The following is a 72,089-nucleotide window of genomic DNA, read 5'->3' on the forward strand; positions in this document are numbered from 1 at the left end:
CAAGTTCCCATAAACTATTTGCAAGTCGTGATGTATTGTTTCATGAGCAGACTGATAAAAGTAATACAAAGAATGATACATGGCATATTTCTAATGATGCACATATCAAGCTTGATACTTTGATTAAGCAGGAACAAGAACAGGTCCAGGTACAGGTACAAGATCAGGATGATAGCAGCAGTACGAGCACATCTAGCAGCAGTGAGTCATCACAAGGAGGTGATACACCTCAAAGCCGACGAATCATGGATGAAACACCCACACCAAGAAGGTCGTCCCGACAGACTCGGCCTCCTGCAAGGTATAAAGACTATGCCTTAATGTCTAATATAATGAATGTTGAAGAACCAATTGATTATGAGCAGGCTAAACAACATGAACCATGGATTAATGCTATGAATGATGAGTATGCTTCTATTATGAAAAATCAAACATGGGAATTAGTGGAACTTCCTGAAAATAAAGTTCCAATTGGAAGCAAATGGTTGTATAAAACAAAATTTAAAGCAGATGGTACAATTGATAAATTTAAGGCAAGATTAGTAGCAAAAGGATATGCTCAACAGGAGGGCATTGATTATGAAGACACTTTTGCACCAGTAGCTAAGTTGAATACAATTAGATTACTGATTGCCTTAGCCACAAAACATAATTGGAATATACATCAAATGGATGTCAAATCTGCTTTTCTAAATGGTGATTTACAGGAAGAAGTTTATTTGGTTCAACCTGAAGGGTTTGTCAAACAGGGACAGGAGCATCTGGTTTGCAGGTTAAGAAAGGCATTGTATGGTTTGAAACAGGCACCAAGATCATGGTATGTAAAGATTGATACTTTCTTTCTTCAGAATGGGTTTGTGAAAAGCAAAAATGATCCTAACTTGTATGTTAAGAAAGATGAAAAAGGACATGTTGCTTTAATATCTTTATATGTGGATGATCTCATTATAACAGGCAGTGCTCACAAGTTAATTGAAGAAATTAAAGTTCAGTTGTCACAGGTTTTTGAAATGAAAGATTTGGGTGAAATGCATTACTGTTTAGGCATTGAGGTATGGAGAGAAACTGGTAAAACATTGATCACTCAAAGCAAATATACAAAGGAGATTCTTAAAAAGTTCAATATGACAGATTGTAAAGCTATGTCAACTCCCTTAGAACAGAATGCAAAGTTGTACAAAGAAGATGGTTCGAAAGAGGCAGATGGAACATTATATCGTCAGTTAGTGGGAAGTTTGAACTATCTCACCACTACCAGGCCAGACATTGCATACTCAGTCAATATCCTTAGTCAATTCATGGCTAAGCCTTCAGGAAATCACTGGAATGCTGCAAAGAAAGTTCTCCGATACTTAAAGGGAACAGTGAATCTTGGTGTTATGTATACTGATGAATCTGATGTTGCACTGACAAGTTTTTCTGATTCAGATTGGGCAGGAAATCCAGATGACAGACGATCTACCTCTGGCTATGCATTTCATATTGGATCAGGAGTCGTATCTTGGAGTAGTAAGAAACAACCAACTGTTTCTTTATCATCAACAGAATCAGAGTACAAAGCTTTGACCAATGCCACCTGTGAAGCTATTTGGTTGCGGAGAATTCTTGCAGATCTTGAAGAAGCGCAAAGTGGTGCAACATGTATCAATTGTGATAATCAGAGTGCTATCAAATTAGCACATAATCCAGTTTACCATGCTAGAACAAAACACGTTGAGTTACAGTACCACTTTGTACGTGAGAAAATTGAGTCAAATGAAATTGGATTGATATTTTGTAACACCAAGGATAATGTGGCTGATATATTTACTAAGCCCCTTGGTAAAATCAAATTTGAAGTTTTTAGAAGTCAGTTAGGTATTGTAGAAAATCCATTTCTCCATTAAGGGAGGATGTGAGAATAATGCAGAAATAGAATTAGTTAGTTATGAGTGGTTGAACAGAATAGTTAGTTATGAGTGGTTGAACAGAATAATTAGTTATGAGTGGTTGAACAGAATTGAGTTTCCTATATAAGTGTGATGTAATTGAGTAAATTAATTGATGAAGTTGTGTGAGCTTTGTCTCACTTTTGCTGGTGTTTCTGCCTGTGTCTTTGTTATATTTGTTTTAATTTCTTCAGATTATGATCTTACTGTAATAGAACTATTTAACTTGCAATTTCCACTCATTTACCAAGAAAATGTACTTTCAATATTTTAAATTCCATTGCTACTTCAAACCGGGAAGAGAAGATTTTAAATTTCTGTTGTCCCTTCAAATTTTAGTCATAATGAGCTTGTTGTAAGCCATCTTGTTTTGTTAGTTTTTGTTTCTTGGGTAATGTGGGTAAGGGTTCAGGAAAGAAGGCTGGAAAGTCTTTATGCATGTGTGTTTGTACTGTTTCTGTTTCTGTCCTGTATTTAATTTAATTCAGAATAAATTAATATTGGATGATTGGAAGATGATAGCAATCAATTTTAGCAAAATATTTTTACATTTTAACATGTTCTTTGTGTTTTTTTACATTGCATATTATTGTAATACAACAATTTACATGACAAACAATTTACATGACAATAGACAAACAATTTACATGACAATATTACTGTAATACAACAATTTACATGAATGAGAATACTGTATTACAACAATTTAAATGAATGAGATTCATAACCAGCGTTGTATATCATCTGAAATTAATTAATATTTTTACAAATATATCATTAATTAATACTGTATTACAACAATTTACATCAATGAGATTCATAACCAGCTTTGCATATCATCTGAAATTAATTAATATTTTTACAGGGTTGTATATCATGTGAAATTAATTGATATTTTTACAAATACATCTTTTACAATTTACATGAATGAGATTCATAACCAGCATTGTACATCATGTGAAATTAATTAATATTTTTACAGGATTGTATATCATGTGAAATTAATTAATATTTTTACAAATACATACTAGCTATGATGAGAGAGCTTTCATAATCAATGGACAACCTCAGTTATTAATTTCTGGCTCGGCGTTATTGTTAACATCATTATTAGATAAGTTTACATAATAATAATAAAAAATTAATAATAAAAAAATATAAATAATTTTGTGTATATATATATTAACATAATTTGTTTGGTAGAGTTTGATCTTGCATAGAAGTTGTTCACCAAAAAAATGAAATATACATACCTACTTATACACAAAACACACATGAACATTGATACCTCTATATGCATAAATGAGCATCTAAATACTTTAGTCCTTTGAGGTATGCATTTTACATCTAGATTAAACATACTACATTTTGAGTTTGAAATTGATAGATTATTTTACTATTTAATGTTGATTTTAGTTTAAAAGATTATATGTATTTTTAAAATTAAACCAATCGTCAAACAATTGATCACCTTATTTTTCATTAAATTCTAAATATTTTTAAAATTTGCAAAGCTATCGTCTAAACATATAGATTAATCGAGCAAATCAATCATTTCTTAGTTGTTCAAATAGAACTTCAAATATTACATAGACTTAACCATAAATATCTATTTATTGACATTAATGAAGTGCACATTTAAAAATTTATTTTAATATTTTGTTTTTAAAAAATACACTCTGATAAATTATTCAATAATTTCTAATTAAATAGTTTTATGTGATTGTACCCTTAGAACATGTGTGAAACGTGGTGGATAAACAAGTAGCCATATATGAAATGGACGCGTTATATAATATGTGTCTTCAGAGTGAAACGTGGTGGATAAACAAGTAACCATATATGAAATGGACTCCTTATATAATATGTGTCATGCTGCATGTCGTTCGAATACTAAAGCTTATCCAATAGAACATACCTCAGAATACCAGGGGAAACTATATCTATATATATACATCATTGTCTCAATGGAGCACATCATGTTTCAAATTGTTCGGAATAGAATAGAGATATCAACTAGCGAAAAGGGTGATCCCAGAGTAATAGGTAGTTAATTATCTGGTAGGAAAAATGAGTGCAGATGACCCTCCCATGTCAGAAGAAGCTCAAATGAAGCTCAAACGTGGAGCCATGAAAGGAGGGCTCAGCACCGCAGAGGTTTGTATTGCATTTCGTATTATTTTACCTATGTTTTTGTTTATTGTTAACTGTACAATTTGCTTAATTTTTTTGCATGCTATTAAACAGATGTGATCCAATCTTATTGCCAGGTCTAAAGACTCGGCAATAAATGTTATTCAGACATATGTCTCTTGCAATGGGCATGAGCCAGAGCAACATCAGGTAATAACCATTTAAAATATTTTAACAATCTTGAAATATATGTTTTACTTCGAACTGAAATTTTTGTAACGAATTACACATTGAATTTGCAACGCCATCCAAGCAGCAAGATCTTTCAAGGAAGATAGCAGGTTTGTTCAGCGAAGGCAGATTGAAGCTTTGTTGTTCGGTTTAGTTTAGTGAAACAGAATGGGTCGGTCTTCCTCAGAGGTCAGTTGCTTTTCCTTTTTCCAAACCTGCACTTTCTGCATATTTTTATCATAAATTACATTTGGTATCTGTGGACAGCAGCAAGGTTGTCCTTATTTCAACATATTCTTAGTGGAGTCGAACCTGAAAACGGGCGGTACGGGGCGCAGGATGGTAGACATTACTGGGCCGTAGCCGCTCATGACAGGCCTGTGGTTGAATTAACTACTGTTCCAATGAGATCTGCAGATGCAAATAGCTCTGAGGATTCTATCATGTAAGCCCTTTTTGATTTAGAGAAGCAAAAAATCATGAATTATTTTTAGTTCTCTGGGAATTTTATGTGCATAAGTTCAATGACGGCCGCCTTCGATATTTGATCTGCGTAAATTCTACATTTGTTGTGCAATTTTCTAATTTTCTTTAATTTAAAAAATGTTATTCGCATTTCTTTCGCGATTTTCGGATTTGCTTTAACTTTTTTTTCTTTTTATAATAGAAAACTCGTTCCTGTGTATTGTTAATCCCGATCAACATCTTGCAAGTTTATAATGGTTGATTTTGATGACTTGCCATATTACTACGCTTTTAATAATGGTTATTTTCGGTTATTTTTATCTGGAATAATACAATTGTGAAATCATGAATGTTGTTCTTCAAAATGTGGAGTAAAGCTATGCATAAAATGTCAAATATGATATATGCCTACCACAAATGTATACATGTATAATATAACTTTACACGAATTTTTAATGAGCTATTCTAAGAAAATTAAAATTCATAGGTTTCGAATAAAACCCAATTGCATATCAAATTCCGCACATCACCGTCGATTTGACAGCTCTAGATAAACTATTTCAATCCCATTCCAAATCGGACAGTATACAATTTATTTGTGTTGTCCGTGCAAACCCCGGCAGGGACTACCGCCACGGCAGTGGCTCCTTGTTTTAGAAATAACGAGTGTAGTCCAAATTAAATGGATAATAAAATACGATATCAATTTATTAAAAGCATAATATATTTGTTCATATATATATATATATATATATATATATATATATATATATATCTCACATTACTAAAAATATCATAAAAATTAATTAAATTATAATTTTATTTTAAAATCCATTATTGTTATTAATTATAAAAATATAATATATTAATTAAGCATATATTTATTTTAAAAAATATGTGATAATATCTTTAATTATGGAGATCTATTTTTATTTTATGATGTAAATTTTTAATTGGTAAATATTTTTTTTACAATACCATGACTTATCAATACCAAGTAATATTAAATGTTTTGATATGACATTTTGTTAATTAATTAATTAAAAGAGCATAACTAAATTGGACATAAATCTTTAACTTTGATCTATGAATACTACTATGAATATTCCAACATATTCTATAGAGGTTAAATCTCAACTACTAATTAATAATTATTGATAATTGAATTACAATTGTGGAATGTCTCTTACAAAACAAGCACGCTTATAACTTAATTAAATATAGCACAAATTTAAATATTTTGTTTTATAAAATAATTATTGTATATCAAGGCTTATTTTTGCAAGAGATGTTTGACCTATGCAATTATCTTGCTCAAGACAAATATTTCGACATGAACCATAATAAGATCATTACTTCCTACTTTTAGTAAACTCGTATAGGAAGAGACACTCTGACCAACTCATTAACACAGTTACTAGGTGCATTAAACAACTCACAATCCCTTGATAATTACCTCAACCTTAAATGATAAAAGAAATATCCCAAGGCAATGTGACTAGGTTGTTTTAGCACAATTCTTCCTCTTAAGCTTCTACCTAGAACCTATTTAGCAAACTAATTTTCTTGATTTTTGGAGCTTTACTTACGTGTATATTTTATTTTGTTAGCATGATTCTTCATCCCAAATGTCTTATCTTTAGTGTATCTTTTGCAAACCCATGGGCCATTCTTACCCTTATGTGGATATTTTTAATAATATAGAGGACAAGAAATCAAGATTGTTGTTTATAAATAGATAGGGATCTTTATTTAAAAAATCAAATGGTAGGGACCTTTATTTAAAACATCAAATAGATGAGTCAAGAACATTACTCTTCATTAACCTTTGCCTTTTCCTCTCAAAATATTTGTTATTGCTCCTCACAAACCTAAGAAATTTCCCTTGTTGTTGTGTTGCTCAACCTAACTAATATTACTTATATGTTTTGTCACATGTTCAAAACACATTTTCATTTAACATTTATATCTCTCTACTCTTTTTATTTGGCTACATGTGATGTTATTCAACGATTCCTCTTTGTACCCTCCCCTTGATCCAAATTGGATCACCATACCATTTGTCATCTATATTAATACTTTCTAGGTGGGAAAATTGGAGGAATTGCCATTCAAGGCTCATTTTAGTGGGGGGGTCCTAGTTTGGAAAATTGGGGCATGGAAACTTTTGGAGCCATTTTGAGGCATAAAAATGGTATTCAAAGGCTTTTTTAGTGTCGAAAAGTTGTGGAGACACCCTTGACTTTGATCCACACTATGATACCTTTCTAACAATGCAAAAATTGTTGAATTAAAGCTCGTATGTGAAAGTTATACCTCTCACAAGTACACCTCCCTTGTTGACCACCATTGTTATATACCTAGGGGGGATAATATGGGGTACAAAGGGAGGTACCCAAGGGAATAATGTAATAATGAGATGGGCCATAGTAATAAATAAGGTGGTTAACCCATATCATGTAAGGGACCACAAGTAGTTAGTAATAATGTAATGGGCCCATGGTATTAGATAGATGGTATTGAGGGAACCATGGTAATGACACCTCTTTTCTGAAGGTTTTCCCAAGTCAGAATTTTTTTATGTTGCACCAACCACATGAACAATTTGATTTTCATCCAGTGCGGGTTCTGCCATAGGTCCTTCCATACCTTATCAAGGTTTGGAAAGTCAAGCCCTAGGGCCATTCTCTTGGCTTCTTTGAGGTTGAAGTTGCCTTCGTTGTTTCTTCCCCATCTCAGTTGGTCAGACGATGTTGATGTCAAAATATTTCTATGTTACAAGATCACTGTGAGAGCTTCTGCGTGGGCCTTCAAAGGGGTCTCTTCACTATATACCAGGTCCTTCCATATTCTCCATTTGCCCTTGTTCCTAGCCTGATCCCAGAAGTCACTTACCCTGAGTAAACCTTTATTGTCAGTGTCATTCTTGAGATTGGCTAGTTCTTCTCTTAACAGGTTAGGTTCCTGCTACCAGTTGTCCTCCCAAAACCAAGCTAGGTTTCCATCTCTGATCTCCCAGAAACTATGCTTCTGAACAATGGCTCTATTCTCCCATGCATTGTTCCAAATGCGGGAGCCCTTGATGATCCCAGACATTTGAATGTGATCACTTTCTTGCTAATTATTTGTATACTTCTGTTTCTAGACCTTGGCCCAAGGGGTTCCCGATTCCTTTAGCCATCTCCACCATAGTTTTGCCCCCAAAAATTTGCTTAGGGTTTCAGGGTCATGAATTCCCAAACCTCCATGGGTCTTGGGTTTAAAGAACTTATCCCATGCTACCAAAGCCCATTTCTTTTTCTCCTACCCTTTGCCCCAAAGAAAGTCTCTTTGGATATTCCTAATGTGTTGCACAACTCCTTTACGAGCAGGAAGAGCTGAAAAAATGAAGATGGGAACAGTTTGTAGGATAGCTTTTGTTAGCACTAGCCGTCCTGCTAAATTCAAAGACCTGCTTGTCCATTTTTGGAGTTTGTCCTGGAGTTTATTAGTTACTGGCTCCCAAACTTCCTTGCTCGGAGGTTTGTTCATTAGAGGTATTCCCAGATATTTGGAGGGTAGTTATTCTCTTTGAAAGCTGAGAATTCTAGTGAGGTTTCTCTGAATAGCAATGTCAGTATTAAAAAAGAAGATATTTGATTTGGTAAGGCTTACCTCTGTACCAACAACCATAGCAAAGTCGTTCAGGATTTGTTTGAAAGCTTTAGCTTCCTTGACCGTGGGTGTACCTTGCAGCATAGTGTCATCCACAAATTTTTGATGAGTAAAGGCATCCCCATTCAGGGTGAGTTTGAGACCTTGGATTTTTCCTTCTACATTGGCCTATTTGATCGCATTGCCTAAACCTTCCATCATGAGAATAAAGAGGAAGGGGGAGAGCGGATCTCCTTGTTTGAGGCCTTTCGGAGGCCTAAAGGTTCTGGATCGTGAGCCATTAAGAAGGATTGAAAAACTAGTTGTGGTGACAAGGGACATTACCCATCTTATCTAGTTATGGTCAAAGCCATACACTTTTAGTACTTCCCTGATATACGCCTAGCTTAGCTTATCATAATCTTTCACTAGTTCAAGTTGTATTATCATACCTGCTTACTTATTACTCTTGAGAGAATGTACCACCTCGTGAGCTTGAATGATGTTATTTAGAATTTTCCTTCCTTCCACATATCCAGTTTTCTCCTCAGACACAAGAGTTGGAAGAAGGGGTTTGAGCCTGTTTGCAATTACTTTGGATATAATTTTGTACACCACATTGCATAAAGCTATGGGTCTAAATCTATCTGGTGTCATAGCTTTTTCCTACTTTGGAATCAAAGTTATGAAAGAGGCATTAAGTGCCCTCAAAATAGTTTTGTATTTCCTCGAGTCCTCCACCACATCAAGGATATATTATTTGACTATTTCCTAGCATGCATTGAAGAATTCTACATTGAACCCATCTAGGCCTGGAGCTTTCCCATTTTGCATCTCTTTAATGACTTCACTGACCTCCTCTTCAGCCACTGGCTTGTTAAGACTGTAATTGTCTTCTCTAGTTACACGCTGAGGAATGTACTTTGTGAAGTTATTGATAAATTGTGATCTGTCTATGAGAGGCTCCTCTGCTATGCTTTGGAAATGTTGTACCAGAGCAGATTCTATTTCTTTGTGGGTGCTGAGTTGTTTTCCTTGAGTATCTCTGAGTTTTGAAATCCTATTATGAGACCTGTGATCCATGGTTGACTTGTGAAAAAACTTTGTGTTTCTTTCCCCTTTTTTTATCCATTGCACTCTCAATTTCTGTCTCCAAAAGATCTCCTCTTGCTAGCATCCGTCTTCCCATTCATGTTGAAGAGAGACAACTTGTATTTTCCTTTCCTCAGTAAAGCCATCTGTGATGAGGATCTGGTTAATTCCCTGTAGTTTTTGTTCAACTTCTTTTTTGGCTTTGAAAATATTGTCAAACTCATTTTTGTTGCAATCTTTAAGCCCAAGTTTGATGCGTTTTAGCCTCTGATGCAGAAGGAACATATTAGTTCCCTAAACGGGCATATCTTATGCCCACCATTTTCCAATATTTCTCATGAAGTCAGGGTGGGTAAGCCAATTTTTTTCAAACCTAAAACGTTTGTTCCTCAAAGTGCGTATAAAAGAATCTTCAATTTGGATAGGCCAGTGATATGAGTCTCCAAAATGGAGGATTAAAGTAGACAGGTCAAGGCCAATGAGAATGAGGTCCTCAGAGATTATGAATCTATCTGGTTTAGAGGCAACTTGAGGAGCCCCTCCCCGCTTATTATTCCAGGTGAAGGTATCATTTTTTGTCTCTGTATCCACTAGCCTCATGTCGTTTAGGAAGTTCTGAAAGGCAATGGAGTCTCTGCCTGTGTTTTGGTCCCACTTTTTTCTTTTTTCTTTTCTGTAAGAGATCTTATCATATTAAAGTCCCCTCCCAACATCCAAGGAATAACAGGATATCATTCTCTTAGCTCCTCCAGTGATATAAGAAGCTTGAGTTTGTCTTCAAGTTTTTGAGGACCATAATGTTTGTGACCAAATAGACTTCCTTATCACCCAAAGGTTGGATCACCATCGATAGGTAGTTCCTGGATGCTTCAGCATCTAGGATTCCAAATTTCTAGGGGTTCCAAAGTGTGAGAATCCCTCTTGTCGTGTTGTCTGCTTTAACTTCTAGATATTCATACTTGATGAGCCATTTGCTATGTATCTCTCTTATTTTATCTATTGAACATTTTGTTTCCTAGATAAACACCATATCTGGTTTTTATTCTTTTATTTTATTGCTAAGATTTCTTTGTTTCCTTTTACTTCCTAGACCCCTAATATTCCACATTGTGAGCTTCATTAAGAAGGGTTTGTAAATGAGTAACTAGTAAGATATTTCATCTTACCTGAGTTGATCATGATTTTCCCACACTCTATCAACAGCTCATTCTGTCTTTTTCTTCCTCTTTTCCTGCCTGGGTTCTTAGGAGCGTGTCTTGATGTTACCTACATAGTTTTTACCCCTCTGTTTTCTTGGCTATCACGGTTTCTTTTGACTCCATAACCCTTTTCTTGAGATCTCCAAAGGAAGAGATGTTGTACTCTGTCAAACTCCTCTTGTGGTAGAGAATCAACCCCTTTGGTGGTTCCCTACTCTAGGAACTTTTCTAGATCGAGATTCTCCCTTTCGATAATTTCCTACAGATCATGATCCTCTGTTCCAACCTCGATTGGGGTCATCTCATGGTCCCTATCAAGTTCCATATTGCTTGGAAAATCCTCCTTTAGTTTGTTGTTTTCAGGTATATCCTCCATGTTATCATCTTTTTCCTTCTCTACAAGATTATCCTCTAGTACCTGGTTCGTCCCATTGTTCCCACCTTCTTCCTCTAAAATCTTGAAGCTGTTATGACTTGGTTGCTTCTCCTCGTTGGTTTTCTTCTGGTTCTTTTTCCTCCTTCGAGATCTTTGCATGTGTTGGCTTTAATATTGTTCGCCAGTTTGTTTAATGGACAATCTCTGAAGAGGTGCCCGTGTTCATGACATTTGCGACATTTGAATGGGACAAGTTCATAGTCCACCACCTGCACCCATTCTTCATCATATACTTCTAGAATGATTTCGTCCAAAAGTGCTCCAGATAGGTCCATTTCTACGCATATTCGGGCAAAGGAGGTGTATTTTCGCATCTGATCCTAATTTATTGCCTATGGATTTTAAGGATTCTGGAAGCGAATAATCTAAAGGTAGGGAGTAGAGTCTTATCCATACCAGCACTGATGCGAATGTCTCTCGTTCTGGGACAAAATTCATCACCCACGGTCGCATGTAGAGTCCTGCAGCAGCATAAAAATATGGTCCTCCTTCGAACACTTTCTCTTTGTCCTCTAAGTTTGTGAACACCATTGTGAAGAAACCTTTGGACCCAAGGTGAAGATTTATTTCCCCCTTAGGTTTCTAGTGGTTTTTTATCCATGCATCAAATCCTTATCCGTTGGCCTTATCCCCATAAATTTGCATATTACCGCATATGCCGCCATGTGATCCCTATGCGCTTGTAGCATTGGATCACTTAAAAAACCTGGGGTGTGATGGTTGACCTAGGTTTACAAAGTCCTGTCATATTCTTGTGCTAAGCTCACTGACTACCTCCTCCTATTCTCTTCTCTCTTATGACCTCCTCATGATTCTCTTCTTGTTCATGTGATCTGATGTTTTTTTGTTTTTCTATGTTGATACTCCCAGTTTCTACCTCCAATGGTTTCTTGAAGCGGTTAGAAACTGCATGACTGTAGGAGGGATTGGAACTCCCCGCTCCTCGCCCCTCCATGGTTACCAGCCCTGATACCCTGTTGCAAACCCTCGTTCACCTCGCTTCCCCCGCAGTCGCCACTCGCATTCATATGTTTTGAAATATTTTCAACATGTATAATAATTATACATTTAAATTAGTTACATGATTTTTAATTAGTTTATTTAATTCCATTTTGAAATATTTTTAAAATTATTTATTTTCTCTCAAAATATAAGTTGATTGTTTTTTTTTTTTTTGGGTTTTTTCATTTTTTAAATTTCTCTTTAAACTTTGTAGATTTTTTTTTAATGACTAAGATTGAAGGTGAAATATATTTACTACATCTTCATTCTAGATTGTGATATTAACAATAGACGAGCTAGTACAATGAGAGAAACATTGTTGATGTTTTATAATGTTTTTAATTAATAATAATTTCTATTAATATGAGAAAGTATTACATTGATAACAGTTGGTGTCCATTTAACCATAGGACTCACTGACGAGGCCAATGCCTCAACCAAGAGTACACAAAAACCTCAAAATTACAACTTTGATTGTACGATACTAAAACTTAACATGATCAGAGACATTATTTATCAACTATATCCACCATTAGCTTGAAGCATTGCATGGTTATTCAAAAAGGTGGTTGTGATTACTATAACAAAAAAAGGACCTTCGAAGGTTTATAGAGTGATGCAAGCACAATCTGAGCCTGGTTAAAAACCCACATTGCCCATTTGTTCACCAAATCTGTACTTCCTTTAACCCTATCTTGTTGTCGCTTTCTGGGATAATGAATCCCTTTAGATAAATTACGGTGGGGAGACCTTAATAAACAATGGGAGGAACCAAAAGGGTGATACAAAAACTGCCTAGTATTATTGTGTTATTTTGAACGTTCAAGGGAATCTGCAGATTGGGAAAAATCTGCCATAAACACCCTCCCCTAGATCGTGTCCTCAGGCTCCTAATGAATCACCGACTTCATCAACTATGAACCCTATAGAACCTACAACAAGACATAGCCCTGGGGTTGTTTTGGGTGGTAAGAAGGACAAGAATTGATCATCTTCCTCATTGGGTGTTATAATGGCTGTTGTTCTAGGTGGGTTTGCTAGATTAAGTGAATTCGTTGGCTTGGCATTCTATTTCTACAAGAAATGATTACTGAGATCAGGCCATGTGCAGAGCCCCAATACTGTAGTTGTTCATTCCCATAATTCTACTTCAGAGTCCGAGTTGCAAAAGGTCACTTCAGGGGAACAAAATGTTGCGACCACAACTAGAGATACACAGAGAAAGATGAGTAGTGGGTCGAGTGATGTACATGTGGTGGAGGCTGGTAACATGATCATCTCAAACCAAGTTCTTTGTAATGTTACGAATTATTTCAGTAAGGAAAATGTTTTGGGTCATAGGGGATTTGGTGTGGTCTACAAAGGTGAACTACATGACGGCACTAAGATTGCTGGGAAGAGAATGGAGATTGTTGTTATGAGTAGTAAGGGATTGTATGAATTCCAACCAGAGATTGATGTTCTTACAAAGGTTCGTCATAAACACCTTGTTGCATTTCTTAGGTACTGCATCGAGGGACCTGAAATGTTTTTGGTTTATGAATACATGCCTCAAGGCCCTCTCAATCACCATTTTTTTGACTGGAAAAAGTACAAATTGATTTTGATAGTACTTTGTTGCTTTAGTTTCAAAAAATGTTTATGCAATATTCAAAGGGTGAGATAAAAATAACTCTCCTTTTAAGTAAAACCAAGCAGTAAGAACTTCATTTTTTGTATGCAATTTCAAAATTCCTAATAATGGTGTCATGATACAAATATACTCGAGTGAGGTGTTTCTTACATTATTTTCAATTAAATTTGTAATATTTGATAGTTGGGTCATATTTTGTATATTTTTCATGTTCTCCATTTTCTAGGATTTTAAAGGCTTTACAACAATATCTTTATTTGAACGAGTTATTTGTATGGGGATGTTGCTTAAATCTTCTTTTGGGGTTTTTAAAATGTATTTGTAGTACATGTTAGCCTCCTGCTACAACAGGTTAATCATCTTTCATGATCGACATTTTTACATGCCAAATATGTCATACTTTGCTTGCTGCAATGCTCCATATTTGCCACAGATGGCCAGAGAAGTATCCATGAGAGTGTGCGAGTCTAAATGCCACTGCTGTGTATCATTTTTTATGAGTTGATCCATTTTTGATGAGTTTTTCAGCTAAGGGAGGTCCAAACAGCTTAATCTTGGTTTCCCTAGGTTTCAATTTCCTGTTGTAGAATATAGAGAATGAACATCTGTCCAAACAGCTTAATATTGGCAGATTTGTAGATAGGTAGAGAAACAAGGGTGCTCAACAGCTTAATCTGAGCCCCTGGATGCAATAAGTATAGAGTTAGAAAGGAGGACAACAAGAAGAAAAGAACAAAAAGCTGGGTATGCTAGTTCAAGAGCACCCAAACCAAAAAGAAGAGAAAATGCTAGGTGAATAGGTCGGGTAGGTAGCTTTGTGGTTGCAGAATCATGGCTTGTGATCCAGTTCATATTTTCAAGTGTTATATCTATCATATCACAAGTTGAAGGTGATTTTTCAGTTGGAGGACTTCAAGAAATGCATGTCTAACTTCCCCTTCTCCCTCTTTCCCAAATCACTCACTAACTTCCCCTAAAGAGGTCAAGATCTGCTTCATACCTCTTAGATTCATCATTCTCCATATCATCTGCCTTGGTGAAGATCTGCTTCACTAATGGAATGTTCACACTTCTTTTATCAGTCATTTTCCCCCATTGATAGCCTAAGACTTCATTCTTAGCGCTTTTCTCATCATTATCATATTAACTACTAACTCTATTATGTAATTCCCTATCTATTTCCCCTCCCCCTACTAAAACTATGTTAATAGCTCCCCTATATACTTATCCCTCCCCCTGGTTGAAAAATAACCATATACATCCTTGGGAATTGCTAAGTTTATCAGAAACTCAGCAAGAACCCACACTGCCCCCCTCAAACCATCCTCTCATGCATTTTGGACCCTTTCCGATGCATAGAACCCTTCATCACCCCCCTAACTATCTTCCAAATGCATAAGGACTCATTCCTTTGCATAATTCTCCTTCACATGTTTAAAAATCACCCCTTTTACCTTGGTTTGCCTTTATAAGGCATGAAACCTTCTTTGGCCACTAAACCCCTCTCAAAACCACATCACTTTCCTCCTAAATGCCTTTGGACTCCTTCCAAGGCATAAGAATACAAAAACCATGCAAAAACCATGAAAAACCTTCAAAAAAGGATAAAATCCTCCCTTTTTGGGCTATCAGACCCCTTCCGATGCCTTAGAATCCATGCCAAACTATAAAGGAACCCTTTCGATTTCCCAAAAGGCTTGGCAGTTCACAAAAACATGGGTCCAATATAATAAAGTTTCATTTGGTCCCCCTCTGATGCGATATCGCTATCGGGAGGGGGCAGTAGCATATATGAGCGAAAATGGATAAGTCTCAAGGCATGGGGCATAGTGCTGATGGGCCGGACCCGAAAACATATAAAGTGGACCGGTAAAAGCATATCGGCTCTGCGCAGTTCAGCGATTCCATATGTGTGCCACCCCCCGGTCCCTCCGACTACCGGTCCGCCGACGGATCCATGACCATTGGATCGGGCCCCAGATCTGACGGTCTAGATCTTGTCAGCGGCCCCCACTTCGCAGCGCCCATATACTGCTCCGATTTCACGGAGCCGAAAAGTTATCAAAAGCCAGTGTTAAAGGGTTTCGGGTCCGTTGGACCCGGTTCAATTGTAAATCCCCGATTTGGGTTCCACCGATGGGTCGGACCCGAAATAAAATAAAGAGGGCCTGTATAAACTTATCGGGTCTGATGGGTTTTCGGCGTTTTTATGTGGCAACCCCATGACCCCGCCGATAACGAATTTCCGAGTCAATCTCAGCCGCCCATTCAGGCCCAGAGATCAACGGCCCATATTTGATCGCATCATTCCTATATGGCTCCGACCAGCAGAGCCGAAAAGTAATAAAGCGGGGCATAAAGGCATATCGGGTCCGCAAAGATTGGTACTATGCGCCCCATATCCGTATTCGATAATTTATAAAGAGAAGTTGAAGGGATTTCGGGTCCGATGCCCATTTTCATTCAAATCCGCCGATTTGGGTTCGCCGATGGGCCGGACCCGATCTCAATAAAGAAAGGGCCTATAAGCATTTCGGGTCTGCAGCATTTCAAAAGCACTATGTTTTGGGACCAATGGTCTGCCCCGATGTGAGTTAGCGTCAGCCGTTGGATCGGCCCGCGCCAGATCCAACGACTATGATTTAATTTAATGAACAGTGATCGCTCCCACCCTAGTTGTGGTAAAATTTCATGTTTTAAGGCATTTTTGCCTTATAAAAGGAAAACGACCATTTTTCACAAGGTTTCTTCTAGCGCCCGCGCCCGGCTCCAGTTAAAGAAATTCATGCATCCTTAAGCCATTATGGATTGATCCAAAGCCCTGTTTAGCTCCAGGAGCCGGTCTCGGCCTCAGCACGATCAACAGCATGCAATTCCTCCTTTTTGCGGCATTTCTTTAGAGTTTAATACTAGTTTTGATCGACCAAGCGCCGATTGCACCCAAAGGCCACGGAGGACATTAGCAGCAGTTATTTTTGAATTAAAAGGCAGAAAGGGGGCGATGGGACAGTCTAAAGAGTATCAGCGGTGAGAAAAGGCCCAGATTTAGTGCCAAAGTGTATCAGGATGCGGCAAAGAGTATCAGTCCAGTTTTTCAAAGCAGATGAAAGCAAAGTAAGCCCAGCAAAGTCAACAAAGCATCATTCAGCCATTAAGGCTCACCAACACTTCTTTTGTTGCTTTAAAGCCACCTAAAGGCATAGATGAAGGCTTTCAAGGCATAGTTATTGCAGAGACATTGTTCGCAGTCATATTTTTGGAGCAGCGCTGATTCCTTAAATGCACAGTTATCACACAGAGGACAGCGCGTGGCTCAAGGAACTCTTTTGATCCATTTTTGAGGCAGCTGCCCCAGCGCAGCACTTAGATAAATGTTTTAAGAATTTACTTCAAGATAAAATAGATTAAAGCGCTCATTTTCCTCAGATCTGCCTAAGATCTGCTGTAATAGATATTTTGAGATGCCAGTTACCCCAGCGCAGCTGTTAGATAGATATTTCTGCCATTTACTTCTGTACAAATTAGGTTAAATGCATTTATTTGAGGAGATCTATCCTAGATCTGATGTTTGTAAATATTTTCTATTTAAACCACCCTCTGCACTGTTTTAAGGGTTGGTTGGTCGATAACTTCCTCGAGAGTTGCATTGTATTTTCTGAGAGTCTCTATAATCAAAGATCGGTGGAATGTTTGGGAGATGAACTGGCTGTTGTGTTTTGATGTCTGAAGAGTGACTATGGAATCCTAACTCTTCTACATAGACCAATAAGTGTTTCTTATCTCTGTTTACAGTTTATATGTGTTTATGCCATCATTGTTTCACTATCTAAATAGCAGAAAGAAAGAATGGTTCAGACCTCACTTAGTTGTATTCTGTTCTCAATTTTTGTGATTTATCTATGTTTTCCTCTGAATTAGTCCTGAATATGAATACAGATTTGCTCATATTTACGCTAGTTCCTTCATATATGAATGTTGTTTAGGAATCCTTGACTGCTCCTATATAAATGTTCATTCACCTTCCCTCTGTTAGCATAATGAGAGCTACTTAGTTGCCTTTCATTCACTGACCTTCGTTCCATCTTTATTCTAGCTAGATATTGTTTTATGTGTAGCTATCCTGCTCTGTATTCCTCTTGTGACCAAGAAAACGCAACAGCAAGCCTAATCCACGACTCCATGCCCAATGGTTTGAACTTCTCACACTATGCATCCCAACTCTGTTTGAAAGAATCCTCCATCCCACCAAAATCAAAACAAAACCCAAGAAAATCATAACTAGCCTAAATCAACCCAAAACAAAGCTAAATTATAAAGAGAGAGCCCTCTCTGATTGCAAGTAGGCTAGGACCTGCAATCCAAAGATTGGTTTGTGGTTACCTCGGCCGTATCCTTTAAGGAGCTTTAAGGACAACCTGAGTGATAACATAATGGCGACTCCACTGGGGACTTTCCTCAGATAATTTCATAAAGTTTCACAAAGAAGGTAAGAAGACTCCACTGGGGAGAATCCTCAGTTAATTTCACAAATCAAGTTGGAAAGCTCCACTAGGAAGGAACCAGACCTTCAAAAGTTTCTTTCCAACCCTTATATTCTTAGAAAAATCCGCAAAAAACAGGCTAGAAGCTGGCTCCCAAAAAGAATTCACGTTATACAAGGTCAAATCCAGACCCAAATCCCCCAGCAACTTTTGAAAATCCCAATATAATCCCAAGGAACCTCAGGAAGTGGTGGGCTCCAGTATTGTAGCAATAATGCTACAACTCCTGGAGCTTCCTTCTCTAATTTTATCAACCCGGTAGTTCGTAACAAACTTGGAAGCGACAGTGCTGTATGCACAAGTACTAGCTCTTGTCGCAGCTGTCACTTGGTCAGCTGGCACAAGTCCGCTAGGGCTCAAGCCAACTTCTATATGTTCTCAGAAGAAGCTTTCTAAACGATGAACGAAGGCTATCTCAAAGGAAATTAACCTATTTTGCAAGAATGAATTGAAAGCCAACCAAACATGGAAACCCTAGTAAACCCTAATCTGACTAGCTTAATCCTTATGATGCAATGGTGGGAATGCAACTTCCAGAAATGATGCCATTACTTCTAGTTAGATGAGATGCATGAATTTAAACTACTTCCATCGAAGAGAACACGTTTTTGTATTTTTGCTCAAGTGGGTGGAGTTATTATGATTGTGCTTCTTACTGGGTCTTGACTGTGCAGGGGTAGTTCAAAGGGGAGGAAGGCTTGGGAAAGGTCAGGAGGACTCTGAGAGGTTCCAGGGGATCCCTAACATCATTCCACAGAAGTCCACAACGTTCAGGTGCTTGGCAACCGTGTTTGAAGGCTTCTACAGGATGTCTGCAGGGGATCCTACAGGAAGCTCGGGATTTTTACAGGAAGTCTGCTAACTTCTACAGGATGTTCTGCAGTCGGAGTTTTGGGTGATGGAGGAGTGAAGGAGCTGTATGGGTGGATAGGTAAGATGAAAGGGGAGCTTGAGATGGCCTATGGATAGAGAGATGAGATGGGGAGAGATTGGATAGAGCTGGTTGGTCGATAGAAGGGTAGAGGCAATGGAAGGCCGAAAAGATGAGGCAACGTGGATAATAGGAGGGTTGGAAGGCAAATGAGCTGAACAGAGGATGAGTAGGTGGCTTAGGCACGGTTTATAAGGATAAGAACACGATGGAGTGGTGCTGCACAGTGTAAATGAAACAAATCACCCTTATCTTGCATGTAATACGAAAGTTCACCACCCTATTCTAATTGTTTTATTAGGAATCAATGAAAAGCAATGTAAGTTGAAGGGAAACCGTGCATGATGTTGAACCAAAGAGTCATTACTCAAGATATAATCGTATGGACAATTCTTCAACCGAAAACATTACATCAATACTTGCATGCATATGTTAAACAGTGTTTTTGGCATTTGGCACGGTCTACACTTCCGGTCCCCAAACAGAGGTGAAAGTGAGCATGCATTCAACCTTTTTTTGAACTCAACGTAACTTCAACCTCCCTACGCTAATTCTGAACTACTGAAACAACTGCATTCATGAAACTAACCTACATAACCAAACCAAAACAGTCAACTCAGCAAACTGTGTTTTCCAAGTGTATGTAAAGGAAAGAAATGCAATGATAAAAGAAAGACAAGTAACAATACAAAGAAAAGGAGGTCTATTTCTCTCAGGTTGGGCCCTAACCTGAGAGCTATAGCTCCTCTAAGAACTCAGAATTGAATCCAAATCTGCCTGCCTTTTATTAAAAGATCATAATCATGAGTCTAACAACATGCCAAAATTGGCTTACGAAGAGCAAAAACAGAGCTACAGCTCGTGATTCAAAATCTACAACAAAGGTTCAAGAGTCTTTATCGAAGGCTACAGCCTCAATATTTATACATGATGAGGACCAAGCTGGCCTCCTCAATTAGTGGGGCTTGGCTGTCCAACTAAAAGTAAACTGTTGTTCCTGTAGAATCCGTTGGCTGCCTTCTAGCTCGGTGGTGATAGCTGTTGGAGCTCGGAGTTGGGGTGGAGATCACGAGGAGGGTCATTCAAGGCTGTGGACAACCTCCCTATAAACCCGCAATGCCACCTTGGCTGTCTCCTTGTCTTCATTTGCGTGGTCTTTGCTTCATTTAATGTCAAAAAACCTGAAATCATCATGTATTAGCCACATAGGCATAATGACTGCCCTTCTTCCTACAAATAACACGAATATACTAAGAAATGATGCATAAGTGATAAAAAATGAAGGGTTGAGCAAGGTAAGTAGGCAAAATGAGCCCAATTTGTTACCAAAAATTGGGGCTCATCATCACCCCCCAACTAAAATATTTGCTCATCCTTGAGCAACTAGTCCAACTCTTCATCCTTCATTGCCTTTACTACTACCCTTACATCCCAAGCCTCTGTAGTAGTGTCCTCCTTGCTGATATGACACCCAGCCCTTCTGTTTACCTCTTCCCACTGTTCATTATCATCTGTCTCTGTGCTGCCTTCCATCAATCCTAGCAGCAGTGGTGGGCTGAGTTTAAGGCCAATCCAACTGGCCTGGAGGTTTTGCATGGATTTCTTATAGAGGGCTACCCGTAGCAGAGCTTCCCTCATCCGAGTTGGGGTATGGTACTCACGGATTTTCAGACTGTGTGCCAATGTATTCCATCTGCGTGTGCATGCTTGGACAACGTTGTCACCTAACAGTCTCTCCATGTCTTCAAAATGAGCTATGGCTTGGGCCTGTTGATAAATATAACTTAATGAAGCTTGGGGGTCAGTGGAAAAATGTTGGTGTGCCGAGATTAGTGCAACTAGATCTCCTGGTTCTGGTCTGATGAGCAATGGCTCGTTCAGCTCTCGGTTCATGATTGCTTTGGCTTCTGCTGCTCTTTTGTCCTCATGGTTCAGCCATGAGGTAAATGCCATTAATTGCATATCTCCCAAGGCTGTATTGGGATCCCATGAAACTACGTTAGGCAGGGCCAAATTATGGAGGTAGAACTCCGCTAATTTGGCACTATCCTCTGATGAGCTAGTACTGCAAACTTCAGTGAATTGCTGCGGGTCTTGGAGCTGAGAGATACCTCTTTGCACCAAGGTATTGATTTGGAATTGCAGCCATTGATCTTTCAAGTACAAGCCATAGGATTTGGCCGGCTGCCTGCATTGGATAGCATCCATGGCCCAGCTGGCCATGCAGGCCAATTGTGCCTCTTTCTGCTGCATCTGTTCTCTGAGAGCTTGCACCTCAATTTGTGCTTGCTGTTCTGCTTCCTGTAGAAGTGTGGTTGGCTCCCCAAGACCGGTGTTCAGTTCCTTTTTGCCTTGCTGTTCCTCTGTGGTGTCCTTGGAGGATGTACCTGTCCCTGCCCTCAGCTCCTGTAGCTGCAATCTCAGCTTCTGGTTTTCTTCCTGTAGGAACACGCGCTGGCAATTTTCCACGTGTTTGGCCATGGACAATTCACTTCTGGCCTCCTTGAGCTGCTCCTGTAAGGGACCTATGTCCGCCACACCCTTTGACTTAGCTATTTTCATCCACGTGTGTGTACGGACTCTTTCTTCCTCTAATGCAAAAAACAGTGGCACAATAAATTTCTGAGGTATAATTTTGCCAGCCTCTAAAAAGTTGTAATATGAACTCAGACTTGGCTGAGGGCTGGGCTCTGGTATATGCTCTTTCTCCACTTCCTTTGGTGGCTCTACTTCACCCTCCCTTGGTGGTGATAAGGGTGCTTCTCCTTCCATTCTCTCAGTTTCTTTAAGCCTGGCTAAGGTTTCCTGTAGAGCATCTTCAGCATCCTGTAGCCGAGCTTTTTCAGTCAATTGGTCTAACTTTTCTTGCCACGTAGTTTTCTTCGGGCTCCCCCTCTCATAGGTGACTGATATCCTCGAGGGGGACCTTTCCTTGGGCGAAGTAGGGGCATCTTCAATGATGATCGGGCTGCTGGATGAAGGCTGTGGCTTGCCTGTCTTTATTCTCACACTTCTTCGAGCTTTAAAGTATAGAGGGGTCTCCCTCTCTCTTCTCCTTTGGCTTAGGAGGTGTCCTGAGGGCGGCCAGCACAGCTGCTGCCTCCCTTTCACGAATGTCAGCTTTCTTCTCCTTGGGTTTCACTTTTTCGGGGCTTCCTGTAGAAGCCGGTTTCGGCTTTCCTGTAGAAACAAGTGTCACCGCCTTGGTTTGCTTTGCTGCATGAGTTTTGCTTTTTGACTTGGTTGCGGTCGCTGTCGAGGCACTTTTGCTGATGTGGACCTTCTCAGCCTTGTCCACTCAGCCTTGCAACCTTTTCTCTCTTGCTGTCAAGATGGGTGTGTCCTCTTTCTCCTTGTCACCCCTTTTCTCTTGTTTCTTCTCTTGCTTTTTCTTCTGCTCTGTGGTCGGGGTCTTTTGGCCTTTTTCTTTCTTCACTGCGGCCATTGACTCTTTCTCCTCACTGCTAGATGAACCGAGCTCTTCGGTCAGCATCTTTATATCCCCATCCTTTGTCAAATTTCTGAAGGCTTCTCATGAGAGAGGAACCTTGTATGTGTGGAGCGCATCCTCCATGAGGAGTTTGATCAGTCCATGGTGGGCTACCTGGTCTAGTGTGCCTTCTTTCAGCTTGGTTGCACACTCAATCAGAGACTGTAGTAGAAAGTAGGGGAGACTGAGCTTGTTTTCTACAGGTAGATCCATCTGGTGCCGTAATTCAGTGAGTAACCGAAAATGATACCCGTATACAATGCTAAAATGGCCTTCGCAGGTGATGTATTTCATAATTTGCAGGCTAACTTCATTCCACGGTGGCAGTAAACTGGTTCTACGAACCCCATTTTTGTCTTCTGAGAATTCCTCCTCTGGTGGAAAGAATTATTTCTTAGCCTGTTGGCCCAATTTCCTTTCTTCTTTATCCCATGGTAATCCCATTGGGAGCTCCGTAACTTGGTTGATGAATTGTGGGGTGAGTTTGAGGCTTAAACCCCTGAAGTTAACGGTGGCCAACATTTTAGATTTCGGCCTCAGAGCTTGCAAAAACTCTTTTGCCACTTCGTCGTCATAGCCCTGCAATTTTTCACAGAAGGATATCCATTGCGCTCGTGTGAAGAGCTCCACCACCTCAAGATTTTCTCTTAACTTCGTTGAATCAGTTGGTTCCCTTCTGATGAACCCACCCGGCATGGTGAAAAACTGCTGCGTTAGCTGGAGGTGGCAAATGCGGAAGAAATTTGGTCTACTGGGACGGAGCGTAGGATTACGCCTCTGTCATGCACATAATTCACAAAGCTTATCCCCTGAGAACCTTAACACAGCTAATTACACTGACATCCTGTAGGACGATAGTTCATGCACGACAGACAACATTTGCAACAATTTTCTACGACCAGACTCTAGACGACAATTCTGCCACCCTCAAAAACCAATTGCATGGAGAGTTTAGGCTTACCTTTTTAATCCACCACCTTTTGACGTGAGGAACCCGACTTCCTATAGAAACAGCTTTCCTGTAGGAGCAGCGCGTGATTTCCGGGGGATACTGCAGTGGGTCTGCGCTCTTGGTGTTGCTTCACAGGCGTTCTAATGGCTAAAGACTCGGAGTATCGAGCTGCAGAGGGATCCGGATGATCACTCGAGTCTCAAACGGTGAATGATAAATGCATGGGGTGGCAATCTAGCCGATTAGATTTGAATCGGTGGAATCCATGGCGTGGGGGTGAGCTGTCCCTGCCGGACCGTTGGACGACGTCATCCCATCATTTGCCTGCGAGTTCCCTTACTGCCGCATCATTCCCCGCAGATCCGCCGCCGTCTCTTCTGTTAAACTCGTCTTTTTTTTACGGGATTGCTCTCACGTGTGTACTGCCCGTTTCTTTTGCCACGACCGCCACCCAAACATCAGACTAGACCATTAACTGATTGACGTGGCCAGTTGAATGGCCATACAACCGCTCAACCCATTCACTTCACACTTGCAAACATTTTCAAAGTAAAATTCATGCAATTCGATGGAAGAAAGGGTCGAGACACTTACCTGTGCGGCCGCAACGCGATTTTTCGGTTCTTGGACGATGATGAGTGGATTTATTTGCTGCTGGTGGATTTGCACAGGCCCGGAGGTTCATATTCACAGGTCGCTGATGATGGATTTGATGCTTTGGCTGCATGCGCCCGCGTTTTCATTGTATATGGCAAGCGCTGTGAATGGTGTGCACTCTAGCGAGCTTAACTGTTACGGGACTCCTGCAGGATGTCCTGTAACAATTTTTTCCTCCTCGCGTGCATGCTGCACGACGAAGGCAATGGTCCCACGATCACGCTCACAGGGCTCATGGATGGCTGGGATGGATATGGTATGACATCTCAGCGTTTTTTCATCTTAAAAATTGCTTTCTCTCGATAACTCAATGATTTGCTTTGATGGTGCAGGTAACTTCATTGCATGTCGACCGGGATGGTAGAAAGAGGTGACATCAGTGTATAAGCGTGACAACAGTAGCTTGCATGCGTCCAAACCGATCCTTGGTCGTTAGATCTCCTCATAAAATGAATTCTGCGTCGTCCCGAACTTCTACAGGAATTTTCCTGTAGAAATACAGAACTTCCTGTAGAAAGTTTGTGTTTCCTGTAGAAAGTCTGCACCTTCCTGTAGAAATTCTGCATCTTCCTATAGAAGACTCAAGCCGTGATGAAATTGTGCACATACCTTGGAGAAAATGAGTATTCTTGGAGGAGATGCTGGTGAGGTCTCCTGGCAGCATGATAAGGATCTTTGGCTTTGCGTTAAAAGACCTCCTCTCCTTCATAGAACACCTGCAACCTGCATGCATTTTCACATTATAAACTTGCTGTCCTCGTTTTTTTTTCTTTTTTTTTTGCTTATTGTTTTTTTTTCCTTTTTTGAAAGATAACAAGGGCGCCTCAATGAGGTTTTCACCCTTGCCATCTGCCTTAAGCGCCTCAGAGAGGTTTTCACTCAAGGATCTTTTTTAAATCTCTTTTTTTTTTTTGAAAGACAATAGGGGCGCCTCAATGAGGTTTTCACCCCTACCACCTGCCTTGGGAGCCTCATAAAGGTTTTCACCCAAGGATCTTTATTATTTATTTATTTTTTTAGATCTTTCAGGGTATGCCCAAAGCAGAGGCAGAACCCTTCTCTATGACCAACACTGATTTCTCCATAGTTTTGATGAACTCTTGTCTTGAGAGAGGTTTCCTGTAGATCTTCAATCGATGCCCATTGAGAAGCATGGGGATGGCTTCCTCATCAATGGTTTGAATAAGAACAGATCCATTGTCATGGCATTTTTCCACTGCATACGGTCCTAGCCATCTGGTTCTCAGCTTCCCCTTGAAATCTTTGTACCTGGAGTCATACAACAAGGCCCAATCTCCCGGCTGGAATTGCTTGTCATGGAGGTGTTGGTCATGCCACACCTTTCTCTGAAGTTGAACCACTTCTGAGTGAATGAGGGCTTGCATCCGGTGCTCGTCCAGTCCATTCAGCTATAATAACCTTTCTTGTTGTGCATGGCTGAGATCTAGGTCCAGCTGAGCTGCCATCCTCAAAGTGTTGTATTCAAATTCAATGGACAGCAAAGCTTTCTTCCCATAGACCAGCTCATAAGGTGTGAAGCCGGTGGTGGTCTTCCAGGTGGTGTTGTAAGCCCATGTGGCCTCAACCAGGCGATCTGCCCAATCTTTCCTACTGCTGCTCACCACCTTAGTCAAAATCCCTTCCAATGCTCTGTTGGTGACTTCCACTTGCCCATTTGCCTGTGAATGATAGGGGGTGGAAGTCCTATGCTTGATTTTGTGGTGAGCTAGCAGGTCTTCAATCAAGTTGGATGTGAACTGGCTCCCTTGATCGGTGACCAGCTCTCTTGGGTAGCCAAATTTGTAGAAGATGTTCTCCCTTAAGAACTCAGCCACCTTTTCTTCTGTTGCTGCCTTGATTGCTTTAGTTTCTGCCCACTTTGTCAGGTAGTCAGTGCACACAATGATGTAAGACCTTTGCCTCGAAGGAGGGTTGATTGGACCCACAAAATCCATACCCCATTTCTCAAATGGCTCAAGAGTCACTTGAGGTTGGAGAGGCATCTCATCCCTTGGAGTCGGTTTCCCCATTCTTTGGCATCGGTCACATTGGCTGATATATCTTCTGACATCTTGATGAAGTGTGGGCCAATAGTAGCCTGCCTGCAGGATTTTGAAGGCAGTCCTCTTTGCTGCAAAATGTCCTCCACAAGGCCCATCATGACAGGTGAGGAGGATATCAAAGACTTCCTCCTCCCTTACACAACGCCTTAAGATCTGATCAGGGCCAAGCTTGAACAGATTGCCCCCGATCCAAGTAAATGAGGCACTTTTTCTGATGATTTTTCTCTTCTCTCTTGAAGATAGGTGCGGAGGGAACTGTGCTGAAACAAGGTAGTTTGCTATATCAGCAAACCATGGAGAGAGTACTGAGATAGCAAACAGATGTTCATTGGGCATCTGGTCATCCACTGTTCCATCCTCATCTACAGACAAATCCAATCTAGATAAAAAGTCAGCAACAACATTTTCTTTACCTAGTTTGTCAACAATGGTCAAATCAAACTGCTGCAACAAAAGTAACCATCTAATAATACGAGCATTCACATCTGGTTTATTCATTAAATATCTAATTGCAGCATGATCCGTATGTACAAAGGTTTGATAGCCAGTAATATAATGTCGGAACTTGTTCAATGCATGGACCACAGCCAAGAATTCTTTCTCGGTTACAGTGTAATTCAGTTCGGCTTTGGACAAGTTTTTGCTAACAAAGTAAATGGCATATGGAAGTTTTTGTTCAACTTGTCCTAAAGCTGCCCCTATGGATTTGTTCGACGCATCAGTGTGGATGTGGAAAGGTAGGGCCTAGTTTGGACCTCTCAAGATTGGGGCTGACACCAACTTGTCCTTTAATTCATTCAAAGCCCTTTGACAATCGTCAGTCCATTTAAACTCCACATCTTTTGCCAACAGGCCAAACAATGGCGAGGCTAGCTTGCTGAAGTCTTTAATGAATCTCCGGTAATACCCTGCTAATCCTAAGAAACTCCGGACATCCCTTACCTTTTGGGGAGGTGGAACATTCTTGATGAGAGCAATTTTGTTAGGATCCACTTGTAACCCTTGGTAAGAAATGGTATGGCCTAGCACGGTCCCTTTAGTCATCAGGAATTCACATTTTTCAGGACTAAGGGACAGGTTCATCTCAATGCATTTGGTTAGGACCTTTCCCAGATTGGACAATGCTTCCTGGAAGTTGGACCCATAAGGAGTGAAGTCATCCATATAGATTTCCACCGCATCATGGACCAACTCCGAGAAGATGCTCAAGACAGCTCTCTGGAAGGTAGCAGGAGCATTGCATAGCCCAAAGGGAAGAACTCGGTAGGCAAAGGTACCCCAAGGACAAGTGAAGGTGGTCTTATCTTGGTCTTCCGGGCTGATTTGGATTTGGTTGTATCCGCTAAACCCATCCAGGAAAGAGAAGAACTTATTTCCTGCCAGTCCATCCAACACTTGATCTATGAAAGGTAGAGGGAAATGGTCTTTCTTGGTAGCTTTGTTCAGTTCTCGGTAGTCCACACAGATTCTCCACTTCCCATTTTTCTTGGGAACCAACACCAGAGGGGACACCCATTCACTATCTGAGATGGGGTAAATGAATCCGGCATCCAACAGTTTTTGCAATTCTTCCTTGACAATGTCCTTAAGGGCTGGATTCATTCGCCTATGAGGTTTCCTAACCGATTTACAATCCTCTTTGATGTATATGTGATGGGTACAGACTGAAGGATGGACTCCTTTCATCTCCTTATAGCTCCAAGCAAAAGCATCTAGATGGCTGGCCAAGAGGCTACACAGCTCCTTTTCCTGGGAAGGAGATAGGAAGGAGCTGATATTTAACGTTCTCTCAGGGTCGAACTCCACATTCTTGACTCTGGGAGTGACAGGGTTGGTGGCACAAAGGTCCACTAAGGTGCTGGCTTGGGCATCCTCCACCAATTTCTCTAAGGATAGTGCACTGGAAGGTGGATTCTGGATCAAGGTCTCAATCAAGTCATCCTCGGTTGGGGGGTCTCTTCTAGTGGTATCTAGGGTGCACAAAGGTGCTGAGTACACCTCATCCTCTTCTCCTTCCTCCAACCACAGTGGTAAGTCATGCTCTAAGGAGGGTTGGGCAGGAGGGTATAGGACTAGCTGCTTGGACATAGGACCGTTTTTTATGGTTATGTTTCCTCCACGACAACTTATGTAAGCATCTGCAGTGGCTAACCAAGGCCTTCCCAAAATAAGAGGATATCCAGTAAGCTTTGCCTTGGGTTGCAAAACCAAGAAATCTGCAGGGTATTCCCAAGAGTCGACAGAGGCCAAGACATCCTCCACAATCCCTTCGGGAGTCACAGTGGAGCGATCTGCTAGTTGCAGTACTGTCGAGGTCTTCCTCAAGGAACCCTGAAGATTGAGTTTGAGCATGGTATCCCTGGTCATCACATTAATGGCAGCCCCCAGATCAATCAAGGTGTGAGGTATGATGGTGCCATTGATGTGGACATCTACTACAGGACTCCCAGGATCTAGGTACTTTGGGCAGATGACTTGTCCTAACATAAGGTCAGACAATTGTCCTAAGACATTGATGGTTGAAGCATCTCTCTTTCGCTTGCCTGGGTGTTTGAAACACTTTTCCTTAACCCGTTTTTTGTATATTGGCACATCCTTGATGGCTTGGAGAAGTGGTATTTTCACACACAACTGCTTGAGCTCTCCCAGAAGCTCATCCTCCTCTGGGTTGGGTTGTGTGGTGGTTGTTAGTCTCTCAGGAAAGGGTGGAATAGCCTTTGGTTCACTTTCCTGTTTGTCCTCCTCGTCCTCTGGGGGAGGAAGTTGGCAATCCGGAAGAGTCTTTCCAGATCGAAGATTGATCTCCTGGATCTCCACAGCATAGGTAGGGCATGATGTTTCCCCAGTGTATACCTGCTGGGCCTGTCTATTGTTGGGGTTCGGGTTCGGTTGAGCAGGCATTTGAGGTTGCCTTGGAGGAGCAGGAGGTAATGGTTGAGGTTGAACTGGTGGTGGAGGCAAAATGGCGGGAGGAGTGTTGTACTGGGGCCTCCACCCCGACTAAGGTGCATTCCACTGAGACTGTGGCTGGGCATGTGAATGATATGAATGAGTAGTGGGTTGAGTAGGGTACTGAGGTGGATAAGACCATGGAGGAGGCATAGACCAGGAAGGATGAGCAGGGGGACCCCAGGAAGGCATAGGAGTCGATTGGTTGGGGCTGTAATAAGCGTGAGGTGCCCCTTGCATCCCCTGCTGGTAAGGTCTAGGTCCTTGTGGCCTCCTTTGGTTGAGGAAATAGAGAGGTTCCGTGGGAGCTTCTATCCCTCGGTACATAGCTTTAAGTCCAGGTAAGGTTGGGCATTGATTTGTGGGATGGTCCTCCTCACAAACGAAGCACACTTCGACCGAATGCAATGGGCATTCGTTCTTAGGGTGTCTCCTTGTACATCTAGGGCAGAAGATAGCCAAGGCCCTCTCAGCTTCTTCCTTCTTCTGTTGGATCCTGAATGTGTCCAGTTGCATGGCGATGGTCTGTCTCACCTCACTCTTAAGATCTTCTAATTGATTTGTAAACTCATGCTTGGAGAAAGGGATACCAGCTGAGAGGAGGTTTCCTCTACCTCGTTTCCGGGCTGCCCTAGAGTGGTTTCTGAACACAGTCTTTATGTCCTCATAAGGCAGTTGGTAAATATCTCCCCCAGCTAACATGTGAAGGGTATCTAAAAGGTCTTCAGGGACTCCTCGGAGCAGGACCAACTTGAGGGATTCAGGGTCAAGTGTGCACCTGGCCCGCTTATAGCTAAGTTGGAACCTCTCCTCATAATCCTCTAAGGACTCATCATTTCCCATGGTCATTCGAAAGATTTCTCCCTTGGTTTCCTTAGACCTACAGTAGTCCCAGTACTTGGTATTGAAATCTTGCTGCATCTGAGCCCAAGTGGTGATACTATTCCCAGGTAAGCCCATGAACCAGCGTAATGCTGCATCCTTAAGAGTTGAAGGGGAGAGTTTCAGCTTCTGTTCATCTTCAATATAGTCATAGGTTCTACAAAGGACAACAAACTCAAATAGGAAGGTATCAGGATCTTCAGTAGTCAGTCCATGGAAGTGAGGCAGAGCGGAGGGACTAATGTTTTTCATTTTCATGTCTCCATTGGTTTCTCGGATGGGGAAGGCACCTTCTATTCTCTCATCTTCTCTTCTATTGTCAGCCATAGCTTCAGATGGATGGTCTCTAATTCTTCTTCTGCTATAGGATCTTCGTATATCTCAGGAAGTTCACCTATAGGTTCTTCTGGATCACTGTCACCGAAGAAGAGAGAAGGGTGACTCAGTGATGTGGTGGGGGTGTTGGGTAGGAATTTACCTGTTTTATCTCGATTCCTACGAGGCATGAAATGGAAAGACTTTTTGATTGCTTTTGCTTTTTTCTTTGGTACCTGCAAAACTGAAACAGATTGATCTACAACTAACTATCTTTCTGAAATAAAAATGCAGAATTGAAATAAAAGCAGGAAAGGACTAATCTACTTTGCTCAAATGGAATTGCAGGAATGGAAATGCTAGTCTACGCTTGCAGAATTGAAATGCTAATCTATGCTTGCAAAATTGAAATTGTGGAATTGAAATGCTAATCTATGAAAGCAGGAAATGTCTATGCTACTTTTGCAGAATGGAAATGAAATAAACTACTTGGCAGAAGGCGAGAGTAAGAAAACAGAAGAAAAGCAACAATTACTAATACTCTGACGCTTCCCCGGCAACGACGCCAAAAAGATGGTGGGCTCCAGTATTGTAGCAATAATGCTACAACTCCTGGAGCTTCCTTCTCTAATTTTATCAACCCGGTAGTTCGTAACAAACTTGGAAGCGACGGTGCTGTATGCACAAGTACTAGCTCTTGTCGCAGCTGTCACTTGGTCAGCTGGCACAAGTCCGCTAGGGCTCAAGCCAACTTCTATATGTTCTCAGAAGAAGCTTTCTAAACGATGAACGAAGGCTATCTCAAAGGAAATTAACCTATTTTGCAAGAATGAACTAAAAGCCAACCAAACATGGAAGCCCTAGTAAACCCTAATCTGACTAGCTTAATCCTTATGATGCAATGGTGGGAATGCAACTTCCAGAAATGATGCCATTACTTCTAGTTAGATGAGATGCATGAATTTAAACTACTTCCATCGAAGAGAACACGTTTTTGTATTTTTGCTCAAGTGGGTGGAGTTATTATGATTGTGCTCCTTACTGGGTCTTGACTGTGCAGGGGTAGTTCAAAGGGGAGGAAGGCTTGGGAAAGGTCAGGAGGGCTCTGAGAGGTTCCAGGGGATCCCTAACATCATTCCACAGAATTCCACAACGTTCAGGTGCTTGGCAACCATGTTTGCAGGCTTCTACAGCATGTCTGCAGGGGATCCTACAGGAAGCTCGGGATTTCTACAGGAAGTCTGCTAACTTCTACAGGATGTTCTACAGTCGGAGTTTTGGGTGATGGAGGAGTGAAGGAGCTGTATGGGTGGATAGGTAAGATGAAAGGGGAGCTTGAGATGGCCTATGGACAGAGAGATGAGATGGGGAGAGAGTGGATAGAGCTGGTTGGTCGATAGAAGGGTAGAGGCAATGGAAGGCCGAAAAGATGAGGCAACGTGGATAATAGGAGGGTTGGAAGGCAAATGAGCTGAACAGAGGATGATTAGGTGGCTTAGGCACGGTTTAGAAGGATAAGAACACGATGGAGTGGTGCTACGCAGTGTAAATGAAACAAATCACCCTTATCTTGCATGTAATACGAAAGTTCACCACCCTATTCTAACTGTTTTATTAGGAATCAAAGAACAACAATGTAAGTTGAAGGGAAACCGTGCATGATGCTGAACCAAAGAGTCATTACTCAAGATATAATCGTATGGACAATTCTTCAACCGAAAACATTACATCAATACTTGCATGCATATGTTAAAACAATGTTTTTGGCAGTTGGCACGGTCTACACTTCCGGCCCCCAAACAGAGGTGAAACTGAGCATGCATTCAACCTTTTTTTGAACTCAACGTAACTTCAACCTCCCTACGCTAATTTTGAACCACTGAAACAACTGCATTCATGAAACTAACCTACATAACCAAACCAAAACAGTCAACTCAGCAAACTGTGTTTTCCAAGTGTATGTAAAGGAAAGAAATGCAATGATAAAAGAAAGACAAGTAACAATACAAAGAAAAGGAGGTCTATTGCTCTCAGATTGGGCCCTAACCTGAGAGCTATAGCTCCTCTAAGAACTCAGAATTGAATCCAAATCTGCCTGCCTTTTATTAAAAGATCATAATCATGAGTCTAACAACATGCCAAAATTGGCTTACGAAGAGCAAAAACAGAGCTACAGCTCGTGATTCAAAATCTACAACAAAGGTTCAAGAGTCTTTATCGAAGGCTACAGCCTCAATATTTATACATGATGAGGGCCAAGCTGGCCTCCTCAATTAGTGGGGCTTGGTTGTCCAACTAAAAGTAAACTGTTGTTCCTGTAGAATCCGTTGGCTGCCTTCTAGCTCAGTGGTGATAGCTGTTGGAGCTCAGAGTTGGGGTGGAGATCACGAGGAGGGTCATTCAAGGCTGTGGACAACCTCCCTATAAACCCGCAATGCCACCTTGGCTGTCTCCTTGTCTTCATTTGCGTGGTCTTTGCTCCATTTAATGTCAAAAAACCTGAAATCATCATGTATTAGCCACATAGGCATAATGACTGCCCTTCTTCCTACAAATAACAGGAATATACTAAGAAATTATGCATAAGTGATAAAAAATGAAGGTTTGAGCAAGGTAAGTAGGCCAAATGAGCCCAAATTGTTACCAAAAATTGGGGCTCATCAGGAAGCTAGAGCGAAGAGAGGATTTTGCTGATAATAGTCCTGAAGCAATTCACCCACGCTGTGGCCCAACCCCTCTCAAAGTTTTATTTCGTTCAACCCCTAGTTCCCCTTGTTCTTCATCCACCTCTCAAAGCACTCCTTCCACACCTCCATTCACTACACATACTACCACTACTACTCCTATTATCCCAGTTGTTCCTATTGTCCCTCTTATCCCTGTGAATATGGCTAACATATATGCACCTTTACAGCTGCCTGCAAATCCCGGGGCTATGCCTCAGGATTACCAAACTAAAATCACATATTTTGATGGCACAAGTGCCTGCACAACCCTTCAACATACAAACAAAATGCAGGATTACTTTGAAAGCTATGAGATTGACGATGATGGTGTGAGAATGAAGATTTTTGTCCAAAGTTTGACAGACGATATCAGGACTTGGTTTAGAGCACTCCCAACCAATTCCATAGCAGACCCAGAAGCATTATACCAGTCATTTATCAACAGATGGGAGAAAAAGAAAGATCCCTTGCACATACTAGCTGAATACGATACAATCAAAATAGGTCCACAAGAAACAGTCTTGGACTATTGTGCAAGGTTCAATAGCGTTTATAATGTTATCCCACAAAACTTTAGGCCCCCACCTGACCTTGCCTTATATAAATTCCCTGATGGATTCGACCCAGATATGGCCTACCAATTAAAAGAAAGAGCCCCTAACAACCTTGCATACATGCAAAACGTGGTTGTCACTGTGGAGGCAAATTTAATTGCCAAAAGAAACAAAGCTAGAACTGAGAGAAGAACCACCTTTAAGGAAGAGCCCTCAGCCTTAGATCAAAAGCTAGATGTTATTATCAATGGCATGCACAGGCTGGGAGACAGAGTAGAGAGTGTTGAGAGGAAATCATCATGGGAAGGGCAACAACCCAATACCATAAGGAACCCAAATTTAAGGAAAACTCAAAATCCAAACGCTGGTAGGTCTAGCCCAGACCATGATATAAGACCTCCTTTTCAAGAAAACTACGCAGAGGCATCCACTTCTAATGAACCCATAGACGACACTCACATGAACTTGGTGGATTTGAAGGGTGAGCAACAAATTTTCCTAACTCAACAAGACCAAGATGACCATGAGATAAATCAATTTCAGACTAACTCTGGTGAGTCTTTTGACTTTAAACAAGGTTATGATTCAGCTATTTATGAAGTCCACAAACAGTATAAGCTAAGGACAAGAACCATAGATGTGCCCGAAAAAGTTAAACCAAAGGAGGGCAAACAACCCAACTAGATTAGATGCAAGGCTATTATAACAGAAACAACTGATATAATTGTCCCAAACCCGCACCAAGTGACTGTAGAGGACATAACAGACATACAACCTTCTGTTGATCAGCCTCTGCCACCTTCTTCCTCGAAAGAGAACTTGAACAACACTCCTAAAAGCCTTCCCAAAATAGAAATACCGCAAGGTATCACTCACCATAACACTGATAATCAAGAGGAAAACACAGAAAATACACTTGAAAAGGGGAAATCTTCTATTTCCAACACAAAGATTCCATTGGAGAAACCATTCAACTTAGAAGCAGAAATAAGCAAACTTAAGACTTCCATCCCTTTATCTGAACTTGCAAAGCATGATGTGTATAGGCAACAAATCCAAAGATCACTGCAAATGCCAGAGGTCAGGGATGATGTGAATGTTTTAGATGATACACCTGCATTGCTTTTTGGTCCAGAAGTTGATGGCAAATCAGCACATGGAGCTGTTCTACCCTTTTATGTCAGTTTTCACATTCATTATAAAGTATTGCACAATGCTATGTTTGACTCAGGTGCCTCACACAATCTTATGCCCAAAGCTGTAATGGAGAAACTAAACCTTGATATCACAAGACCCTACAAAGATATATTCTCCTTTGACTCAAGTTAGGTCAAGTGTTTAGGCTTAATCAAAGAGTTATGTGTCTCCTTAGTCCAATTTCCCAACAAGACAATCCTAATGGACGTGGTGGTTGCTGACATTCCACCAAAGTATGGCATGCTGTTGTCAAGATCTTGTGGGGGAAAAACTCCAAGGATCTCTCCAATTAGACCTCTCCTATGCCACTATTTCAGTCTTTGGGAAACCAAAGAGACTGTATAGAGAAACACTGATGAAGTATGTGGTAAGTAGTGAGGAAAAGACCCAGAATTTCCCTATCTATTCAATCCATTCTGATATGGATTCTTTTATTTTGTTTAATGATGAAACAAGTCCTCCAACTAATCAGAGGCCTTTGCCTTTAGAACAAGAAACATGCATCAATCAAGAATCGGTTGCTCATACCCAGGAAACTGTCAAAACAGTCAGCGCAACCAGCATACAAGAAGAACCACATGAAGCACAAAACCTAGGTCTGCCCAATCCTAAAATGACTGAAACTCTTAATGTCAACCACAAGTAAGAAATCACATGGTATTTAGAGTTTGATGGTTCTGTTAATAAGCTAGGAGCAGGGGCAGGAATATGGATTCACAATACACATAATAGCCATGTAGAGGGTCATGCTTACAGACTTAACTTCAGATGTACCAACAACATGGCAGAGTATGAAGCTCTCCTTTTAGGCCTTAAACTGCTCAAAGCTCTGGGAGCTGCAAAGGTGTCCATTCTAGGTGACTCTGATTTAATCATACAACAAATGAAGGGCAACTTCGTTACCAATGATAGAAGGCTAAGAGCTTATAAGACTGTTGCCACTGCAATACTTGATACCTTCACTGAATCCAAACTTGATAAGATTTCTAGAAGCAATAACATGCATGCTCACAGCCTAGCTACTTTTGCTAGCACTTGCAAGCTTCCTTTTGAGTCCAATCACCACTTTACTGCTGACATAAAGCATAGGCCTACTATCCCTAACAATGTTAAAGATTGGCAAGTGTTTGAGGATGATGCTCAAATCAACAATTTTCTTACCTTACAGCATGAGTTTTCAGGCCTAAACATTGATATGGATGCTATGGATGATCCACTGCAAGCAATAAACCAAATCCAGCAAACTGTAACAGCTGAAACAGCTAGAAAATTGCTACAGCCAACCACCTTTGATGAAGAAAACATAGAAGAGCTGAAACAGATGCATTTGGAGGAAATAGCCAAAACAGAGGCCGAAATCATTGATCTAAAGGACAATTTTCTCCCGGTTGGCCTCACTCCACTAGAAGACATGTTTGATGCAAATGATGTCCCCAGTAAACCAAAATTGCAACCCATAAACACTGAGTTAGAAGAACATAACATTGGGACAGCAGAGAACTCGAAAATGATCAAACTGTCCAAAAATTTACCAGCTGATCAAAAGCCCAAGTACGTGGATTTGTTCAAAGAATTCCAAGATGTATTTGCTTGGAGTTATGAGGACTTGAAGTCCTATGACACGTCAATTATTCAACATACCATTCCCTTAAAGCCAAATCAAAAGCCCTTCAAACAGAAACTGAGGAGAATCAATCCTGTGATTCTCCCTTTGATTGAGACAGAAGTGCAAAAAATGTTTGAAGCAGGTATCATAGCACCCATTAGATTTTCTGAATGGGTATCCAATCTTGTTCCCACAAGAAAGAAAACAGGTGAGATTAGGCTTTGTGTAGATTTGAGAAACTTAAACCAAGTCTCCCTTAAAGACCACTACCCATTGCCAAAAATGGACCACATCCTACAAAGAGTAGTGGGTCATCTAGAATCTCTTTGCTAGATGGCTTTTCAGGTTTTAATCAAATACTGGTTCACCCGGATGACCAAGACAAGACAGCCTTTACCACACCGTGGGGAACATTTAAGTATGTTAAAATGCCTTTCGGCCTAAAGAACGCAGGTGCCACCTTTCAAAGGGCCATGGACATTGCATTTGCCAAGGAAATCCATGATTTCTTGGTTGTCTATCTTGATGATCTTACCCCTTTCTCCAAATCTGATCAAGAGAACCTAAGACATTTGAGACAAGTGTTCCTAACATGTAGGAAATATGGCATTTCCTTGAACCCCAAGAAGTCTTTATTTGGCCTTGAAGAAGGCAAATTACTTGGACATATCATTTCAAAAGACGGGATCAGAATTGATCCGGAAAGGATCCAAGCCATTCTCCAAATCCCATATCCAAGAAACATAAAAGAGCTGCAAGCATTCCTAGGAAAGATCAATTTCCTAAGGAGATTTATCCCAAATCTAGCCGAGCTGATAAGGCTGTTGAGCAACATGTTAAAGAAGGATGCCAAGGTAAAATGGTCTCTTGAAACCAAGCAAGCATTTGAGAGTATCAAAGTTGCCGTAACTCAAGCCCCAGTCCTCACAAGTCCTCAATTTGATAGGGACTTTATCATATTTTCATTTGCATCTGATAATACCATCGTTGTTGTCCTATTGCAAAAGGATGACCAAGGAAATGAAAAGCCAATTGCTTTTTTCAGCCGAGCCTTAAGAGATGCACCCTTGAAGTACCAAATCATGGAGAAGTAGGCCTATGCCCTAGTTAAAGCAATCAAGGAATTCCGAATTTATATTTTATATTCACATGTGATTGCTTATGTGCCGAATTTTATTGTAAAAGACATATTAACCAAAGAGGGGTTAGAAGGCAAAAGAGGCAAGTGGATTGCTAACATTCTTGAGTATGACATAGAGATAAAACCAACAAAGATGATAAAGGGACAAGGTTTAGCTAAACTGATGTCTGAAACAAACTTTCAAGCCTTAGACATCAACCAACTGGACAATGAACAGGAGCTGGCGACTCCACAGATCAGTGACACCTTTCTGCAATCCCCATGGTATGCTGATATATGCTTTGTATTGTTAAACCTGTTTGCTCCCCCAGGATTGTCCAGGACCAAGAAGAGATTTTTAAGAATGAGGGCTTTGAAATTTTGTGTCTTAGATGGTGCTTTATTTTGGAAGAATCATGAAGGCATATTGGTTAATTGTTTGACCATGATTGAAACTAATAATGCCATGAAAGAATTCCGTGCAGGGGACTGTGGAGGACATCTATATTGGAAGTCCACTGCTGATAAAATTTTAAGGGCTGGTTTCTATTGGCCCTCTTTGTTTGCAGATGTAAAGAAGTTTTCTATCTCATGTCACAAATGCCAAATCTTTGAGGGAAAAAGAAAGCTGCTCCCCTTGCCTCTAAAACCCATCTCAACCGAAAAGCCTTTTCAACAATGGGGTCTTGACTTCATTGGAGAAATCCATCCCTCTTCCTCAGGCCAGCATAAGTGGATTCTAACTACCACCGACTATTTCACCAAGTGGATTGAAGCCATTCCATGCAGGCAGGCCAATGACACCACCATTATCCAATTCCTTGAGTGCAATATCCTTTCTAGATTTGGCTGCCCTGAGAAGATCATCACTGACAATGCCGCTGCTTTCAAATCGAAAAAGATGATCAATTTTTGCCATAAATTCCATATCACTTTAGGCCATTCGACAGCCTATTACCCTCAAGGTAATGGCTTAGCCGAGTCATCCAACAAGAGCCTGATTAGTATTATCAAGAAGATCTTAGAAGAAAACAAGAAGAACTGGCATAGAATGCTCACAAATGCCCTATGGGCAGACAGATTGTCAACCAAGAAATCCATTGGGATGAGCCCTTATGAGCTAGTATATGGCATGGAGGCCAGATTTCCTTCATCACTGGGCATTCCTATTATCAAGCTGCTGCAAGAGATTCAAACTGAGCCAAATGATATACAAAGGAGGATAAACCAAACAATTCATTTGCAGCAGACAAGAGAGCAAGTCTATGATAGAGCTCGAATTATGCAAGAGAAGCTCAAAAGGATGTTTGATAAGAGGACTAAGGCTGAGAATTTCTGTGTTGGCAACAAAGTTCTAAGGTGGGACTCACGAAGAGAAGACAAGGGAAAACATGCAAAATTTGATTTCCTTTGGAGAGGGCCATTTGTTATTTCTGCTGTTCACGGAAATAACACATATTTCCTCAAATCTGTAGAGGGCAGCACTGCTGAAGAAGGCCCTGTAAATGGCCGTATGCTGAAGCATTATCATGATCCCTTTTGTTGAACATAACGCAGCTTTGTAAATATCTCTTTGTACATTTATATTTGTATATATCAGCACTTTTATTTTTATTTTGTATAAACAGTCTGATTGTTAGAGGAGCAGCAACAAAGTTTGTGAAGACACAGCCGATGCAAGTCCTCTATTTTTAATCTATGTCTCTGCAGTAATCTCAGCAAAACAGCAAGAGCAGCGCTATCATATCACAGTGATTTATGTTAAAGAGAAGTTGTTTGCAGCTTGTAGTCTTCAAGTCAACAGTATCAAAAAGAAAGGAGGATTTGCAGTTTATTTCAGCACCCTTTCAAAGACAAGAAAAGAAGAGCTCCAATTTTATTCTCTTTTTTGTGTTTATTTCACAAGGCAGTGCTCAAGCAAAAGTGTATGCAATATCAAGCACGCAGAAGAAAGCAGACGATGCTTTATTTTTCATAGTGTTTTAGATAAGGAGGAGTGCTGCATTCAGAAGTTAAAGTTCTAGTCATTCAGAAATTAGCACAAAAGAAATTTTCAATTAACAACAATTACAGAGAATCAAGGCATTCTGACCTGCTGTTCTTGGCTTGTCACAAGGAAAAGCCATCCCCAAATGGAGCCACTATTAGCCTCCTGCTACAGCAGGTTAATCATCCTTCATGATCGACATTTTTACATGCCAAATATGTCATACTTTGCTTGCTGCAATGCTCCATATTTGCTACAGATGGCCAGAGAATTATCCATGAGAGTGTGCTAGTCTAAATGCCACTGCTGTGTATCATTTTTGATGAGTTGATCCATTTTTGATGAGTTTTTCAGCTAAGGGAGGTCTAAACAGCTTAATCTTGGTCTCCCTAGGTTTCAATTTCCTGTTGTAGAATATAGAGAATGAACATCTGTCAAAACAACTTAATCTTGGCAGATTTGTAGATAGGTAGAGAAACAAGGGTGCTCAACAGCTTAATCTGAGCCCCTGGATGCAATAAGTATAGAGTTAGATAGGAGGACAACAAGAAGAAAAGAAGAAAAAGCTGGGTATGCTAGTTCAAGTGCACCCAAACCAAAAAGAAGAGAAAATTCTAGGTGAATAGGTCGGGTCGGTAGCTTTGTGGTTGCAGAATCATGGCTTGTGATCCAGTTCATATTGTCAAGTGTTATATCTATCATATCACAAGTTGAAGGTGATTTTTCAGTTGGAGGACTTCAAGAAATGCATGTCTAACTTCCCCTTCTCCCTCTTTCCCAAATCACTCACTAACTTCCCCTAAAGAGGTCAAGATCTGCTTCATACCTCTTAGATTCATCATTCTCCATATCATATGCCTTGGTGAAGATCTGCTTCACTAAAGGAATGTGCACACTTCTTCTATCAGTCATTTTCCCCCATTGATAGCCTAAGACTTCATTCTTAGCGCTTTTCTCATCATTATCATATTAACTACTAACTCTATTATGTAATTCCCTATCTATTTCCCCTCCCCCTACTAAAACTATGTTAATAGCTCCCCTATATACTTATCCCTCCCCCTGGTTGAAAAATAACCATATACATCCTTGGGAATTGCTAAGTTTATCAGAAACTCAGCAAGAACCCACACTGCCCCCCTCAAACCATCTTCTCATGCATTTTGGACCCTTTCCGATGCATAGAACCCTTCATATAACCCCTAACTATCTTCCAAATGCATAAGGACTCATTCCTTTGCATAATTCTCCTTCACATGTTTAAAAATCACCCCTTTTACCTTGGTTTGCCTTTATAAGGCATGAAACCCTCTTTGGCCACTAAACCCCTCTCAAAACCACATCACTTTCCTCCTAAATGCCTTTGGACTCCTTCCAAGGCATAAGAATACAAAAATCATGCAAAAACCATGAAAAACCTTCAAAAAAGGATAAAATCCTCCCTTTTTGGGCTATCAGACCCCTTCCGATGCCTTAGAATCCATGCCAAACTATAAAGGAACCCTTCCGATTTCCCAAAAGGCTTGGCAGTTCACAAAAACATGGGTCCGATATAATAAAGTTTCATTTGGTCCCCCTCCGATGCGATATCGCTATCGGGAGGGGGCAGTGGCATATATGAGCGAAAATGGCTAAGTCTCAAGGCATGGGGCATAGTGCCGATGGGCCGGACCCGAAAACATATAAAGTGGACCGGTAAAAGCATATCGGGTCCGCGCAGTTCGGCGATTCCATATGTGTGCCACCCCCCGGTCCCTCCGATTGTCGATCCGCCGACGGATCCAGGACCGTTGGATCGGGCCCCAAATCTGACGGTCTAGATCTTGTCGCGCGGCCCCCACTTCGCAGTGCCCATATACTGCTCCGATTTCACGGAGCCGAAAAGTTATCAAAAGCCAGTGTTAAAGGGTTTCGGGTCCGTTGGACCCGTTTCAATTGCAAATCCCTGATTTGGGTTTCCGTCGATGGGTCGGACCCGAAATAAAATAAAGAGGGCATGTATAAACTTATCGGGTCCGATGGGTTTTCGGCGTTTTTATGTGGTAACCCCATGACCCTGCCGATAGCGAATTGCCGGGTCAATCTCAGCCGCCCATTCAGGCCCAGAGATCAATGACCCATATTTGATCGCATCACTCCTATATGGCTTCGACCAGCGGAGCCGAAAAGTAATAAAGCGGGGCATAAAGGCATATCGGGTCCGCAAAGATTGGTACTATGCGCCCCATATTCGGATCCGATAATTTATAAAGAGCAGTTGAAAGGGATTTCGGGTCCGATGCCCATTTTCATTCAAATCCGCCGATTTGGGTTCACCGATGGGCCGGACCCGATCTCAATAAAGAAAGGGCCTATAAGCATTTCGGGTCCGCAGCATTTCGGAGGCACTATGTTTTGGGACCAATGGTCCGCCCTGATGCGAGTTAGCGCCAGCCGTTGGATCGACCCATGCCAGATCCAATGGCTATGATTTAATCTAATGAACAGTGATCTCTCCCGCCCTAGTTGTGGTAAAATTTCATGTTTTAAGGCATTTTTGCCTTATAAAAGGAAAATGGCCATTTTTCACAGGGTTTCTTCTAGCGCCCGCGCCCGGCTCCAGTTAAAGAAATTCATGCATCCTTAAGCCATTATGGATTGCTCCAAAGCCCTGTTTAGCTCCAGGAGCCAGTCTCGGCCTCAGCATGATCAGCAGCATGCAATTCCTCCTTTTTGCGGCATTTCTTCAGAGTTTAATACTAGTTTTGATCGGCCAAGCGCCGATTGCACCCAAAGGCCACGGAGGACATTAGCAGCAATTATTTTTGCATTAAAAGGCAGAAAGGGGGCGATGGGATAGTCTAAAGAGTATCAGCGGTGAGAAAAGGCCCAGATTCAGTGCCAAAGTGTATCAGGATGCGGCAAAGAGTATCAGTCCAGTTTTTCAAAGCAGATGAAAGCAAAGTAAGCCCAGCAAAGTCAACAAAGCATCATTCGGCCATTAAGGCTCACCAAAACTTCTTTTGTTGCTTTAAAGCCACCTAAAGGCATAGATGAAGGCTTTCAAGGCATAGTTATTGCAGAGACGTTGTTCGCAGTCATATTTTTGGAGCAGCGTTGCTTCCTTAAATGCACAGTTATCACACAGAGGACAGTGCGTGGCTCAAGGAACTCTTTTGATCCATTTTTGAGGCAGCTTCCCCAGCGCAGCACTTAGATAAATGTTTTAAGCATTTACTTCAAGATAAAATAGATTAAAGAACGCATTTTCCTCAGCCTAAGATCTGCTGTAATGGATATTTTGAGATGCCAGTTACCCCAACGCAGCTGTTAGATAGATATTTCTGCCATTTACTTCTGTACAAATTAGGTTAAAGGCATTTATTTGAGGAGATCTATCCCATATCTGATGTTTGTAAATATTTTCTATTTAAACCACCCTCTGCACTGTTTTAAGGGTTGGTTGGTCGATAACTTCCTCGAGACTTGCATTGTATTTTCTGAGAGTCTCTATAATCAAAGATCGCTGAAATGTTTGGGAGATGAACTGGCTGTTGTGTTTTGATGTCTGAAGAGTGACTATGGAATCCTAACGCTTCTACATAGCCCAATAAGTGTTTCTTATCTATGTTTACAATTTATATGTGTTTATGCCATCATTGTTTCACTATCTAAATAGCAGAAATAAAGAATGGTTCAGACCTCACTTAGTTGTAGTCTGTTCTCAATTTCTGTGATTTATCTATGTTTTCCTTTGAATTAGTCCTGAATATGAATACAGATTTGCTCATATTTACGCTAGTTCCTTCATATATGAATGTTGTTTAGGAATCCTTGACTGCTCCTATATAAATGTTCATTCACCTTCCCTCTGTTAGCATAATGAGAGCTACTTAGTTGTCTTTCATTCACTGACCTTCGTTCCATCTTTATTCTAGCTAGATATTGTTTTATGTGTAGCTATCCTGCTCTGTATTCCTCTTGTGACCAAGAAAACGCAACAGCAAGCCTAATCCACAACTCCATGCCTAATGGTTTGAACTTCTCACACTATGCATCCCAACTCTGTTTGAAAGAATCCTCCATCCCACCAAAATCAAAACAAAACCCAAGAAAATCATAACTAGCCTAAAATCAACCCAAAACAAAGCTAAATTATAAAGAGAGAGCCCTCTCTGATTGCAGGTAGGCTAGGACCTGCAGTCCAAATATTGGTTTGTGGTTACCTCGGCCGTATCCTTTAAGGAGCTTTAAGGACAACCTGAGTGATAACAGTACACATGAGATATTTCTATGGAGGTTTTTGGTAGTCCAACTTTTGGTTTTTCCAAAAATATTGGCAGTAATTTTCATTCATAAATTCGTTGTATTTTATGGGGTACCGCAAATTTGTCATATTTATGTGGGATACTAGTTTTCAAGATCTTTAAGGCATCATTTTTTTCGTCAATACAATACATTTCTATGTGGATATGTTTATATTCTCGGATTTTAACATCTTTAGGCCATGATCATTATGACGAGTTTTCCATGTGAGCATGTAGTTTTGAGGGGCCTATAGACGAGATTGACATGATTATGAGCAAAGGCACAACAAGTATCCATGTTACAGCCTTGGGCGATCTAGGGAATGTGAACTCATTGTTCACAGTTGCAGTATATGTTGGGTTGTCATTAATAACCCCTGGGCAGCGGAGCTTAGAAGACAGTGGCACTTGTGATGTAGGTGAGGACATTGTTAAGAACCTTTTGATATTTGAGGTGACCTCATTTAGTGCATTATTATTCTCCAGTTTGATTGCACATTTGCTTGACATTAGAAATCATAATAAGCAACAACAAAGAGCTTCATTAGGCAGTCAAGGGTCACATCAACAACAAGTTGTTGAAGCTTAGAAAGCTTGCCTTGGATTTTGGATATGTAATGGGATGCATATTGTTGATGGTGTCTATGGTGAACGTGATACAAATAAAATTGGGCATTATGTTATGTGGGGTAAGCTCCACTATGAGGGAAACATTAACTTTGGTTGGTCTTGTTTCAACACCCTTGGATATGTATATCTTGACAATCATTTATGCCTTCACTCATTAGTATTGTACTGCAATTTCAGTAATAAACCAAAAATGAATGAGATGTACATCTCCAAACCTCTCCAAGAAACTACGCCTAGAACACATATTCCTACTAGTCTACTCTATTTGTAATATGAGTTTGCTCCATTTAAACCAAGAAGGGTTTCATTTTTACAGGAAAACCTTCAAAAACTACTATAGTTGGGATTTTTTATTGTAATATATTGATAGGATGCACCTGTTTATGTGACAGGGTTTTAAGTTTTCAGTTCTTCTGTTGACCTCAGAAAAATTCAAATTGCATTTGAACTTTAATATAAGAAAAGACAAGCTTTGATAACCAAAACAAAATTTAGATGACTGTATTTTACCTTCTAAATTTATGTAATGAAATCTATGTCCTATTTCTGATCTACGAGTCTTGTAAAGGAGTAGAGTTTATTTCTCATGCAAGCCTTTCTAATGTTCAGATTTTTCATGTTCAGTTGGATTCTTAAGGGTCAACTTCCCTTTGATTGAAGGATTACCTTTATTGTCTGAAGTTCAAAACATGTTATAAATCATAATACCAAGTCCTATACCCTTGTCTCTAATCTAGATAATGGCTTCTTAGTACTTTGATTATTTTAGATGCTTCTAATTGTACATACTCTATGCCAGTGTATTTGTATGTGTAATTGGCCAGAGTTCTAGATTTTGGATTTTAGGTGATTCAAAGTTAATACATGGGATAAAATTATTAAAGATACCTATGACCATATTTTCGGTAGTGCAGAATTGAATCTCTCATCTCTTTTGCAACAACTTTCTCTCACACAAAATAACGTTGTACATATCTATCCCACACAAAATAATGTTGTACATATATGTGGCTGTCGTATATGCATTATCCAAAACAACTCGCAAAAGATCTATTTTGGCAATCCTTCGTCCTTCAAAACAAAAAAATCAAAGAGCTCATAATGACAAGCAAGTCAACGAGCACCACAAAACCCTAATGCAGAACATGGCTTAATTGATACTACCTACTGCATCGAGTAGTAATGGATAAAAGGGCAGTGAGAAGCATGAATGTTATCTCTTGTGATTGCGTGCACAACAATCTCTACTTGATAGTGTTGAATTCACCTGTCAGATGTGATTTTACAACCCTCTGAAAGTTCATGTGTTCTTCATGCTATGTTTATAAAAGCTAAACATGTTACTTAGACTTCACGTTTTCTTAGACTTCATGTTTTCCTAGCCATTTAGTGAAAGCATATCAAGCTAATCTCTGAAAATAAATATGTTGTCAATGGATCTTATTTCCACTAAGAGTGCCTACAAGTAGGTGTCATCCATGGTTTAATTGATAGTCCTCATATTGAGAAAGAAACCATCCATCAGTTTTTGTTTCTCAATTGTTTGCTACTTTGAGTGGAAATTGGAAGGGATGAATATTATCTTTTAAGGTCATATACAAGGATATCCCAAATTGGACAAGACCTTTATTTTTTCAGAATGTGAATTATTTCCATTTTTTAGTTTTTATTGTTTTATAAACTTAGATGTGTTATAAGCAGAAGTGGTGAATGCATTGCAATCTTGCTAGTGGTTTCTCAATTGTTTAAGCTTATTTCAATCAAGAACTATTTTCCTAAAAGTTGTCAAGGGTGATTACAGGCTAAATTGCTGCATAGAAAAAAAGTACAGGTTATAATTATGATATTTGGTTTGGTAAAGGGGTGGTTTAAGGGTTATTAAACGCCATACTATTGCACATACCCAAAAAAAAATAGAGTTTACTTTAATATTTGGGTTGATAAGAAGATTGCTACAAAGACCCAACAAAATAGGAGTTAATTATAATATTTAGGTTGATAACAAGGTAATTGGCAAGTCAGATGCCAACCATATAATTATTAGCAATCAAGACACCAAAGCAAATTGGTGCATTATATAAGACTTTATAAGATCCTTTTGTGAGATGAGAAATTTGTTTCATATAATTATAATATCTAAGTTGATAATGAGTTCATTGATACCAAACCAAATTGGAATATAAGATTAACATGTTTCATATACTTACAATATTTGGGTTGATAATAATCTCAGTGACATGCCAAATCCAATTGGAATATAAGATCTACGTGTTTCATATGTTATTTGGGTTGATAATAAGATCATTGAAAAGTCACGACATCAAACCAAATTGGTGTATAGGACTCCATAATGTCCTCTTGTTTGTGGGATAAAATGTAGTTTTAACGCAATGATTTACTCTGCTTTAATGCAGTGATTTACTATGTGTTTTAATGCAGTGTTTTACTAAAATCTATATAAATGTAGACAATTCTCCTTTAAATTTGCACCTTTACATATATTTTTTAAGAAGAAACTTTTACTTTTTTTAACTATAATTTTTAGTAAAGAGTTGAGCTTGTAATGATGATTTACATATTTTTGACCTTTGACCAAATAGGGTAGTTAGGTAGTTAGCTTTATGCATTCAAATTTTTTAATTGTATTTTATAATTATGATATTTGGCCAGATAAATACTTATTGCTCAAAAGGATTAGCATCTCATACATGGTCTATGAAAATTATGATAGCGAGTTTCAATGAATCAATTTTTATTAGCATCACGAGAAGCATGAAATAATATGGGATGGTCTATGAAAATTATGATAGCGAATTTCAATGAATCAATCTTTATTAGCATCAGGAGAAGCATGAAATAACATGCAATGGAGGATGGTAGTGTGTTAATCAAATTTAATTAAAAAATATTTTTTAGTTACTTTATTGTCCAAATTTTATTCATATGGATTCATATTTAAACAATAACCAAAGAGTATTTAAAAATATTATTGCTATACAACTTAAATAATAATTATAAATTATGTTAATTAACTAATTATTACAATAATAATAAAATTGGCAAAGGGTTCGTAAAAAAATTTAGAATAATAATTTTTAAATATATTTTATATTTATTATAATATATACCTTAAATTCTATAATGAAAGTTAGAAGGTGAGAAGAAAAAAAAGAGAGAATGGGTAGGGTACACTATTTTACATAAAATAAAATAATGTATAGCACCACCAAACAATAGCTTTATTTTAAATTAAAATGTATAAACATTAAAACAAACATAAATATAATTTTTATAGTTTTCAATTAGGGTGTGGGTAATAGTTAGTTTTAATTAAAGTTGGGATCTAATGCGTGACTTTTCATCTTCAAAGATTGACCTTGCTACTTTTGAAAATGAAAAACATACCACATACATGTCTACAAACGTCTTTCTCATACAACTTTTCCAAATTCACAAACCTAACTGACGCAACCCTAAGGCTGCCGCAACCAATATACCTTATCAGGACTCATTTTCCCCTTAATGTCCCTTTAAAGCTTCATGCCCACACATAATTATATCAGAAGCGTTTCATATGCATCTAGCCTTAAAATCCCAAATGGATAAAAAATGACCCAACAATCACCCCACTTTGCTCCCTTTTATACAATATATTAACCCCTTTTCCTATCGGAACCCAAAAGCCTTTGTTAAAGCTTAAAACAATTCCTTTTTTCCCTTTCGGGACCAATGCACTCTTGGCAATGTCAAAACAAACTTTTTCCGCCTTTTAAACAATTATATGTACTATTGCCACAAATTGAGATTTGGCCAATCGGACGGCTCATATTCAATCGCTATATTGACGATTGGCAGTCGCAAGGGCCATATGTCGGCGTTATCCATTAGCGGGGTCCGATACAATGTCGTAATTGCTATCGACGATAGCAATATGCCCGCTCAACGCTTTATCTCTCCACTGCACCACCCTGATGCGATATGTCGCAAGTTGCGAGGTTTGGGGATCAGGCCTGTGACCTACATCGATCCGATTAAGTGATCCAATACATGTATATTGGACCTGATAAGACCCAAAACTCTTGCGTATAAATTTTCAAATCCGCTATATGGGTCCGCTTAGTGGTTTGTCATGAAAACTTAGTGTAACTGGATTTTCCGCTTGCGGAATTAAACAACACTAGTTTTGCCTTTGGCGCTAGTTTTCAGTGATAAAACAAATGGGAATGCATCTAATGATTCATGGAAACAGGTGTTCTTAGCTCCTCCATCGAAATACAAACAACCAGATGCGAAAGCATGCACAGTATGAATACCGCGTGTCTGATAAAGGATTTACACAGACATCATAAACAATTCATCAAATGAATAGTGTTACAAAGTCTCGCCTTAATGGCTTAATTTGTATACATTTCCCTCTCTCTCCACTCACACTCTTTGACTCCCAATTCATTCCCTTCTCTGTATATACTCACAGAAACACATAATTACAAGTTTGAGGCTCTTTGCCATCTCTGGCCTGATTATTCTAGTTAGCGTCCTTCTTCTCCTACGTTTCCTGTAGGCTTACAATGCTCTCGAATCCTCTCTCCCTGTTTCCCTCTATCCTCAGGAAAGACAAGAAAACACATATATGTCTAAGCAAACCATCTCCTCCACAATTGAATGAATAAACTATACATTTAGAAATAAAATCATATCCTAATCCAAACAAACTAGACTACTTGGCTTGATCTCCACGCAAGGAGGATCATTTGCCATTTATTCCCAATTCTATTTAGAATTAGGCAACAAATTAACCACTTACATAATTTAAATTTATACAATTTAAACAACCAAGTCTTCCTCCAAACTTGCATTAGCCACAACATGTGACCACTCCATCACATTGCAAGCTAGGCCTAGATGCTCCTGCATCAAACTCCCAAAGTTTAAATTAATCATGATCTCCTGATCATGCGCATCTGATCTGTGTCCTCCTGGATCCCATACTTTGTTTGGTAGTCTGTCCTTGGTTACTATTGTTGTTTGTTGTTCCCCCAGTTTCCATTCTTTATGTTGCATTGCCCCATTAGCTATGCTCTCACTGTCTGTTGTAGTCCTTTTCATATATCTTACTGTTGTTTTCTCATCATTATAGTTTATGACAGGATCCCACATCTTAATTTTATGTTTTCCATTTCCTTCACCTGTACCATTTTTTCTAGCCAATATTCCTTTCTTCTTTTGTCCTTTATTTGTTTTGTTGGAATGTTGTTGTATGAGTCTCCACGGCTCATCCAATTCTCTATCCACTTCACTTCTCATATGTTGAATACTATTCTCCTGCAACTGATTGTGTTCTTGAATAAGAACATCATAATCCGTATGCCAATAATTTTCCATATACATTTCTGAAATGTATAAATGCTTTCTCCATTGATCCTCTGCAATAATTCCAGTTCCTTCTTCTGGTTTCTCATTCATAACTTCACTACTTCTTACTTCAAGTTCCAGTATACCTGCAACTCTACAAATTTCTTGAAAACTCAGAGTTTTTCCTGCTTGGTTAGGTACTTGGAATATTTCCTCTTTTAGTAGCTTCATTTATGCACTCTTAAGGATTATGGCATTATATTTATCTACCTCTGAAATGTCATCTTAAGCCTCTCCTTTATCAATAAACCCTTATAGTATAATAATAATTCTGTTACTATCATCTCTTGAATTCATTCTTAGTTCAACACTCCCATACTGGAGATTCAACATCCTTCCATCTTTCTGAGACATTCTGATCTCACCCTTCATTAATTCGATCTGACCTTCAAAATTAACTCCTTGGTTCAGATTGACTTCACATTGCCTTGTTCCTGCATATAAATCTTCATCAGAAATAATCAATTCAATAAACAGAAATTTACCCTGTTTCCTCATTATGCCAACATTTCTGACAATTTCTTCTCCATATTTGTCATTCATGACAACTCCTTCAATCTTATTCAGTTCTGGTTGTATAGTATGATCCCTTATTCCTTGGTTTTCTTCAAGGTCAATGATCTTCAATAACTGTTTATCATCTACAAGGTTTTCTATATATCAACTTTCAATAGTTGTTCCCCTCTTCCTTCAGTCTTCAGTAGTTGTCTAATATCTGCATAATTCACTACAACTATGTTCAACAACTGTTCTTTCCTCTGCATCACAAGATTATGTGAATTTCCTTCCTCTAACTTCTGAAACACCATAAGATTCTCCATTTGCTTTGTATTAGCTTCATCATTTTTCCTGAGAAAACTCTTTGTTCTATGTTCATATGAATGGATCTCTTCCCTTCCAAACATTCCTTTAATCCCAATAATTATTTTTCCATCCTCCTTTTGACTTATCCTTTGGATGTCATATGACTGGACATCTTCCTTCACTTGACTGTAACTTTTCTCCTTATTCTTCATATGACTTTGGGTAGTCATCTCTTCAGCTGTTAATATAATAGTTTCCAATAACTTCTTGTCTTTCCTCAAGTTCACATGACCTGCAAACGTACAACAATCATTAAGTTTAAAAACACAATACTTTCCATCCTCTTTTGATGCTTCAAGAACCAATCCTCCATCATAGATCTTTTGGATTTCAGCAGATCCTTCTTGTTGTGCCTCTATTTCTCTGAGTCTCTCCTTCTCTAACATATCAATATGAATTTGTTCAAGTTCACAGAACTCGTTCATCAGCTTTCCATTCCACCTCTATTGCAATAGCTTCCACTTGACCCTTTTCTTCATTCTCCATCTGTATCTTCGGTCTTCACTTGTCTTTCTTTGTAGCCCTTCTGTTATTATATTCACTTCTGCTCTCATTACTGCCAGACTAGTCTCTTGTTCTTCATTCTGCTGCCAGTTTCTATACTTCTGCAATCTAATGCCTTCCTCAAATTCACTCTCATGTAGCTGATCATCTCTTTCAAATTGTTGGTTCCTTCCATCTTCATCTTGCTGGATTAATACTTCTGTCTCCTTCATGTCTCTAAGGACATAACTTCCTTGTTGTTCCTGATCTCTCATCTCATCTTCAAATAATCTCTGCTCAATTTCTTTTATTTCAACATCATACTTATTAATGATGTCTTTCACCTGTAGTCACATCATTAACTGAAAAGTCTAAACATTTACTTAGCTCTATAAATGTTAGAGACGGTTCATCCTTATCATGCACAGTAACCATATCCTTTTCTTCATCAGGTTCTGAAAGCTTCATTTCTCCTTCAGGTTCTTTGAGCAATCTTTCCAAGAATTCTAATTCCATGTGAAATCTCTCCAGCAATTCATCACAACTTCCATCCTCAATTTCATTCTTTTCCTGGAAATCCTCCTGAGTTATCATGTTTTCTGCACTATCATATTGCAAAGTTCTTTCATCAATTTCATTAAACAAATTCATTTGTTTACCTTCTTGTAGTATCACTACGGCATTGTCATTAGACTTCTGGTCCATATCAACTTCATCTAACTGTCTTACACCAAACAAAATTTCATATATGAACTCTTTCTGCTGCTATAAATCAACACCTTCTTCCTCTAAAAAGAATTCTCCATCATACTTCACCTCAAGAGCTTCATTCCTGCTTGTGACAGTTTCATCAGACTGTCCACCATCCTCTGCATATCCTGCAAACATACACAAACTATGAGAATAAAAATCACAAGTCTCCATTGCCTCATCTACTTCCATTGTCATCATATCTTCGAATTGTTCTAAACTATGCCAATAGTCCATGAGATCTTCAGTTGATCTCTCATTATCCTCTTCACCCAACATTTCACCTTGTTCTGGTCTACAAATGGAAATTTCCATTTCTGCTTCTTCTTCTCTGAGTTCCTCTGGTTCCTCGTGAGCACTCAGTATCTACTCAATCTTCTTCTGCTATCTCTAAATTCACTTGCTGATTTCTCTTCTCTTGTAGCCTCTACCACTTTACTCTCCTTCTCATGGTCCAACCATGCTTCTGGTCTTCATCACTTATCTGCAACATCTCCATCAATATTCCAATCTGGAAATCTATCTCAGCTCTCACTGTGTCAAACTCTTCTTGACTCATCCTTATGCCATTTGCTTTGGTATCTTTCCTTCTGTTGTGGCTTCTTTCTGAACCTCTGTTATGACTATCAGTAGTCATCTTCTTCTCCTCTCTCTTCATGAGCTCCTCACTCCTCTGCAACAAGCCTCTGCAACAACAAGTCCTCCTTACTACGATCTTACCTCACTAAGCTCTCCTCACTTAGTCTTTTGGTAAGCACGGTCCTCTATCTGGAACCTCCTCTTGAGCAACACCTTTGCTCCTTCTAGGCTTCTGAAATCTCTCACTCTCTCTTGAGAACACTTCAGTTGTCCTTTCTGTCCAATCTCTTGTTGGAATCTTTAGGTTCACTACCACTTCAGAGTGCTTTCCTTACTCTGATTTTAAGAACACATCTGGTTCTTCTCTCACAGCTTCTCTTGTTCTATATTGCTACAGTCTTCACCCTTTCTTATGTTGTCACCTATGTTTTGAATGGATTTCCTCTGTCTCTTGCATCTACAAGTTCTGCTACACATCACCTATGTGTGCCTTCCTTCTGTCAGATTAGAATCTGATCCTTCCTCTTGCATGCATAAATACTTTAACATATAACTCTGTTTTTTAATTCCTTCATACAAAATTTCTCTATTCTGTTTAACCCCAATTACTCAATTACAATTTTGCTCCGATACCAAAAATGACGCAGCCCTAAGGCTGCCACAACCAAAATACCTTATCGAGACACATTTTCCCCTTAATGGCCCTTTAAAGCTTCATGCCCACACATAATTATATCGGAAGCGTTTCATATGCATTTAGCCTTAAAATCCCAAATGGATAAAAAATGACCCAACAATCACCCCGCTTTGCTCCCTTTTCCGCAATATATTAGCATTTTTCCTATTGGAACCCAAAAGCCTTTATTAAAGCTTAAAACAATGCATTTTTCCCTTTCAGGACCAATGCACTCTCGGCAATGTCAAAACAAAGCTTTTCTGCCTTTTAAACAATTATATGTACTATTGCCGCGGATCGAGATTTGGCCGATCGGACGGCTCAGATCCAATCGCTATATAATCGATCGGGAGTCGCAAGGGCCATATGTTGGCGTTATCCCTTAGCGGGGTCTGATGCGATGTCGTAATTGCTATCGACGATAGCAATATGCTTGCTTAACGCTTTATCGCTCCACTGCACCACCCCAATATGATATGTCGCAATCGAAAGTCGCGCGGTTTGGGGATCAGGCTTGTGACCTGCACCGATTCGATTGAGCAATGCGATATATGTATATCGGACCCAATAAGACCTAAAACTCCTGCGTATAAATTTTCAAATCTGCTATATGGGTCCACTTAGTGGTTTTTCATGAAAACTTAGTGTAACTGGATTTTCTGCTTGCGGAATTAAACAACACTAGTTTTGCCTTCAGTGCTGGTTTTCAATGATAAAACAAATGGGAATGCATCTAATGATTCATGGAAATAGGTGTTCTTAACTCCTCCATTAAAATACAAACAACTAGATGTGAAAGCATGCACAGTATGAATACCGCGGGTCTGATAAAGGATTTACACAGACATCATAAATAATTCATCAAACAAACAGTGTTACAGAGTCTCGCCTTAATGGCCTGATTTGTATACATTTACCTCTCGCTTTACTCACACTCTTTCACTCCTAATTCATTCCCTTCTCTGTATATACACACATAAACACATAATTACAAGTTTGAGGCTCTCTGCCCTCTCTGGGATGATTATTCTAGTTAGCGGCCTTCTTCTCCTACACTGCCCGTAGGCTTACAATTCTCTCGAATCCTATCCTCCTGTCTCCTTCTGTCCTCAGAAAAGACAGGAAAACACATATATGTCTAAGCTAACCATCTCCTCCACAATTGAAGGAATAAACTATATATTTAGAAATCAAATCCTATCCTAATCTAAACAAACTAGACTAATTGGCTTGATCTCCACGCAGGGAGGATCATTTGCCATTTATTCCCAATTCTGTTCAGAATTAGACAACAAATTAACCACTTTCATAATTTAAATTAATACAATTTAAACAACCAAGTCTTCCTCCAAACTTGCATTAGCCACAACATGTGATCACTCCATCACATTACTCGCTAGGCCTAGATGCTCCTGCATCACTAACAACCTCTCTTTGCACCTTTTGGAGCAATTGCTAATTTTACGTAATAAAAAAAAATGATTTTTCTCTTAAAATGCCATTTGCGCCCTATTTACGCCCTCTTGCAAGTACAAGTAGACTTTAAGGGGAAGTTTCATCACACCAGTTACCTTAAAAGAAGAATGTTCAATCTACAAGGGATGAAGTTATATGGTTATAGGACCATAATTAAGTAATTAATGTCTTATGTTGTTGCAAACATCACACATGCCCAATAATAATAACCTTTCAAAATTTTATATATGTTTTAAATTTCAAAATTATATTAGTATAGATCTATTTTAACTATAAATTAAAATGAATTTAATAAAGAGTTGAGAGGGATTAAATTTGTTTAGGTGTAAAAAAAAAATTAGAGTGTTAAATTTGAATAAAAGTTTACATTTTTATAGATGTAATCCCTCTAAAAAATATATACAATATATTGTGTGTAATTTTTCATGTTTAAATTGCATTGATGTATAAATGGATTCAATATCTTGAAAAAAAATTGGACATTTAGATTATGTACACTACACAACTTAAACTAATGATTTCAACTATTTTTTCTAGATTTCAAATCAAGTTGACCAAAAAAGAGACATAAAAATATCATAACATAGAATAATAAAACTGCTTAAAACATATTAAATATAAAAATATAATTTTATGAAATTATTCTATATAATGTGTACATAATTTTTATTTTTTAAACTATGCATAATATATACATAGTTGACATTTTAATATTTTACTTAACATGGATATTGAAATATTTCATTTATAAGTTACATTAAATTTTATTAATAACAATAATATTTTGTATATTATATATTAATTTCATATTAAGAATTAAATGAATTACATATCTCCCTTTGATTCCTCTTGAATTTTTTACTTTTAATTTTTCTTTTATTAAAATATTTATTATGATCAATGTTAAAATACTTTTTCTTTTACTTTCTCTCCTTTTTGAGTTGAGGGCCTCATTCTACAACCCAGTGTGAAGGAGATTTGTAAGTATGCTCATGCTCAACTTGGAGTTGACACATGCCCCTCTTAAAATAAAATAAAGATTATTCTCTAAAAAGAAAAGAAAAGCTAAAAAAATATGATATGCATGCTTAATTAGTTGTCCATATGACCCAATATAATTTCATGTAAAGTAATTAGAAGTAAAAAAAGATGCTTAAACCTTATACTTTTCAAAAATATTTTAACATGTGATATAGAAAAAAATGTTAAAAGAAAATATGTTAATGTTGTAAAGAATAATTGAGCTGAGAGGTTCATTCTACAACCTAGTGTGAAGACGATGTGTAAGTATATCCTCGTTCATTTTGGATTTGACACATGTCCCTCTTAAAACAAAAATAAAATATTAATGTTGTATAGATAAAATATCCATTGTGGTTATGAATACAATATTTTAATATGAATTAATATTTACGTATACTAAAAATTATATGAAACACCAAAAAAAAAACTATTTTAATGTGTGCTAATAAAATGGCTCAATGCATATGCTATGTAATATCTATAGCATTTAAAAATACAATTTAAACAATCAAAATTTACACATTCTTTTTTGTACTCTAAAATAAATTTGCACCTGAAGAAATTTGATCCCTCTTGCTCATGTTAGATATGTGCTTAAGATGGATCGATGTTGGTATAAATATATATGAAGTTGATATTGAAATAAATTAGTCAACATAGATATTCAAATAGTTTGTTAGAGTGGTGGCATGGGTGCAAGTGTTATGGACAATCGTTCAAATCTGGAAACGATTTCTGCAAGTTCAGGGGGAATTTCTTCTTTGATTTCCTACGGAGTATCAGTCATCTACCTCCAAAGTTATCTATTCTGGTAAATTAGCAGAAATGCTAAATTTTAGTTGCAATGGGAAGTGCTTTACAAGTCCTCAAAGTATCACACATCGCAAATCATTGTTCCTCCACGACAGGGTTCCTTCACTCATAAATGATGCGATGCGATATTAATCCAATGGTCAGCCAGTCAACAGTGATATCGCACAGGGATCTGCGCAACGTTTACCTGCCCTCACGAAGCTGATAAGGTTTATAGACCCTTGGTCTATAAAAGTTCGGGTCTAGGTTTGAGATTAACGTCTGATCATCTTAAGACCCGATATCCATTGGATAACAGAGGCCATTAGATCCTATGGCTCGTGGGACTTCTATTAGCACACAGGTTAAAAACAGGGCCAATGCCCGCCGTTCACTGTGATGTAAGGCGTTGAAAATGAAACCAATGGTTAGGAATGAGTGCAGCGCTTCAACCCTGATCAAGAAATCCGTACACTTTCACCCTCGCATTTGCTAATACACGACGAAAAGAAATTAAATGCGATCACATTAGATCACACAAAACTCTAAATTCTCAGGCCAAACTGGAAATTCAATAATACACAGAGATACTACAAAGGGATGCAACACCTTCCCGATTGACCAATTATAACCTCCGTAATTGACCAATTATACACAAAAATACATATAGATATAATTTCTGAAACTTAATCTTATATGGCCAAAACAAGCCGAATCAGTCAAAATCCTTTTACAATCATTCAGAATTTACATAAATACCATTTCATCTAACAATCAGATCCTTAAACACTGGATCGAATCTGCCTAATATTAAACAATATCTAATCTAGTTAATATTCTCCTTGAGAATCTCGACTGAATCTAAACTACATGAATTAATTACAAAATCACTCAATCCCTAAATCCTAGCTCAAATCTTATCTAAAAATCTTGTAAATTGACAGCTAAAGGATCCCACTCCTTTGCTTGTAAGCTTTTTATTTTTATTTTTGGAATAAGTTCAAAGCCTTTTGCCTTCAAGCCTCATGCTTTTGCATCATAGAGTCTTGTACTAAAATATTTCTTAAAGGTATAAGAATTATACAACTTGTTGACACTCATAAATTATGTTATTTCATATGGACATATAAATATTTTATTTATGATTGAGAGTGAAAGTGAAATATTTTTACTTCTCCTTATTGATGTTTTATAATTCTTTGAGTTAAAACTAACCAAACATGTATTTTCATTTTTCGTTTTTATTATACTCGATATTGTTTATATATATATATATATATATATATGAAAGGGACATGTGTCAATTCTAAATTGAGCACAAAAGGAATTACAAATCTCCCCCATATTTATTCAATGTATGCCCTCCATTTTTTTGAAAAACTAACAAAGATCCATCCAACATCACCAATGTGTTATCTTCATGGAGTTCCTCACCCCTTTCTAACCCTAGGGCTTGGACCCTTTTTCTAGGTTTCCTTCTATGGAGCAGTTAGAAAGAACATAATTCCATAATTTCCTACAACTTCCAAGTATGAGACCTTGATCTATGGCCTATCCTCCCTAGAAACCTGAAGGAGATTGTTCTCATCTCTAATTGGTCATCCTCTAATTGGGAAGTCGAAGGATTGAGGCAATAACAACTCTGCCATACTCCAATTTCTTCTCTCTTCCTATTCATTAATCCTTGCCCTCCTCTCCATAGCATTGGTTTTATTTTTAGCTAGCTTTATCGAGCTCAATTTTGAAAATTTTTCATTATTAATATTTTCAAAACAAATAAATTGCAAAAAGTATTTGTGCCTAGAGAGACTCTCTAACGGAGTATGCAAGAAATGTTGTTAGGTTATGTTATGTAAACATTCCAACTTGAAAAAAAAAAAAATTAGTAGTAAAATAAAATAGAATAATTTTTTTATTAAATTAATAATATTAATTATTAATAATTAAGCCGACTTAGATCTATATTAACTCTTGATTTATTAAGTGTCTAGAGGGATCAAATCTCTCAAGGTGCAAACCTTTTTTAATCACAAAGCTTGAGGAAAGATTTACACCTTAAGAGATTTGATATCTCTTGGGGCTTGATAGATCTAAAGTTAAGATGGATCAAGGTTGATTTATAATAAATCATTTTTACTTTACATTCTAAAGTACTTGAATTTCTCAAATATCAATCCCTCAACATAAACAATATGAGATCTTTGTATACCCATGAGGTGTAAACCAATTGGTTTGTGTGGGGTTTAGTCCCCACTAAATCAGAGATTAAGCAAGGGTTGATGATGAGAATCACCTTCGGGAGATTAAACTATCCCCAAAGACATTCATCACCCTCATACTTAGACCAAAATAAACCAAAAAAACTGGACAAAAAATAATCTCTTTAAAAAAAACCTTTAAAATATTATAATTTTTTAATGACATTTAAATTTTAATGTAATATATCAATGTAAAATATTATTGTTTAAATGTTATTATTTTTAAACAGAAATGAAATATAACTTGTCACATAAATATTTTGATAACCTTCTCTAACGACCCTTCATTACACACACTCTATCTATATATAAGAAACAACTCTCTTTTATAATAAATCGAATTTATTCGGAAGTGCTTCTTTTCACAATATCGATCGCCAACATAAACATTATGCCAAACACAAATAGATCGCCATAACGCCGACCTATTTCCATAGATTTAAACCAAGGTAACCTTAACCGCATGCCGTTTCAGCCTGATGGCGTCATCACCCCTGTAGTGAGCCCACTCCGCCATTCCCCATTACTCAAAGAAAGTAGAAACACGCGGTCCCATGGAGGCTGTGAAACGTTCATAGAAAAGGCCTCAGACGACCAACATTGCCCCGCCTAACACAACTCAAAGCGCTGACGGTGACCAATAGCCCTGTAGGCATAGGACCGTGCGGGACACGCGGACAACGCTGCCGGCGCCAGCTATTTGACAAACGGAGGGTTTCGGCCGCCAGTTTAAGAAGGTATTTTTCATCTCATGTCATTGGCTACTGACTGAGGGAGCCACCGCCGGTGAGGGGCCCGTGAGCAGAGGTATGCCGGAATCAAATCAGTCCAGTGAGCAGAGGTATGCCGGAATCAAATCAGTCCAGTGAGCAGAGGTATGCCGGAAAGCGTATGGTGAGTAATAGTGATTAAAAATTAAAAAAAAAAAATAGTTGACTTTAATTTACATTAAAATAAAATATAAATGGTCCTTACCCACTTTTGTAATTATGTGCTCCCATTCACATATATTTCCCAGATAATTAAAACATACCTAAACAGACAGGGTTCTATTATTAAAAATTTACCAGAGTATTAAAATTCAAACACCATTATTGTTATGTTATTTAAGAAGTGGCTACGAAGACTATGCAACCTAAAAGTTATACTACCAAATATTGATAGACGATAAAGACACCATTAACAATACGATACAGTATAATATAGTGGACATATTATTTTATTTAAGAAGATTTTAGAAATAATTAGTGTAGTTAAAATTAAATGGATAATAAAATATGATATTAATTTATAAAAGTATCAAACACTTGTTTTTAGGGTATATTATCATAAAAATTAATTAAATTGTAATTTTTTTTAAATTTATAGTTATATATATCATAAACATTTATATATTTTAAAAAGTATGTGAAAATATTTTTAATTATGGAAATTTACCTTTATTTTATGGTGAAAAATCTTAATTAGTAAATAGTTCTTTTTATAATATCCATGACTTATCAATACCATATGCATAATATTAAATGTTTTGATATGCCATAATTAAGAGAGCATATCTACCGTTGAGATAAATCTTTAACTTTGATATATTTCACCATATTCCATAGAGATTAAATCTCCACCATCCAACTAATAACTATTGATAATTAAATTAAAATTGTAAAAAGCCTTTTACAAAACAAACATGCTTATCAACATAATTAAATATAGTATAAATTTTAATATTTTTATTTATAAAATAATTCTTCTACATTTAGCGTTTTTTTACGAAAAAATATCTAGTATGAACCATAATAAGATCATTACTTCCTACATTTAGTAAACATGTCTTCTTTAATAAACATGTATAAGAAGAGACATCCTAACCAACTCATTAACACAAAGTACATTACCTCATGACCAACCCATTAACATAGTTACTAGGTGCATTAAACAACTCACAATCGCTTGAAAATTCCCTTAACCTCAAGGGATAAAATAAATATACAAAGGCAATGTGACTAGGTTGTTTCAACGCAATTCTTCTTCTTAAGCTTCTACATAGAACCTATTTAGCAAACTATTTTTCTTGATTTCTAGAGCTTTGGTTATGGATCTTTGTGTATTTTATTTTGTTAGGGCAATTATTCATCCCAAATTTCTTATCTATAGTGTATATTTTGTAAAACCATGGGCCATTCTTGGCCTTATGTGGATATTTTTAATAATATAAGGGAAAATAAAACAAGATTGTTGTTTGTAAATAGATAGGGATCTTTATCTAAAGCATCAAATCAAGTATTCAAGAACATTGTATATATCATTAACCTTTTATTATACATAGCTTTTCATTAACCTTTGCCTTCTCCTTTCAAAATATTTGGTATTGTTCTTCACAAACCTAAGAATTTTTCCTTGTTGTTGTGTTGCGCGACTTAACTAATATTATTTATATGTTTTGCCATATGTTCGAAACGCATTTTCATCTAACGTTTATATCTCAATACGCTTCTTATTTGGCAACATGTGATGTTAGTCAACAATATATCCTCTTTGTACCCTCCTCTTATCCAAATAGGATCATCGTACCATTGTTTATCTATATTAATACTTTCTAGGTGGGAAAATTGGAGGAATTGATATTCAAGGCTCATTTTAGTGGGGGTCATAGTTTGGAAAATTGGGGTATGGAAACTTCCATAGCCATTTTGAGGCATCAAATGGTATTTTAAAGGTTTTTTAGTGTCTAAAACTAGTGGAGACACCCTTGACTTTGATCCACACTTTGATACCTTTCCAACAATGCAAAAATCGTTGAATCAAAGCTCGTATGTGAAATTTATACCTCTCACAAGTACACCTCCCTTGTTGATGACCATGGTACAAGTGGATGTCACATCAACTCCCTATTACTCACAAATGTGGGGCTAGCCACGTTTGGAATTTCAACGAGATTCTGGAAGGTCAAAAACCTTACCGCAATTGAGGGTTGAAGAAGTTAAAAACCCTACCCCTACATGGCTATTGGGCTATAATAAATATTGAGCTACTAGGAGGAGAAGGGTTGCCATTCTTTAGCATTGTATCATGTTCCATCGCTGAGCAAAACATTTAGGAGTGGTATTTTGAGAGCATAACAGAGGAGGAGAATGATTTTGTAGTAGTCATTTGCGTGACAATATTAAGAGGTAACTCTAAAGTGAGTACCCATTCCTTTGTATGTGCATTTCGATAACTAAAGGAAAGAGATCAAAGCATATGCCTCATCTTCTAGATGGGTTTTCTCCCATATTGGGTTTCCTAAAATAAATCATGTGTTCATTCGTGTGGATGATATGTATTTTGTGATTATTTTTTCATTTTCATATTTCAGTTATTTCTTAAATTCAAGCCCTGAGCTATAGATAAAAAAATATGAGATTAGATTAAATAAACTTGCAAAAATCTAAGGTTTTCAAAATATTATAAGATATGTTGAGAAAAATTCATACAACTTAAGAATTGGCTTAAGAAAAAAAATCATACAACCATATCCATCGTAGATGAGTTTTTTCACAACAACCATTAAGGTTGAGTAGAAGAGAGATTTGTGATGTTAAAAGAGCAAGTCGCTACTATCTCTCACAATATGGCCCTCCTTATTGTGGCTCTAGCAAGAAATCTTGGACCATTTGGGGAGGTTGCATGTTAAATAACCAAGTTATGAATATATAATTGAATGAAAAGTATCTACAACTATGATAAAAAAACACTTCATACTTTATTATTATCAAACCCCTTAAGATAGGTGTAACACCCTCCTCCCACATCCACCCAAGTAACCATGCCAACTGGGGTAAACATGAGACGAGAGGCTACTATAGTCAGATTTGACCTCCTAGGTAACCTTAAGGAACTAGAATCGATGGAACATCATACACATCCATCCAACATCAACATAACCCTCAAGAGACAAGTCAACCACTCAGACAGCATGTCCCTAGGTCCCAATGTTGTTCTTGACAATTTAAGGCTCAGTCGCTCTCATGTTATGGGCAAAGGAGCGATAAGAGACCTAAATTCGCTCTCATAGGCCTGCATGCCAGCAAATGTGGATGCAAACTTACCAGATATGTGCCAGCGACTGAGATTTGAGCCATTTTTTCAGGCCCAGAGGCCAGGCCACTGCCCATAATGGAATGAAAGCTCAAAATTAAGGTACAAGGAAAAAATAATGCAAAAGTAAATAGTTGATCAGTGCCTTAACCATACCCCAACTAGCCATGACAGGCATTTCATCAAACATATCATTGACATGTAACCTACAGGTGTAAACAACAGAGTTAAGGGTAGGGATCTGTTACTTATCTGAGAATCACCATGAACCATTATTTCCTCATGTCGTTTGCTACCTTATCACTTATTAGGTCATAGATACAATATCGATTCAAATAAAAGTAAAAAGCATGCTAAGAGCCAAACATAAATGCTGTCGTAAAATGAACATATAACCAACATAATAGGAATAGAATTACAATAAACATATCAGCCATCAAAATTCATATATACACCAGTACATTTACACATGAAAGTAAATGGAATGAATTTCTCATTAATCAATACAATGAACCGACCGGAGATGGGACTACCACGTTCCACCCAACCATAGATTGGCTGAGCCAAGTCTCTCTTCAGCCAATCACCTACTGTTCCATATTCCAAGCATGAATGTGGAACTCAAACCAAAAGAACTCAACCAGGGCATACCAAGGATAAACCACCTCACCTTCATCAATAGAAACAAGGCTTTACCGTAATCCATCCTGGATCACTAGGCCAACACAATGAGCACATCATAATAGGCTTTACCGTGATCTCCACCTAATCACTAGGTCAAGTAAGCATGGATACCACCAGATTTATCCACCTACACCGTGAGGAAATTTCATGTCTCCTAGTCTCTTAGGATTTACCACAATCCAAACCCATATCACTAGGCCCTAAACCTAGACCCACTCTCCAGGCTTTGCTGCATATCCCAAACCTGGGATTACTAAGTCCAATGGAGAGCAAATCAACTCTAGGCTTTATCATATATCCTACCATTCACTAGCAAGGATTCCTAAGCCATAGGATGCAACACAAAATTCCGCTTTACCACAACCCACAATCTCATTCAGGGGTTACTGGGCCATGTGTTTTATCATCTCAGAGATCCACCTCACTCAGCTTCGAATCCATTCGGCAATTCAGCTCAACCAAACATGAGAACCCCATCACACCATGGCTATCCGGAAATGGCAAGGATAGGCTGAAAAACATTGTTACACCTCGCAAAACCCATGCCATGATAGAAAAGAACCACATGCAATTCCATGCATGCCAAATCTAGCAAGGAAGATACACATGCAAGTCGATACCCGCATTCAATCCTATTATGGCTGTTGGATCTTGCTTCCTCTTGTCTTCTTTTCCTTTCTTTCCCCAAGGCCAAAGTGCTCCAAGAAAACTCTAAGTGTCCAAGAGTATGAGAGAGAGAGTAATAAAAGAACTCCAAAGCTAAAATTACAAAAAGTTACAAACTGATCCTCGGAAGCCTTTTTATGAATGAGGCCTCTATTTTCTTCATTTTCCTCCTCACATGCAGCTTGTGACCTTACACCTTTTTCTCCTAATTTCCATTATTTTCATAAATAATTGTGCCAAAAAAGCCATTTTTCCTTTCCAAAGCCTTAGCCATTTCCTTTGCTAATTTCCTTAGCCATAAACAACCAAATTAACACCCCCTAGGATGTCCTTCCCAACATTCAACTTGGAATAAGTGTCCCAGTCATCCGTAGTGATTGTTTTTAACATTTATTACATGGAATTTTCACCAAGGTTGTTACAAAACCCTACCCCTTGGGGGACGCCGTCCTCAGTGTTCAATCACACAAATACCTCAGTAACCTATTGAATGAAGACATACTACTTATGGAGCTTTATATCATAGCTCAATGTAATATTTAAAATGAAATATCTACTTAAGACATAACATTGTGACAAAATGACAACATACCACATAGTTGAGCTTTATAACACAACTCATTACGATATTTACAATGACCATCCTGCTGAGTGCCAACTCATATGACATCAAAACATCATGATAACATAACCACATGATAGCATATCAACATAACACCCATACCACATAGTGGATGTTTATAACACAACTCATTAGGGTATTTACTTCCATACACGGGTTTACATATAACAACATCATAAAAGACTATATATACCAAAATATATACCAAATCAAATATCAAAACATATATCAAACATATACTAACATCATATCTAAGCATATATATCAAAACATCATAAAGTATATGTCAACCATCATAAAGCATATATCGATCACTATAAAGCATATACTAAACCAACATAAAAAAAAAATACTAAACCACCATGAAGCATATACCAAGCCATCATAAGCAAATAGTAAACCACCATAAAGCAACTACCAACCGCCATAAGCAATCACCAAACCACCATATCAAAGTTGATTTGCCTCAATCAACAAAGAAGGAAGGATACATGGTCCACATCTGATCTGCCATCTTCCATGTAGCTTCATTGGGCCGAAAGTGCTTCCATTGCAATTTGACTTGCTTGATTTATTGGTTCTAGAGCATGAGCACCTTTTTCTACAATATACACTGAGGCTCCAGCTGGAATTATCCATCTAGTTCTAGCTGCAATACAGACCAGCCAATCATATGATCAACATCCTTAACATACTTCTTAAGAAAAGATACATGGAAAACATCATGGACTTTCATTGTCAGAGGCAGTGCAAGTCAATAGGCTACTGGCCCAATCCTCTCAATGATACTGAAGGGTCCAAAAAATCGTGGTGCAAGCTTGGCACATGAGCCAATCTGCAAGGAGCTCTTCTTCGATTTGATGCACAAGTACACTTGTTCGCCAACTTGGAACTCCTTGAATAACCTGTTCCTGTCTAGATAACTCTTCTACCTATCCTGTGTTTCCTTGAGATTCTTCTTGATCACTTGCATCTCCTATTCCATGTCTACCAACATATCGGGTCCAATCAATACCCTACTAACTAGATCACTCCAACTAATGGGAGTGTTACAACTCCGCCCATAAAATGCCTCAAAAGGACTCATCCTCAGTGACTCCTGATAACTGTTGTTGTATGCGAACTCTACCAAAGGGAGATACTCTTCCCACTTGCAATGTTGATGCATCACATACATCCTCAACATGTCCTCTAATATCTATTGGCCCTCTTTGTCTGTCCATCTGTTTTCGGATGATAATTTATGTAGAAGGCCAACTCGGTGCCTAAAGCTACAAATAACTCCTTCCAAAACTTGGAAGTGAACTTCACATCCGTGTCTTGTTGGGTTGTGTTATATTCATTCCACAACTAGCCCACGTAGTTAACCGGGGGGTTAGAAGGGGGGCAGAGCCCCCCCTTTGTTGCGCCGATTGTGTAGCGGAGGGTCACAGGGGGTTTGAGGGGTGCAGATAACCCCACTGTATGGGGTATGGGGCAGCACCCTGAAAAATTTTAGTTTTGGAACCTATGTTAGGTTGGGCAGACCCACCTATGGTTTTGTGCATGATTTTCACACATGTTTTTGGACGCGATGGTTTCAGTCTATGGTTTTGGACACGATTGTTTTCGGTCCATGGTATTGGATGCTTCGGCATGTATAAATATGTATTGTAACATTGAAATAAACATAATGAAAAATCAAGCTGGTAGTCCCGGTTTTGGGATCTAGGGGAAAATCTCTGTGTATATGTGTTTTATGTGTTATGCTCTCGCATTGTTTATTTTCTGTGTTTTAGAATTCGTATGCAGGTAATTTTTGTACGGGGTTAAAACCTACATGTCTGACACAATCTTCTTTGGAACACCATGTAGTCTAACCACGTCTCTGATGATTACATGTGCCACGTCACTAGCTGAGAATGTAGACTTTACAAAAACAAAGTGTGCAGCCTTTGTTAACATGTCCACAATGACCATGATGGAATATATATGCTTCACTTTCTCCGACAACCCTGTGATGAAATCCATGGAAATTACCTCCCATTTCCATTCGGAAATAGAAATCGGCTGTAGCAGTTCTCCTGGATGTTTGCACTCTGCATTCACTCGTTGATAGTCGAAACATATAGCCACAAACTCTGCTATATCCCTCTTCATATTCGGCCAATAGTAATATCTCTTCAATGTTGTGAGTGTCTTCTGTAACTTGGGTGACTCAAATAAGGTTTCACATGAAATTCCCTCAAGATCACTTTCTTGAGTCACTGCTATCCGGTACATATATCTTGTCTTGGAACCTGGCCAATCCCTCTGGTGTAAGACAATAGTCCATGTCATGTGCACCTATACCTATACCTATACTTCCACCTGTACTTGTACCTATACTTCCACTTGTACCTGTACCACTACATGTACCTGTACCTATACCCTGCTGCAACCTATGCACAATCTCCATATACATGACATCCTATTTTCCTGTCTACAAGATTCTAACATGTAAGTCTATCCCATAGGAGCTCATAGCTGCCAAGTGATGTACCTGTACCCATCTGCTGAGATCATCTGCCAATTTGCTCTCTTTACCCTTAATGTACCTGTCTCGAAGTCAAAATCGTTAATCGTGATCAACCATCTAGCCTACCTGGAATTTAGATTCATCTAGCCAAACAAATAGCTCAATCTGATGTGATCACTCATAAGCACAAACCACCTACCAAGAAGATAGTGTCTCCACATCTTCAATGCATGTATAATCACTGCTAACTCAAGATGATGTGTCGGGTAGCTTTTCTCGCATTTGTTTAGTTTTTGGGACTCATAACATACCACCTGTCCATCTTGCATAAGGACTCCACCAAGTCCTCTCTTGCAAGCATCTGTACATACTACAAAATCTTTGTCCAGATCTGCAATCTGTAGCACTAGTGCATGTGTCAGCAACTTCTTAAGCTGCTCAAAGCTAGCCTCACACTCTTCCGTCCATTCAAACTTCTTCCCTTTCCTATGCAATTATGTGATAGGATAAGAAATCTATGAGAAGTTCCTGATGAACCTCCTATAATATCTTACCAGACCCATGCAAGATCTCACCTCATCCACACTCTTAGGAGCTACCCACTCCATCATGGCCTTTATCTCCTCTAGATCTACTGCAATTCCTTCGTTGGACACAACATTTCCCAACTAATGTACCTCAATCTAAAAGAAGCTACATTTGTTGAGCTTAGCATACAACTGTTGCTCTCTCAAAAACCTTAATATTTCTGCTAAGTGCTCGTCATTCTCTTCCTCTTTTTTAGAATATACTAGTATATCATCAATGAACACAATAACAAAATTATCCAAAGATGGATGCAACACACTATTCATCAATCACATGAATGTAGTTGGAGCATTAGTTAAGCCAAATGGAACAACAACAAACTCATAATGCCCATACCTGGTCCTGAACGCATATTGTAAATGTCCTCCTCTTTGATGCATACCCGATGGTGTCTGAATCTCAATTTAATCTTCGAGAACACTAATGCTCCCTTCTTCTAATCAAACAAGTCATTAGTCCTCAGAAAATGGTACTTTTTCTTAATAGTCAGTTTATTCAACTGCTTGTAGTCAATGCACAATCTAAGAGTACCATGTTTCTTCTTTACGAACAACATTGGTGCACCCCAAGGCGATACACTTGGCCTAATGTATCCCTTGTCAAGCATTTCCTTCAACTGAAACTTTAACTCAACCAACTCAGGTGTGCTCGTCCTGTAAGGTGCTTTCGATGTTGGAGTTGCCCCTTGCCAAAACTTGATACTTGCTCAACACATCTGCATCCTTAGCCTCCTTACCCTTATCACTAGAAATATGTACTGCAAATAGCATGCACCCTTTCCTGCGACTACGCTTTTCTTGCATATCTGTTACCATCCTAACTGATGTGGCTTTCTTCTTACCCTACAAGACTCTTGGTTCCCCATTGTCATCAACACACTCAATGGCCTTGTCATAACAATCTACCTTGGTCTTATGAAGATACAAACAGTCCATTCCCTATGACATATTGTATGAACCTAATGATAATACATTCAAATGGTTGATGTCGGCATACCATTTAAGTCAAATGCGCAAGCTCTTACCCAATGATGAACTCGCTTCTTTGTACCTGTAGCCAACTGCACTAACCAAGACTCTGCATGCAATTCCTTATTCAAACCACACTTATCCACCAAGTCAAGATTAACATAGATATAATTAGATCCAGGGTTAATCAAAATAGAAATAACTTGATCTCAAAGCTTACCATCCATCTCAATGCTAGATTCCTGGTGTTCTACCTGCATGTTGTCCACTGCTGCATAGATACATGGAATACTCTGACCAATGTCCCTAACAATATATGCCTCTTGTGCAGTGTATATCTAAGTCCTATCACCTTGATTATGTGGACAATCTCTCTTAAGGTGTTCCTTGCCACATGTCCAACACTCCAACCGACCAATACCAACACTTCTATGCTGGTGTTGCAACTCATGTCCTTGTCTAGCTGCATTAAATCTCTTTTGTTGTGTCATATTCTCTTTCTCATTTGCATGTTGAGGCATTGTTCTCTTAGGCTGTCATTTAACTCTACCTTTGTCCTTTCCTTTCCATCCATGTTGTGATTCATTCTTACGTGTTGATGGTTCATAGCAATGCTTGAGTTTCCCAATAACTTCCTCAGGTGACCAAGGCTCATCATACTCAATCCGGTCTCTAAATGATAATTAAAAACCACTGACAAACTGTTGAAATTTATCCTTCTAATCAGTAAGATACGATGTATACCTCAATAGCTCTAGAAACTTGGTCATATACTCTTTGTCTTTCATTGACCCCATATTTAACTCATATAATTCTTTAGCCTTGCTGTCGTAGTACCTTTATGACAAGTACTTCTTTCTGAAAAGCCTCTTGAATTTCCGCCAACTCAAGTTGTTTGTCCTGATGTCTCTAACCTGCTTAACATCTTCCCACTAGATGTCTACTTTACCTTTTAAGCTAAAGATAGCTATCCGGGTCTTCATGTTATCTGTTTACTCACGCAACTCAAAAAATTTGTTCATTCCAAGTATCCAAGCCTTTGCATCTTCAGGATTCTTCATATCTCTGTCAAAAGTAGGTGGTTTATCTTTCTTGAACTCATCCGGCAAGTATCCCCTATCATTCCTCATGTAAGGGTGATAGCGATGAAGATCATGATGTCTATCATATCCAAAACTAGAATAATACTTGTGCTCACCACCCCTCCTATTCGGAGTTTCCAACAACCTACCATCTCTCACTATATTAGATTTATCTGACCTGTTTTTGCTAGGAGATCTACTACCATATGCTCCATTAGTCCCATCCTCATGTGAATGGCTAATCTGAAGCGGCCCTTGTCACTGCAAGTTCGACAAACTCTGAAGAAGTATAGCATTAACCTATGCTTGCTTCTATTGTGCCTATATGATCCGGTCATTATCTGCCTTACAAACTTACAACTCCTTATCTCTTCCTTCAAGCTCCTTAGTGTATCGGCCAAAGCAGAAGTATACCCACACTACGTTGCTCATCTGATGCAAGGGGATATTCTACGTAGTCTACCACCTTGCTAGCCATTTTATCTCTTTCTTCATGCAACTCATAATATGTTAGATAAACCAAATCATAATAAATTGACGTACCTTAGTATAGCTTGGGGAGGATACCTTGTCTGCAAGATCACCAAATCAACGTGATACATGTATAACATAATCATAACAACATATCGACATACACAAGTAAATTTATCAACACATAAATATCACTCTAACTAGGATCCAGTCATCGATGAAAGGCCATATCAATTGTGCATGTTATGACCTCATGCATGACAACAACCATTACTCCATTATACACATTGCTACATGCAACAAACAACATGTATAAACAATGCCTAACCAACTAAAAATACACATAACCACGTGTAGTTGAACATAATCGATCGGTTCTTGCAATCAACCTACAAGACTGATACATGTAATCAAAATACTCAAGGATGTAACATAACATACAAGGATGTAAGTAGATGAAATAAGGCCAACATGTAAGTGACATATAATCCATATGAAATCAGTCACGTACTTATGACAAATACATTCTGAAAGATCAACATCAAATTATCCATGATAACCATACTACAACCCTAATCCATCATCAAGCAAATGCAACAAGTATATAAGTGTAAGAGACACACATGCAACTTACATGCATGCATTACCAACACATTCAACCCATCCAGTCTGAGAGTTTAATCATGCTCTGATACCACTCTGTAACACCCTCCTCCCACATCCACCCAAGTAACCATTCTAACTCAGGTAAAAATGAGACGATAGGCTACTATGATCATATTTGACCTCCTAGGTAACCTTAAGAAAGTGGAATCGACAAAACATCACACACATCCATCCAACATCATCAACAGAACCCTGAGGAGACAAGTCATCCACTCAAACAACCTATCCCTGGGTCCCATTGTTCTTTTGGAAAATTTAAGGCTCAGTTGCTCTCATGTCACGGGAAAGGGAGCGACTAGATACCTAAAGTCACTCCCATAGGCCTGCATGCCAGTGACTGTGGATGAAACTTGTCAGTTTTGTGCCAATAACTCTGGGATTTGAGCCACTTTTTCAGGCCCAAAGACCAGGCCATTGCCCATAATGGAATGAAAGCTCAGAATTAAGTAAGGTACAGGGAAACAGTGATGAAAAAGTAAATAGTTGATAAAGGCCTTAACAAGGCCCTTACTAGCCATGACAAGCATATCATCAAACATATCATTGACGTGTAAGCTATAGGCTATAGGTGTAAAGAAAAAAGTTAAGTGTAGGGATCTATTACTTATCTGAGAATTGCCATGAACCATTGTTACCTCATGCCATTTGCTGCCTTATCACTTATTAGGTCATAGATACAATATCCATTCAAATACAAGTAAAAACAAGATGAAAGCCAAACATAGCTATTGCCATAAAATGAACATGTAACGAGCATAACAAGAACATAATTACAATAAACACATCAACCATAAAAATCCATATATACACCAGTACATTT

General features: G+C 38.7%; 1 pseudogene; it reads left to right on the forward strand.

Annotated features, from left to right (window-relative positions):
* Nucleotides 1–3,998: 3,998 nt before the first annotated feature.
* LOC149210532 (uncharacterized) lies at nt 3,999–44,796 on the forward strand (annotated as a pseudogene).
* Nucleotides 44,797–72,089: the final 27,293 nt, after the last annotated feature.

Source organism: Pinus tabuliformis, chromosome 1_2 (genome assembly GCF_031772625.1).
Source record: "Pinus tabuliformis cultivar Carrire ecotype Pingquan chromosome 1_2, CPIR1, whole genome shotgun sequence".
NCBI classification, from domain to species: domain Eukaryota; kingdom Viridiplantae; phylum Streptophyta; class Pinopsida; order Pinales; family Pinaceae; genus Pinus; species Pinus tabuliformis.